Below are 58,158 nucleotides of genomic sequence, written 5' to 3'. Positions count from 1 at the left end.
TTTGGCTGGACACCTCTCTGAAGACATGCTCGTATTTTTCTGTCTGTCCATCATTTTCAAAGGGGATTATGCTGTCTGAGAACTGGGCCAGTGTTTTGTTATTTTGGGCTTCACAGTAAATTGTGGGGTTGATACCTGTATTAAATGTTTTTGCTCTTAGTGGGCCAAACTGCAAAATTGGAAAGGTATGCTTGTTAAGTGTGGGACTGGGGGAGAAATGTGATCCAGACTGATACACTGGGACCTGATCCCATAAACCAGGCCTTGAAATACAGAATTCCCCACTTCAGCTGAGGTTAGGTTTACAGCCTGTAAAATGTCAGTGCTCTCTTTTGTCACCCCTTGCCTCACCTATGGGACCTTGGTGCTGCCTTGGCAGTCCATTCAAGATTCTTCTACTTTGCTACTTTATGCTTCACTGTAAATTAAAATATAGGATAAAATATACTTGTATAAATTGGGAGTAATCTGATCCTTCTCTAATGTCTACAGATTGGCATTGGATTGTGACACACTTTATTTACATATATATTTTTTATATTCTATATGATACACTCCTGTGCAATGACAGAACATTCCTGACTTGTCCTGAGGGCCAGGCATTAAGAGCTTAATTATTATCATAGTTTTCCTTAGCAGATGTAAAGTTTAACTGCCTGATGGTGTGTTTGGATAGAATCTGTGACTGAAAACTAATTTATTTCAAGCTATGTATTTATTTGCACTGCTAATTTCAGTGACAGATTTTAACAAGCATTTAACCAAAACTTCCAAGCATCTTATGTTTTTGTTTTGTCTTACCTGCTTTGTCTGTTGTCTCATAAAATGTTGTGTCAATGAATAACTGTTGTAGCATTAATTTTGTTTTCATTAAACTTTCTTTTTGGCTTTGTTGGTGCCATTTTGCACTAGGGGGTATTTGCTGTAAACTTCACTTTGACTCTCTGTTCGTTTAAAGATTCATGTGAGCTTATCTGTGCCTCTTTAGCAATTAAATTCCAGTCCTGTTACAGGTGCCAGCTGCTACTGTAATCCTGAGAGCTGCGATTTAAAGGACTTCCCGGAGTAAGGTGAGAAAGGGGAAAAAAAGTCCAATCTCTTGGTAGAAGAGAAGTGACAAAAGTGTCAGCATAGAGCGGTATGGCTATGGTTAGATTAAATATAAACCAGAATACAAAAGACAGTTCTCATACTGTTTTTAATGGTAATTATATTATTTGTGCATTTTTGGCAAAGTAGTTTTCATGAAGCCAGGTAATCTTGTCCTCACTGCAGGGAATAAAAGATCCATTATTAACTTAAGCACAATCAGGATTTTGCCCAAGTTTTTTTAAACCTGTCAGAGCTTCAGCTTTGATTTAGCCAACAAAACCAGTTGTTCTGTTGAAGTGGGGTCGTTTTGAGTCCAGGCTAGTAGCCTGTTCCTTGCGTGGCTTGTACCCTGTGTGTGGCTGCAGCTGACTGCCTCAAACCAGGGGAAGCTGGCACTGCTGTGGGAGGGACAGCCCTGCTGTCCCCCAGGCTGCCTGTGCTTACTTCCATCTCCCAGTAACAGAATTGCATGGTTCATCTGATCACAAAAATACTCCTGGCTAATGAATTTATCAGAGAACAGAAAAAATAACCACGCTCATTTCCCTAAACTGAAAATATTTATCAAAGCTGTTGTCTTCTTTGAGGAAAAATGTTTCTTCAGTTTATTATCTTAGTTATGAATTACTTCTAATTTCTTTGATAAAATTAAAGAGAAACTTCTTTTATTCTCAGCTGTAAGGGGCTAAGTCTTTAAGTTGCAGTGAGATGATGCCAGGAACTGACAGGCTGATGAAGACAGGAGCCTGAAAGGACACATTCAACTGAACAGAGACTCTGGAAATTGAGTGGATGAGGAAAATGTGTCAGATTTGTGAGCTTGTCCAACTGATACCAGAGGGTATTAACAAGGAAAACAGTGAGTAGATGGGAGTGAACCGTCTCAGTAGCTATAACAGTAGCAATTAAAAAATATCCAATATCAGCCTGTTCCAAGGAATAACCAGTTGCCAGTGATTGCCAAAGCAGCAGAGATGTGTGGTGTGCCTGCATCAAGGAAATATGTACATAAATTCTCAGCCTGGTGATGTGTGTTAGCCCTGTCTGTGTGCTGATTACAGGATTAGCTAATGTGCAGTGGTTGTATGTGCTGCTGACAGTCTGAGTATGGCAGAAGCTGTTGAAACCAGTGATCCAGCAGAGTGAAAGGGACACCTGAGACATCAGAGAAATAGACAAAGAGGATTGAAGAGGAGAACTAGATTATTACTGCCCAGGGGGAAAAAAAAAAAGGCATAAGTAGAGGAAAGGATTTGGTAGAGCTGTTAACTTGGAGAGATGGGAGAGGAGGATAATCGTGGTGAGGTATGTTTTTATATAGATTAGAGTTGATGTGAGTGTTAGAAAAGCTGGGAAGGTTTAGGAACTGTATTCACAGAGCAGTTTTGTGAGCAGAGCAGCATCTCAGTGCACAGGGCAAAAGGCTGGGAAGAGCAACAGCTGCTGTTCTGGTGCCTCTCCAGGTGGGAGCAGTGGAATGGAGCAAGAGCTTTGCCAGGCTGAGGAGGAAACAAGTAAATATGAATTTAATGTACATTAAAGACAACAGGTTAGATTATGTGTATTCCTTTAGAAACATTGCAATCTCTTTATTTCTGTCTAGATTCAAAGTCCTGCTTTGACACCTCAAAACTGGCTTCCAGGAATACTGCTGGACATTCAAGCCATCATTAGCTTCCCCTATTGAAGCTCTAGTGAAGCTGATGGATTGTGAAGTTATTTTAAAAGCTCTGGTGAGATTTGAGATGAAGGGTCACATGCTGCTTTATTATGAGAGTTTAAGCTCCCCCCAGCTCTTCGTCCACATCAGTACAACAAAACATGGTCAGTCAGAAGCAGTAAAACCTGGTTCCTTTCATTCCAAAAAATACAGACTCTCAGTCTTCAAAGTGAGGCTCACACAAGGTTTGTTTTGCTACAAAAGTGCCGTCTTACTAGCCAGGGTTGTTTTTGAGAAGGTTTAAGGGTATTTGCATGTACCTTATGCATTCATAAAAGAAGAAATTTAATAGAGATACAAACAAACTAATAGAAATTGCATCTGTGCCCTGTAGGGTGCTTAAAATCCCAACCAAGACTTGAAAAGATGTCTTGCTGCCTGAAAAATGTTTTTTGTTTATCAGCCTCCTGTGAAGTAATACAAAGCTTTCTATGAAAAGCTCTTATTTCCTTCCATTTTCCATTTTTTTTCACAAAGCAGAAACTTCTGCTTATTTCCTATTCTTTGGAGAAATGATCATAAAACCTTTGCCCCAAGCATATTGTGTAATACAGTCAGTTTTTGAAAGGGATCTGTCCTAAAATGACATAATGTGCTTACACTGAAAAACTTTTCTGCTTTAGCACCTCTTTCCTAGAGGAAAACGTTTTTGGGTTGTTGTTGTTTTTGTTTTTGTTTTTTTTTTTAAAGTTTCTGCCTGAAATCTCTTTATAGCCTTCTAGTTTTTATTTGCTCTTTCCAGTGTCATCACTCAGTTTTTCCAAATTAATTGCACCAGGGTTTCTCAGAACTCCCTCTCATCAGGTGAATTTCCTATTCCCTTGGACATGGTCCTTTTTTCCTTTGTCTCTAATCTTTTCCATGTTTTATTAAATTGTATGGTCTTACACCATCTTTCCCCATGCCCCTGAGCAAAGCCATAATTAAATGATGTAAAATTTAAGGCAAGGTCTCCATAAATCTCTTGTTATGTCTTGGAAATACATGAGAAAGCTTTCAGGCTTTTTTCAGTGCTCTTGTATCTGACCTGTAAATCCATTTCACTTCCCCATCTGACATAGGCATCCTTGCTATTTGCATTTATGCCACCTTGATAAATATTCTAATGTATGGACATACAGTTGTTGCAGGATCAGACATAGTTTTCCTGTGGTATCACAGGTGCAATATTTTAGTTTCATTTTCTGCTTCAACAGTTTGCTCAAGCAAAAATGAGTCAGGGTTGAACTGTATTTGCCATGTTGACAAATGAATTCTTGACTGACTTAATAAAGCAGAAGTGCATCAACTTACAGAGCCATCACACTGGAGGAGAAAAAGATTTCAGTTATTTTAGGAAAAAAAATTTTTCTGAAATATTATTTCTACTTGTAAAAGAAAAAGGTCAACATGTTTGGGTTTTTAAAAAATTTTCTTCTTAATTACCTTGTAAGGTGTCTTTCCCTAGTGCCCAGATTCTGCTGAGCAGGGTGAGAAAGCTGCTAACTGGAGTGTGTGGGAAGAGGTGGAATTACAGTTCTCAATTTGTATCAGGGCTCCTGTCTGCGTGTTTAGTAGGAAGTTGAGCTTTTACTTGTGACTTTTGCCTTGCTCCTTTTCTTTTTCTCATCAGTTTCACTTAGTCTTTTTCACTTACTCTCTGTCCTTTTTTTCTCCCTATTGCTTTTCCTGAAGTAACTCCTTGAGTTCCTTGTGACCTTATCTCTTTGATACAGATTAGAATAACCAGGCAATGAATTTTGAGAACGAAGTGAAGCAGCCCTGTGGTTCAGAATTTGTATTCTATCAAGTCTGATTATCAGATTATGACCTGCATTTCCAGTCCTTATTTCAGGCACCCTTGGAAAGACCTTGCCCACTCTACTGGTTACATTAGGCTTGCATGTGTATATATTGTTTCTGAATTGACTTTATATCTTGACATTTTATTTCTCAGGCTGCTTATTGACATATTTCCATTTTAATATTTTTTTCTTTGACTTTACAAATTTCTAATTCCTAGGAAGTGAGGCTTCTCAGTAACGTGCCAGCTGCACTGGGACAGTTGATTTTTCTTGCATCAAATATGTAGATGTCAGTCTTTATTGTACAGATGACAGCTAAACTATGGATTATAAAAAGGTCCAGTAACTTTCTTCTGGGAGTCTGTAAAATACACTCTGTGTAGTGTCTTTTGTGTGTGTGACAACAGAAATGTAGTGTTCTTCTACTTCTTGCCTCTAACACATGGTTTAGTAGATACATCTACTGAACACCCAATTTAGCTATTAGTGAGTTCAGTCCATAGCTGAAGAATCTTAAAGATCATGCAACCTGAGAATAAAGAGCTAGAAAATGTTTAGTGTCTCCATGAGTAAAGTATAAAATATATCCTCCTAAATATCAATATGAAATACCATATTAAAGTTTCGGCCTCAGGCAGACTTGAATTTCGGATGAGCAGATAAGTAGCAAAAACACATCTATCTGAAAGCAATCTCTTTGGCTCCAGCAGCTCGGTGGGGTTGTTGTGGCCCCGCTCGGGCTGTAGATGGCATCGTTGCTGCACATGAAAATCTGAGCTCTTCCAGTCCCTCCTAGGGGAATTCTCCTATGGGCGTTTGGAAGCATGGATTTGATGGTAGGATTTGGTAAGGGTTTGATAGAGTTCTCCTTTCTGTAGGATTAGAGGGAAACGTGGAAAGAGGTGTTGGATTATTGTTTTTTTTCCTTTGTGAAATAGTGCTTTGAAAAACAGTTGGAGCTCATGAGTGACTGAGGACCAATGGTATAAACAACCCAGTCAAAATTGTTTTTAATGTTTTGTTAGGTTTTTTTTTTAAAGTCATATCTTAGATGTTTGAATTTTCATCTACAAGTCATCCCTTTGGCTTTGGAACACACAAAGACCGCTCTTAGGTCTCTCTTGGTTTTGAAGCTGAGCATTTGAAATACAAATTAGTGAATGGATCTGCAAAAAAGTAATAGAGATCAAGGCTCTTTGAGAGACTTCAGACAAGTTATTTCCAGACTCCCCAGAGTGTACTAAAAATCCTGTAGCTGTAGGCATCCCCCTTCCCAAATCTGATGATATAGTGGAGGGAAGCCAAAGGGGAAATGGAAAGGGGAGAGAATAAAGTGTTATTTATTAGCAATCAGAAGAAATCTCAGTTCCTAAATGGTGAACTTAAAAATATAAAGGGTTTCAAAAAGTGATGTTTTTGTTACAGTCTTCACAGATACTCATTTAAACATTTTATGCACACACAAAAAAGCCTCTAAATTCTCAAAGGGAGTGGAAGAACTTTGCTGTTAAAGTTTAAAAAAAGCAAAAAATACCCTTGTGCAGGGAAACAAATTTAGCAGCCTGTAAAGATCAGCTGTAAAATACAAGCCTTGCCATAGTGATTTAAGTTAAGGCTCCACAAATACTAGGGCAAATGAAGAAATGATTACGTGAACTTGTTAAGAGTATAAATGGAGGATAAGAATCCTGGATATCCAAGGTAACACAAACCATGAGGAAAAGTGGAAAGTCTTTGTTATAATTTGCCCATGAAATGATAATGTTTTTTCAATAAGGTATTGATTGATGTGTGTTCATAAAGTCTGAAGTCGAAGAAACCCACTTTACTGATGAGGGGGGAGGAGCACAGAAGGATGTAGCCACAGAAGTGGTTGGTTTGTTTGCAAAGTAACCTGAACAGGCAAAGGAACTTTCTGAATTTACAGTAATCAGCTGTTTTGAATGGAAATATTTGATAATCATGTAAAAAAACAAGGCAAACACTGGCTTTTTTTCTTTTCTTTTGAAGGAACATATTAATGTTTGTTTTCTTAGCATGTGGTATTTTCCTCTCAAAGTAAATTTACAGAGTAGCCATGTTATTCCTTCCTGATTTTTCTCATCTGTTTTGGAGATCCCAAATGCTCCTGGAACTTTGTTCCTGGAAGCTGTGCTGCAGCTGTGTGTCTGCCAGGCAATAGGCAAAGTAAGTCCTCACACCTGGTGTACTTGGGTCATCTTGGAGCAGGTGGGTGCTGTGTCAGTGATGTGCCTCTGTTCACCTGCGAGTAATTATGTCATCTTCTAAGGCAGTAAATCCTACTGATTTAGAGATTTTGAAAAATTAGACACTGGAGTGTAATTTCTGCATGAGAGCTGTATCAAAGATGGTTTTCAAATGTTAAGCAACCTTTCTCTCAAGTGAGATCTGGTTTGGTTTTTTTTTTTTTTCAAGGAAGGGAAATACAGGGTGTGGTAGAAGGGAGGATATATGGAATATATTCTTAATCCAACACAGTAGTTTTGAATTCATGCTGTGTTCATGCAGTGTTCAATAGAAAGGGCTTTAAGTGATAACTCTAAATGAGGAACAAGCACACCATTATATCTAATAGCAGGTTTTTGCAAGACATCTGTGTAGCTTTCAGGGTTAGGAGTGAAAAATGGCATGATGATCAAAATAAAATGAGACAAGACGTCATTTCTGGCATTAACGTGGAACTGAGGCAGAGCTGATGATTGATCTTGTTTGTTTTTCTGTATTATGGTCAGTTTTTTGAGGTAGTTCATTAAAAGTTGATGGCTGAAGTTGTCTGCATTTCCTCATTGATCTGTGTGTATGCAGTTCATTTACTGTTCAAGTCATTGCCTTGCTGCTTACAGAGCACAGCTGAAAGGCCCCCGCTGCACCAGGACTCTCCTGCTCGTGCATTAACTCCTTCTCATCCTGTTCCAAAGCTGTCTAACATGTTTCCTAGGAAGGGGGAACATGGAAAGGGACGGGCGTTCGAGGAGTATTTTGGCTGATGCATCTCTAGCGACACCTTGTGGGATGTTTCACAGAATCGCCTACAACTTTTTTGGAGAAAGAATAAACTGCAAGGCTTGTGCAAAAAGCTGCCCAAATACTCCACGTGGGATACACTTAAACCTCTGCACTCACCTGTAATTAAAAATAAACTGTAGAGATAAACTTTCTCATGTTGAAATTGTCCTTCCTTAGTCCACTGAGGTCTTAAACACTTCACCCTTTGTGTATATACAGATAATGCTATCTAGAAATAAAATTTAACTTTTAGAAAGAAACATATTCGGATTCACTTCAGAGTGAAACAATCAGAAGTGGGAATGTTATGGATCAGTTGCAGCTGGCGTAATTTAGGTGGACTCAGTACCTAGCTCCTGCCTGCTAAAGGTTTGATGTACTGAGGAAAAACTGGCTGGGAAAAATATCCCAAACAATTGAAAAAAATCTGTTCAAAAACGAGTATTTAGAGAACTTTAATCAGTACTTCACTATCCAATAATTCGTTTATAGAACCTTCTGGCGATTTTTACCTAATTGGGGGGACCTTTTTTCCTATTTAGTGATACTGGATAACTGTTTTGGCTAGATGTATTGGAAGATTTGTTTCTTGTTGCTTGCTCTCATTTTGTAGAAATGGCCAAGTCTGGGGGTAACCGAAAGCCCCTGTAGACTGCATAAAAAATGGATCTCTTTTATGTCCTTAAAGTTCTATGCTGGTTGCAAGCTTCACTCATCTGGCATTTCAGCCTTGCCCTTCTTGTCAGAAGATGAATCCCAGCTACCCCTGGGGGACCAGAGCAGGTTTTTTTGAGACAGACCAGGTTTTTTTAGAAAAATGTGAACCAGTTTTACCGCTGGGCCTATGGGTGTGGAGATTATTGTGACGGAGATGTAGCAAGATAAATTGCTACATGAAGAGAATTTCGGAAAGAGGACTGAAAAGAGATTTGACAAAGATTTACTGTTTCTTACTTGCTTAGAAGAATATTTCTTCTGCCTGCGCTTAAATATAATGAATGGAAATTTAGCTTGATCCTTTACTGACTGAGAAGGAGGAATTGGAGACTTCCAAGAAAATGCTGTGGGTTGTCTTCCAGCACAGCCCAGCTGTACTGATCATTTTTTTCCTTTGTCTAAACACTCAGCCTTTCCTTCCCTTGAATGCCTTGTGCCTCTGGCTTTCTGCCCCTCCCTTAGCCATTGCAGGCTTCTGTGGAGCTGTGTGAGCAGTCCTTTAATTGATGCTCTTGATTCCATTGACAGTGTTCTTTGTTTCTGTGTCTTTACCCTAGATGCAAGCACTGGGCCAGCTGAGCCTGAGAAAAGTAAAAAGAGGTCTCTAACACCTGAATCTCTAAGTCTGTCCAGAGGACCTGTTCTATTCAAACACCTTCCCCAAAACTCTGCTGTGAAAGAATGACAGTTTTGCAAAGGGGTGAGTTTGATCTCCTCTAATTTATATAGTTATTAATAATGTACAAACAAACTGGGGAGTGTGTTGGCCCGGTCGTCTTCTGCAGCTCCTGTGGAGAAATGAAGCTGTTTTATACCCCTTACATTGCTTTCCTTTTAATTCCTGTGTATTGACGCTGCCTGCTTACTTCTTGCTTTTCATGCCTGGCATTCGAAAGTGAGATATTTGAATTGTTGCTCAGTTCTGTGGTGTTTTGTTTTCATGTTAGAGCACAGGTAGAGGGCAGAGGAAGAAGACAGATTGACCTGCTGGTGTTGGTTCCTGATCCCATCTCTCTGTAGTGAAGAAGTAGAACTTCTGTAGCCAAACTCAGTGCAGAGAGGATACCTAAAGCAGCTCAGTCAGCAGTGATGCCTCTTGTTGGGGGGCTGAGTGCAGGAGGGCCATGAAGCTGTGCAGTTTTCATTCTCTCCTGGACTGAAGCAGACACAAGTTGTGACTTGGTGAAGTAGCACTGTGGTTCAGTGGCAGAACAACCCCGGGTTCAGGCTCTGCCTGCTGATCTTTCCCTAAAAACGTGATGCCACTGCCGACTTCCTGGTGTGCCAGCCAGAGGCTCTGAGAGCTTCACCCACTGGGCGAACACCTAGTTACTAAAAATCCTAATTGCTGGCATCTGTATTCAAGGCAGGAGGTGGCCCCTTCCTATGAACAGCCTACGTAGGAAACAACCCACGTAGTTTGCAACCACTCTCCTGCCTTTACTGTGCAGGGGAGTTTATTTTTACTAGAAACAGTAACTTGAAAGGTGACCTTCATACTTACTGAAAGCAGCAGACGCTTGGCTCTGACTCATGGAAGGAGCCCAGGTATTCGGGAATGGCTGCTGCCTGGTAACATTTCCCTCTACTGCCTTGTTCAGCAGTTAAACCAAGCCTAGTTCTGTGTTCTAGGTACCATATTGTAGATGATGTGTATGATGGTTCTGCCCCTGCCAGAATCCAGAATTAATCAAAAACTCCAAAATCGCTGCTGGCTGCTGAAAGCAGCTGTGTGTTGGCTTAGCTGGGTTTCAGAGTGAAGCCTCACACTCTGGTAAGCCTCACACTCTGGTATGTGTCTGGTTTCAGTTTCAGAATAACAAATCCAGTTTGGATCATGAGCCTCCAGCTGAAATAAAAGCCATTACTTTTTTTCTGTAATTGTATCACCTCCCTGAGGAATCCTTGGTGTCCCTCTTTCCTGTGATCTTCACTGATTTTTGCCTTCTGTGATGCTCATTGGTGCTTTACTTCAGTAGGAAATCCCCTTTTTTTAAAATGCCTTGTGATGAGTCACTGCTGCTGTTTGCCTCAAACTGAAGGGGATTCCAACTATGAAATTGTATTATTGCTAAAATAGAATCCTGTTCCATTGCGTAGGTTGCAGTTGAAAGCAGAGGAAGGTCTGGGGGAGTTGTAGGGTAAGCAAGCAGTGTTGCTGCTAGTTTGTTTACTGGGGGGACTCATGGCAATTCCGGTAACAAGTAAGCACCTTAGAAGTCTAGGAGATCAAAACCAGCCTCTAGCTAAAAAGCAATGCTGTATCTCTGCAACTCTGCATGAAGAACCAAAAAACCACCCCAAACTGTAGTAGTTTGTGTGTTTCTAGCACTAGATACTAAGATCAGTTCAGCAAGAGCGTAGTCTGGTTTGAGCTTTTTTGTGTGTGTCTGTGTGTGTTCATTACGGATTCAAAATTGAATTGCTTTAAGAATGGTTCTTTTAGGCGTGGAAGATGGCTTTCAATTTTCTTCTTTCATTATAAATCTGACTGTCCTCATATCTATATTACTGTTGGTTTAGCCCTGGTGCTTTAAGCTGCAATATTCTGAAACCATTGTCTATCACTTTCTTTCATCTGAAGTAACTGCTGCAATTCTCTGTCATGCTGGAGTTTTGACCCATTCCCAAATCGCTGTGTGTGCATACAGGAGATGGAGGTTGCCATTTGAAGTAGGCCATGGTCCTGTCTTCTCATGTCTACAGAGGTCTGCAGGTAATCCAGGTCTATCCTCTGAATGCTTACTTTGCACCTTCTTTCAGCTCTGGATTTCCTTCCTTATTTTCAGAGTTCACCTGAGAACTTCTACAGGCTACAGTAAAACAACTCCTCAAAGCACAAAAGGAACCATTTAAAGGCATTTTGTATCAATGTGTTCAATATTAAGGTCTTTAAGGCTGTGGTTATCTATTGAGATATGGTGGTTATTGTGCATTGAAAAGGACCATGAGGCTGCTGATAGCACCACAGTAACACTTGAGTTTACAGAGTCTCACTACTGGTTTTACATCATATTGCTGGAAAGGAAATAAGTTAATAAAAGCCACAAAGATGTACAGTTTCCCATAGCCTTTGACTAATGCTGCAAGAAAGAGAGCAGTTAAAAAACCACTCTGCTGAAGGTGGGGGGATTTCCTTAGGAAGAATGCTTGGAACAGGCCTTTGTCTTAACCAGACCGGGAGACAGTTCCTGACTTCCTGACAGGAGTGCCTGTGCTAAAAGGGAGGACACAGCTCCATCCCTCAACTCCCAAAATGCTTTTGTGTTTGCATCTCTTCAAAGGTATTTGATACTGAAGACTCAAAATCTCATAGCAATGCCCTAAAATGCCTGGTTTGCTTAGCTGCAATCCTCTCTGGTAACAGGACCAAAGGAGCTGGGGGGTGCCCTGCAAATGCTGGCACCCAGGTTCATCCGTGTCTGTGGTCTGGCTTGGATTTAAGCCTGGATTAAATGTGGCTGCTGGGAGCTGACTGGCTGAGTGCTCTCTTGACAGTTCCATGTGGTGTTTAGGTACACAGCATGGAGTCTGGCTGGTTTGGAAAATTTGGACATGACTGCCTTTGTTACTTCTGAAAAGGGAAAAAGAGTCCGTGCATCCTGTAGAAACTTAGAAAATACCACAGCATTTATGTAATGAGATCTCTACCTAGACAATTACCATGGCACTTTGATTAGCTGTGAACTGCTAATATTGAATACAATTTTATTTCTGTGACCATTACTATTTTTCTCTTGAGGTAAAGTCTCATCCAAATAATCCTCTCATATGTATTCAATTGCTTTTCATTGTCCATGTTCACTTTGCAAAGGCTGAATATACTTTTTAGGAGTTTGGGTTGAACTAAACTTGAGTGCTTGCAAACATTTAGAAGACTTACAAATAGTAATTTATCAGACTCGCTGGCACTCTGCTGTGGTTTAAGGCTTCCTTCAAAGTAGGATGCACAAAGAACTGCAGAAGCTTAGAGTAAGGTCATGATTAGTAGGTGGATAAATATCCCTACTTTATAAAATAATCCTCAGTGTTTAATGTTTTTTTCTAGGTTGTAATTGCTGCGAAAGTACATAAGGGAAGTAGAACTTTGTTTGCTTCAGCATTTTAGTGCTCCAAGAACTTTGGTTTTTTCCTTCTTTTTCTTTTTAAAAGAAAACAGAAAATAAAAAAATACCTTATTTCCACTACAGCAAATGGCTTTTCCTTACATAATTTATAAAAATTAATCATTTTAGCAACTTTTTTCTTTACTGTTCAGAGAAGTTTTACATTTTTCTTGATTGTTCCCCAATGCCTATATACTGCCTCTGTCTATGTTTTATGAGTAAAATCTAAATAACACAAGGGTACAGTTTCCATAAAATTAAGGTCATATGAGGTGGAAAGAGCAGCCTAAGATCAGGAGTTCCTTCATTTTTACAGTCCTTTCTTTTGGTAACAGGAAACAGCTCTAAGGCAGTTTGCTTGTGGGATATATAGGAGTGTTTGCATTTATAGATTTGTGTGTGTGTGTGTCTGCATGCTTTTGTGATGGAGAGCTGCCTTAGGAATATTTGGATCTGGCTCCTGACAGCCAGAGAGCTCTCTCTAGTGTGGTTATTAGCTTTACCACACACTTGGACAACAATATTGGGGAGTTGTAAGCAGATACTACTCATGATTTCGCAAAAAGGGAAAATTAGATTCATGTGCTGCATGGGGAAAGTGGGGCAAACAACTTCTGCTTCAGTGTTGTGATGAATGCTGGTGGTTGTGGAAAGGTCATCAGATCCTCCAGAGAAGCTGGGAAAGAGTACAGTTCTCATCTGAAATGTAGATGTGTCACCTCTCACCATCTTCCTGTCCTCCAAAGTGCCTTTCCTCCTGTCCACCAACAACCAGGATACCTCCTGTGAAATACCTTTGCTTCTCTTTGTCCTTGGTCAGCTGCAAGCCCAGGTGGAGGCATCTTGCTCTATCCAGCCACCTGTACTGATGGCAAACACCACCTCTCACTGGGTACATAAGAATTACTTTCTTTCTTCCTTTTCTTACTTTGCTTCCTTTTTCCTTTCACTTTTAACCCAGACTCATGCAGCTGTTGTGTATCACCTTATTCTATCCTTAGCCCTTTCTGTGGAGGTATCCACTCTTCTGGGTGAACACAGCTCACTGCACTCCTTGCTGCTGAGATGAAAATCAGAGACCAGGGAAACTTAGTTTTGTGGTAGATCAGCTTGTTGAGAAAATTCTAAGTCCTCTGAGCTCTGTGTCTGATTTTATTTTTGCAGCCCAGCCAAGAAATAGCAAAAGGCAGGAAAGTGTCTGCAACTTGCAGGTTTTGGCAGTCCCTGAATCTGGGTGAAAATGCTTTGCTTCCTGCAAAAATACCATGTCTCTATGAGGAAAAGGTCACTTTTCTGTCAAACCACTAAATGTTGCTTTAAGATTTTGTTGACCTAGACAGTAGTAAATTTAGTATAGCTTCAGGGTTGACTTTTCTCTCTTGTTAATTGGCAGGCAGGTGAAAGTGTGTATGGATAGGAAAGAAACCTCTCTGAAGTTGGTGCAGAATGAGAAAATGCTTTCTTGGTGGATTTACGCACTGCTTAAAATTAGGTTTAATTCCATCTTGGACTAGAATATAAACAGTGAAGTATTTCAGTAAAAAATGTAGTGGTAGAGACCAGTGGGTGGGCAACCAGCTGGAGAACAAGGTGGCCTTATTCCCAAGAAAAAAAGATTGGTAGTCAAACCTCCCTGACACTAAGCTGCATGCTTAAAGTTTGTGGGATTGACAAATGTGATGGAAGGGATGTTCTGCTGGAGCCTGCTGCTGGCCTGATGTAAAGCCTGTTTTCATACTTGATATTCTATCAAATTCATGAACATCTTCAGGAAAATCCAGTGAAATAGCATAATATATTTGAGTAAAAGAAAAGAATTCATAGAATCACCATCTAAGACCTCATAAAGGAGCTGTGGCATTTCCAATTTTTCCATAAGGAAGGGAGAATTTGTTGTGGGTGGTCTTCCGTTCACAGCTAAGCAGTAAAGCCACACAGCAAGCAGGAACAAAATGGGTGGGAAGTGCCTTGACTTTTAATACATCTCAAGCAAAAGCTGTTTTAGTCCAAACTAAAATCAAAGCAGTTCACTAAAATTTAGGGTAGAGCTGGGCAGCAGCATCTACCTCCCTCAGAAAGTCACTTCTGTGAGCACAAAAATATATTTTAATAGTGTATGAAGTGTGGATAAGAGGTAACCTCACCTTTAAGTGTTTAGTTCACCTCAAAAACCTGACAGCTGGGACTGGCTGTCTCACTGCTGCTTCTTGATCTGGGGCATGTGAACCTGTTTAAGCATATAGAACTAAAAAAGAGCAGCCAACCTACTTGTGAGTGAAGCAGAAGAGAGTATTTTAGCTTGAGAAAACCCTGAGTGTGTGGGAGCAGTTCTCGTTCGTGCACCAGAGAGAGAGGAGGACAGCTGCAGACAGCCAGGGAGTAAGACTTGTGTGGAGAACAGCAGGCTGCCTTGTTTCAGCAGAACAAACTCCTAATGCCCCAAGTGTGGTATCAAAGTGTCAACTTCAAGCCAAATCTCAGAACATTTCTGGACAGCAAATCTGTCTTAAGCTGCCTCTCCAGAATACTGGAGTCCCAAAGTGTTTTGAGTACTTTTGAAATTGCCTTTTTCCCCCCCAGTCCTCTTTCTTCTTTGTAGTGGTCTTTTCTCTCCTGAATAATACTTACATGGCAATTAAGCCTTTTACAAGTCACCAAGGATCTGGTACTTTAAGCTGTTGTCTTTGCATTATATTAAATTTTCTCTAACTCATTTCCTTCTTTTCCCCCATGGAAAGCCCCTAAACAAGCAGTTCTTCAGTGGACAATAAAATAATTTGAATGGCAACCATCCAACCTGGTCCTTTTCTAGATAAGTGGTTTGGTTATGCATAAGAAGCAATGAATTTTTTATTATTCAGTTATGTGTGGTGTAGCCAAAGGAGTTTTATTCTGAATGGGGGCAGTGGGAAAGTCAGGTAAAAAGGTGATTTCTGCTGTACCCCCACAATTTTCCACTGGAGGTTAAAAGAGAGGGTTCCCCCTTCAATTTTTCCATTGTCTGCTTTTCTCTGCTTCTACAAAACACTTTGATGTGCCTGCTGTGCTGTGCTGAAAATGTCAATACTTTCATATCACCAGTGTTTACAGGAGTTAAAAAGGAAAACCCTCTAATTGTTTGAGTCAGGAGGGCTGTGAAGCCCTCTCCCTGAAGGGAAAGGAAGGGCCCATGTTGTCACCTCCTCTTCTCTGGAAGCAGGAAGGATGCTGTGCCCTGTTAACCTCTTCTGCACGGGTAGAGCATCACATCCCTGCCTGTTCCTGCCTTGGGCATGGCTGGTGCTTGAAGTAGCCCAGCAGAACAGGAAATGTCCAGGCTCAAAAGGACTCCAGTTAAAATATTTGTGTTTTGCCTTTTATTCAGGGAATGCTTACCAAAATCAGTTGTCTTTGGTCACTTCTCGTAACTCATGGAAGGCACCTGATCTTAAAGTCTTAACAGTCCTGGCTTTGCCGTGTCCTGCATGAGGAGAAAAGTGGCTATTCCTGGCCTCCCTGGCAGAAACCACAGTGGTTCTGTGGAACAGGTGATGGATAATAAACCCAGGAGCAGCACACATGCAGAGTTTTAAGTAAGCCCCATCATTGTTGAGCTGACACATGATGACAAAATGCCAACCACGCCTTGAACTCTTTCCAGTCCCATTGCAATTAAGCATGTTGGTCAAGCTGAAAGCTGTTTGAGTGCAGTGAAAGCCAAAACCATAGAAGGCTAAATTCGCTGTATTCTGCATGAATGCATTGCTGAGTAATATTTAATGCTGTTCCCTTCTTATTCAGTTATCCAGTGGGAAAAGCATTTCCCCTCAGAGGATGCTCTTGGCTTTGATTTCTTTTGCTGCTTGGGTTTGAGTATGTGTCACTCACCTCCCAAGACACTGCTCCAGCGCTTTGCTACTGAGCCCTTGCTGGTGGGTTGCTTTCAAATGTCCCCTGTTGAGGCTGTTCAGCTTTTTCTAAATGCTTATATAGAATGAAGCAAGAGATCAGGGTAAGAAAAAGTGACTGATGTGGAGCTGACTGTACAGGACGCTGTTCTGAGAAGTGGAAGATGTTGGGGTGCTGTTACTTTTTTTTTTTTTTTTTTAATTTATTTTAAGCAGGCAGCCAGTAAATCTGAACTCTTGTTGGTAAATGTGCAAACCATCAAGCTGAAGTCATTAACATTTTGTCTGAGAAAGTGACAGCAAATTCTTCATCTGTAGTGGAACACTGTTATTGCAAAAGACTGGAGAAATCACCCTGCATCTCCAGCAGTTAAAACATTTATGCAGGAGGTACAAACACAGTTAAACTCCCTTCAGGGAAAGGCAGGGGAAAGAACTGGACCTTGGTTTCCCACATCCTGATTCTGACCTATTGTTTCCTCTGTTGTAATTGCAAATGTCTCCAGAATAGTTTTGTTTGAACAAACCTGCAGTGAATTGAACATGAATTGGCAAATGACTGCTGTCTGTGTGCATGTGAGAAGCTGAGTGTAAATGCTCTGACAAAAAATGATCCATCCTGCTCTCCTGAGCAGCTGACATATTTCTGCTAGGAGCATGGGAATGCTCTCAGGGCAGTTAGATCATGAGTGTTACAACAGCAATCTCCTAAAAATCTCAGCAGGGTTTTTAGTCCTTGGTGCAGAGCTGCACAGGTTTTGTTGTCATCAAAACTGAAACCGATACAACCATCAGACTTAGAGATGAGTGTTTTTCTGAGCTTACCTATCGTGAATCTTTCACTTTTAGGTGACAGCATGATAATGTTAATTTTTATCATCTGTGAAACTTGATCAATCAACCCCTGTGTGCAGTGGGCTATAGCCTGAAATGAATAGTAGATTCTTGAAAATGCTGCATCACTTCTTGTCTGGTGAAGGGGAGACATTTCTGCAGCCTTCACCTCTATGTACTCTCTTCCTCAGAATGAAAATCAGATATAATAGGGTGGTTTCTCTGGTCGGTGCAGAGCTGAATGTCACTGCTGATGAGGGGACTGTAACTGGTCAAACCGAGCACTGATTCTGTAAGGGAAACCTTTAGAATAACTTCTAATTAAAATGCATTCCTAGAAATGGCTCCCTGACCTATTTGCCCCTTACAGTAAATTATTCTGCTTCTAGATTGATATTTGTGTTCTGTTCAATTTGAGTTGATGCAGCTTTTCCACCATGCTAGACCACCACTTTTCCCACAGAGCAGCTCTTGCTGGTGCGTGGGCAAAGCGTTGTGTCACTGTTCCATGCTAATCTGAAGAATGAGAGGGAATCCTCTGTGGTCTCTTATAAGCAGTGCTTTCAAGTAGTTCTGTGTGGGCTGTTTGTTTGAGAGAGATGAATGTGCTCTCAGTGGTAGCATGACTTTAAGAAAGGGGTTTCCCTAAGCCTGGAGTGTAGGTTAAACCTTGAGATATATATACACAGATACACTTTTGCCTCCAAACCACTTAGTTCTCATTTGATTCAGAGAGCCTTTATTTGAGGCTGGGATGTCCTAACCTGGCAGTACAGAGACGGACACCTTCCCTAAATATGGTGAGTAACATCTGCATTCATTGGAAATTTCTACTAGTGGGTCTCTTCCTAGCCTCAGAGTGAAGTCATGTACCTGTTTTCCCTTCTCATCTACCAAAAAGACCTCAAATCCAAAACCCTATATTTTAAAGGTTTTTTCTTTTTTTCCTAAATGGCTTTTTAATTTCTTCATACTGTCTGTATAGAACAACTGTAGGAATGTTCTTTTATTTGCTTTCCTGGCATGAAGTTGGACAGTGAAGAGTACAGCAATAGTAAAGGATTTTTGCCATATAGAGCACTAACTAAATTAAACAGTTATTTTGGGGTAAATCTAGTGATGCAAAGATCCAGTGCACCTGTACTGGATTTGACCAAAATCCCTCTGTTTGGATAAGCTTTCTGCTGAGAACTTTGGAATTCTCATCTGTTCTGTGGAGTTTGGGATGTTCCCTGCGCAACTGACTGCCTGGAGCAGGCACAGGATTCCCTTAGATAGTTCTGTCATTAGGACATCTGCTACAAATTATTTTCTGTAGTCCACACAGCACTTGAGAATTGGGTAGGGGATCTTTTGCTTGCCTTCTGGCTGTAAATTGGCATTAAAGCTGCACCTCAGAAGAAGTTTTGATTCATTCTACCCTTGAGTAAGGAATACCTGAAGCTGCGGTGTTACAACCTCCTTTTTCCAGGGCCTATGTTGTTTGCTGCCAGAGGGCACATTCCTGTTTGTGTTGGGGCAGCTGTAAGAGCTCTAGACTGCTCTACCTCCCTCCTAAAATGAAGCAAAAGTTCTCATTTTCCCTTGGCTTGCTTCTAGAGCCTCAGGACACTGTGATATGCTGCTGGCGCAGTCTGAATTTCTGGCAGCAGCGGTACCATTTTTCCAGAAGTGTGGGAGTGCTGGAATGTGTGGAAAGCAGCATATGCTTCTGAGTTGTTTGGGATTGGTGTTCCTGCCAGCCAAGCAATGCCAGTGATTTTTTTGCAACTGGCTGGTTGGATAGTTCCTACCTTTCTATGGGCTCTTCTTTCTTTTTTTTTTTTTTTTTTTTTTTTTTTTTTTTTTTTTTTGGTGGTTGTTGTTGTTCTGGGATTTTGAAGCATGTTCGGAGGGAACAAATCTTGCATAGAACAGAGCTGCATTCCTCTTCTAAATCAAGCCTTCTTGTCTTCTTGCTGTTAAATTTCCCTTCTTTTAGGCGCACAGCTTTTTGCAGCTAGGTCTGCGTGTGCCTTTTTTCACGGCCTCGTGGCCCCTGTACTTGGAGCAATCTCCTTTCTGTTACTTTCTTATATTCTACCTCCTTATACTGCAGAGACTTAGTTCCAGAGTCATGGATTTGATATATCTTAACTTTTATCTCTTGGTTTGGGTTGTACGAGAAAGTTTTGTCCTTTCCTGTCACAACATCACAGTTTCACTGCAGTGGCATCTCCATTAAAAATGGTTCAGCAAAAGCAACCCATTTTGGGCACTATCAATGAATATCATAGTTATTAATCTTGCTTTTATCCTGCAGCATTTTTCCTTTTCACTTCTGTATTTTATCTTTTGGAAAGCTTCTTATCCATGCTTTGGCAGTGAATAATAATAAAGAACCTTTTTTTTTACTGCATAATTTGCAATTGACATTTAACAAATAACTGAGTACTTTCTTCCCATCTTGCCCACCTCCAAATAATTTGTTGAGCTAGTTAAAGCTGGACACAGATAATGAGAAAATAACATTGAAAATATATTAATTGTTGAGAGCTTTATTTTATCAATGTATTTTATACTTCTAAAAAAATTAATTTGTATTCTTTTAACAATTTGCTTCCACAGAGATTGTGTACACTAAGTGGGCTCAAAGTATTGTGAACTTTGCACCCAGACCTGTGTACACTAATTGTCTTTAGCTGAACTGAACATTTGCCCATGAAGAACAGTTTTCTTCTAATTGTGTTTAAAATGAGGGGTCTCATTTTTAACAAGAGAGGTACTGAGGGTGTTTTGACATAGGCTGTATGTGACTTTGATGGCTTGGTGAGATGATATTTGCAACTTCCTCTGGTCACTTCTTATGTGACTTTTTTGCATGTTGGAAGTGCGGTCGTGATATTTTTGGCACTGAGCTCGTGTTTTGTGGCCTTTCAGAAGAGTTTCTGTGCTTTAAACTCACTCGTGCAGGTGCCTGTGTGGAGTGGCTGACATGGTAAGCCCAAATGTAAAATGTGTGCAAGCCTGAGCACGACTGTGGTGGCTTTTTGGTGACGTTTGTGCCACTGATTTCTACCTGAAGAAGGGATTTATACTCATTGGAGAATCACTTCCTCACTTTCAGATGTTCTCGAGATCTTCAATCCAAAGATGTTTAGAAATTTCTGATTGGCGAAGGGACAAACATGTCTGTAAATTGCTTTTGTCTCAGTTTCAATTCAAAAAAAATGTGTTGTATTGATTTTGAATAAAGCCCTGTAGTTTAAAGCAGTGTTTTGCACTCACCACTGACACTAATTTGTGTGTGTCAAGAGGAGCATTTTGACACACCCAGTGTGGGGGACCAGCACTCGTAGACCAGACTGTTTATCAAGTTGTGGATATCACAGCTCCATGGGAGGGCATCTGGGAGTTAAGTTCTTTGGGGGGGGATTGCTGCCCAAAATCTGCTGTTACCTTAATCAAGGAGAATTGTACTTAATATTGAGACCAGTTTAAAGTATTTAGCATTAAATCTTCCTGCATCACACAGGGCAGGTACCAGTTTCATTTTGTCCAAACTAAAGTAGGCAAGGCAGAACTGAGGAAACTATCTACTTTTTATTTTGGGGTAAAATCAAGCTTCAGATTTAAAATTTTGGTTAAAAACTGTCTTAAATTGAAGTTTCAGCATTTTATCAGGAAGTAACAGGGAGAGGAGATAACTGGCAGATCTTGCTGTGTTTGTGGCTTTTTCTAGGCAGCATTTTTGTGTCTGAAGCTGCATTTTCAGCAAAGGGCAGACAGACATGCAGTGCAATGCCTGGTTCAAGTGCTACTCTGCGAACCAAACCTGAGAATATGTAGGTAGGGGGAGACGCCCGAAATGTTCTATGTTTGATTTCTTCAGGCCAAAAAAGTCTTGAAGGCTTTATTCCTGTTTTATATTAGTTTCAGTGAGTGTCACTTAGGCTCTCTTTCATCAAATGCTCTTTTCTTTCTCCGGTTGTTCTTCCATTTTGATCACATTTACTGTAATAACGCATTTCTCCATCCCACTCCTCCTACACGACAGCCACGCACAAATAGTGTAACCTGCTGGCTTGTTTATCAACAGCATTGACGATGGTGTTTGTTCCACTTTGTTTTGGAGCTCTTTTGCAACATGGGTAATGCTTAAATGAGGTAGGTTTACTCAGCCTGGCTGTCACAGGCCCTGCATCTTACACATTTTTCTGTTGTGAATTCCTGGAAAGGTAACTTATGAATGGGTTTATTCCTTATGTGTGATTTGCTAGCATGTACTTTAATTTATTTGGCATATTGTTTGTTTTCTGTTCTGTCTGCTGGATCAATATGAAACCAAAAATCTCCTTTCCCTTTTTCTGCATATTTCAGTGTGGCTCATCTCTGGCATTCATTTTACATTGCATTCTCACAAAATATTGCTTTGGTACAAATGAAATACAAATGAATTACTGAACAGGTTTGGGGGCAATGACCAAAGGTTTGGGAACATCAGATGCTTTTAAGCTAGAGCTAGACTTGAAGAAACAAAAAGAGAACGGGGCAAGAGCAGTGCAGGATTTAACATGTACAAGAAGAATGTTTGTGAAAAGCATTTTGGAAAGCATTTTGAAACACTAGTGTGATGAGTGCCTCTCTGGTTGTAATCAATTTTACAGTTAAGATTTCATTAGAATTAGTGAGTCTCATTGTCTTTCTTGAACAATGTATTTTTTTTCTCTTCAAATGTGTTTTTTCTGTGTGGGAAATATGTTTTTAATGCAAATTAATACTCCAGCCAGAAAAAGTGCCTTTTTCACCTATTCTGGGTGTATCTAGGAAATACTTAGAGCTTGGAAACCTGATAAATTTGGTGGGTGAGCACCAAGGAAATTCTGCACACTTTTTAACAAACACTTTCAATTACTGCAAAACCCCATAAATCTGTGAGCAGAACTGATTCTGTTTTACTTCAGGGTGTTCCTGTTCTTAAAAGCCTTGACAGAAAGCAGAAAATTTATGTAGTTCTGAGCAATCTTTTACATGACCATTACAACCCCCTCTTTTACAGAGCCTTAATTCTTTGAAGTAGCTGAATTTTATCCATCTTGGCTTCAGTCTGCCAGATCTAATAAAAACCTACAGCGTTACATTGCATATTATGGTTGTAAAAACTTCTGGTTGTTCTAATAACAAACACTTGCACGGGGCACAACAACTGGGTCGCATCTCTTTCGTTCAGGTTCACAAGTGGAGATTTAGATTTTAGCTGCAAAATCTGCATATGACTAAGAGTCAGGAGACCTGCACAACGTCCCCCACCCCAGCAGTGTGAGCAGTAGGGCTTCTGGAGAACTGCATGTTTATGCTGCCTGGGTGTGCAGCTGGGCCATGCAGGGATGTGGGACTTGTCAGCTTGAGCAGCTTTTTCTGTTTCCCTGGCTTGGCAGAGTAGGGACATGGAAAACCCGGAGCAGCCACGATGCAGCCCCAGGGAGCTCCCCAGCAGGGCTCCTAAATCCGGTTCACTCTGCAGAACCAGGGAAGAACACATCTAATAACTAAATAAATATATTTTTGTTCATTCTTCACTGCTTTTTTCCTTTCCCGTTTTTTAGAATGTTTTTTGCTTCTTACATGACTCTTACTGACATGGGTGTCGTATTTTCAGTTACATTTAACCTGCATCTCTTTAATGTGGGCTGCAATGCTGTGCCCAGCTTGGCAAATACACCTGAAACTGGTGAAAAGTCAAAGCTCAGTGGGACAAATTAGAGCTGGAGTAGCAGTCTGAATTCCGTGGTGTTCTGGGTCAGCTTGGGGTTTTTTTTTCATTCTGATTTCCTTTAGTCATTTTGCATTATTCTTTTGTTGGTTCAGTGGTGGTAGAGAGTGTTCATTCCAGGTCAATAATTTTCAAATTTGATATTTTTAAGTTAGACACCTGCAGGCCAAGTTTAGGCACTCCATAATAAGGCTTAATCCTCATTAGTCCCCAGTGTCTGCAGCTCCCATTGAAATCAATCGAATGCAGCTTTCCATACTTCAATGTGATTTTGTTATGATTAAACAGACACTCATAAAACTCAGACAAGCTGGAATCAAGTTGCACATGGAACTGAATTGACTTTTTTTTTCTTAATAGGATCCTTGTAATTAGTGATTACCAGATGCATTTAGAACGTGTGAAATGCCTGCAGGAATTGAAACTTAGAAGGGGGAGGGATGCCAAACACCTCAGATCTTCTGCTGGCAACCTTTCATTTTAAATTTCTGCCCTGCACATAGATGAAACAGCATGGTTTCTATAAAATGTTCAGCTGTGGTTTCACATTAAGTTGATGTTACCAATAAATAGAATGACTTGTAATTGAAAACTTACTTGCTTATAAATAGCAGGTTTAGCTCTGGATGGCTCCCCACTTCATTTCAGTTGTCACCTTGCTGTCCTTAAGATAGGTCTTAGGAAACCTGTCAATTTTCAGTTCTAGCAACTATCACAATGATATTGTTTGATCTAAAGAGAAGAATAAGGCTTCTGATGAACTAGAGGTGTCTGAGGAAACATGCCCAGGGCTGCCTCCAGCCTGCAGCAAAGGAGCAGAATGGCTCCTCGGGATGAGGTGATGTTGGCTCACTCTTTGTACAATCTCTTCTCCCACTTGAGATGGAGAGGCGGTGCTTGCTTTTTTCATGTTTGGAGTTATAATCAAAAAACCTCCAGGTTTAAGGGATTATCTTAATGTGGACTGCTTACTGTTACCCTGTAACAGCCCTTTTCTCTGGGAGGTTGGTTTGGGTTTTTTTTTATTTCTCTCCCTTCTCTTTGGAAATGCAGTGCTGGAGAGTAACTTGCCTGACCAGAGGGAAGCTTGTTAGGAGCTTGTAGAACGCTTGAACAACATGCTTGTGCTCAATAACTTACATATGGCTCCTTTTCTCTCCAAGTGACTTAGATCAGAGTCATTACTCAAATTCTCTTAATTTTGGAGCAGTAGTTTTACTAGGCACTTCCACGAATCATAGGAATTTTTTGGACAATGTGAGGACATGCTTGAGTTTTAGAGTATGAAAGATAATTGATTCTTTTTGGATGATTAATAAAAGTCCCTTTTGCAACCCTTCCAATGTTCCTGCAACTGCTGGCAGCTTTGTTACTTGGGTAGATTTTTGTCACTGCAGCCAGCGATTGTTGTTGCTGCTGTCCTTGCAGAACTGTCCCTGACACAGTGGTGGACTTACTAGAGGATGGTGCTGGGAAGGAGGAAGTAGATTCCTGGCTTCCTTGTCAACCATTTGTAGCTTATGAAGAATAAAATGAAATGTAAGGCACTGTTACCTGTTCTGATTGTAATTGGATGCTTAACTTTTTCTTCAGTTGTTGATTTTTTACTTCCCCTTCAAAGCTCTTTTATTTTTTTCTTCCCTGTTCCTAACAGATTCACTGTGAGGAGTTCAAAATGAAGAAGAGAGATGAGGGGGACTGCATGGAGCTGTGCCCCCATCCGTGTGTTGAGATGGAAAGGTATTGACTTGATAATACTGAGAGAATTAAATATAGTACAGTGAGTGTCCTCTGCCTTTCAGCTGAGGCTGCCTGGCAGCCACCACAGGCAAGGAGCTGGCCTGACTTAAAGAGCTGGTTGTCCCCTGTCAGCTACTGTATGTTACGCTTCCTGGCTGCATTTCCAAATGGTTTTCATCTGTCTGTCCTGCTTGTGCTGTTAGTAGATCACTGAAAATACCTCAGCTCTGTGTAGGACACATGAACTCAAATGAATCATGGGCTTGTTTTCCTCCAAAGGTTCAGCCCAGCTGTGAGCCCAGCTCAGCAAGGCATTGCTGAAGCATCCCCATCCTGGCCCAGGCTGAAGCAGGAGGCAGAATGGGCTGTTTGTGGTGATGCCCGATTGGAAAAGAGAGCAGTGGTGTCAAGTACCAGTTAAAAATGTCAGCTGTGCAATTGCACTGCATCAGAGTCACAGCTTTCCAGAGGAGCAAGCACATGTAAGATGTGAAAAGACTTGTGGGGCTCCAGCTGAATCTGTAGGGCAAGCAGCCAGTCCAGAAGGGGCTGTGGGAGGGACACCAGTCTGAAAAGGCACAAACTGAGGCCAGGAAAGTGCCCTGAAGGGGGCACAAGCTTTTCTAGACATTGATCTTCACAGAAAAAGAGTGAGCACTTGAAAACATCTAGATTTGTCTCCCTTCTTGTCCTTTTAACTCTTAGCTTTCAGTTCTTTCAACACTTTACTACCACCTCCCCACAGCTTTCTGCATGTGTGCCTTTCAGTGGGGGAATTCATCTGCTCATGTGCTGCTTGGTGGTTCTGCTTGGCCAAGCTTTCCAGCTGATTGATTTTCACAGCAAAAATCAATTCCCTTTCCACTAGTGATCCACACGCAGCTACGTGAGGCCTGGGAGCTGAGTCTGGGTGACAGTGCCCCACTTGCTGCCTTTCCAGGGAGACAGTTGTCTGCAGCTCACTCACGGTTCATTTGAAGCCTGAGAAAGTTGGTGGAAATAATTTAATTGGCTTTTCCTGAGGTTTGAACGCAGCCCAAATGCTGTCCATCAGGAAGACATTCAATGTCTTGGTAGTATAATTAGGCAGAAGATCCATGTGAAAGGGGAATGATACTCTTTTCCTGATGTACAAGCTGTACAGGGTACAGGAGTGAGGCAGCTGCATGGAAACCCAGTCCCAAAGGACAGGAACACCGAGGCACAGAGGGAACAGCACTGTGTGATAAGTAACATCATTTAGAGCAAACCAACAGCCATGGTCTTCTTGCACGTTGCAAATTTCCTGTGGGGAATAAACACTGAGGGACACGGTGTGCCTGTGTATCAGTAGCTTTCCTTCTCTTCACTGACCTGGGATGGATTATAGGTGCAGCTTCACTTAATCACTGGGCCCTTTTGGCTTATTTTCAGAGAAACCAGATGTGTTTCCATTAAGAACATGCCCCTCTTTTGTTGTCATTTGTGTAATTCTTAAAATTAAGCAAAAGTATTAAAGAATAATTGTTTCTGCTCACATTAACAGCACACAGCTTCTCCAGATGTGGCATTTGACAGCCCAACAGCTGCTGGCTATTAAATGTGCCTTAAAAGCCCCATTCCTTTGTCGTAAAGGGAACAGAAGTGTAGGGACGTTTATGGGGTGAGAGGCAGATGTTTTGGCTACATCAGATTTGAGGGAAAGTTTAAAGTGGTTTCCCTGCTATGGTCACAGTGCATATTTTAACCCCTATCATACACTTTGTGGAGTGCTCTTCTTGGCACCGGGGTGAGATTATTCCTAATCTTGCACTGAGCTGTGGGACATCTCACTCTGAAGACAGTGCAATTCTTCCAGGTATTCTCAGCTGCTGCTTGGCTGGCTTTCCAGCTATGCTCTTGAAATACTGGATAAATTTTTGGGGGTGAAACTCAGGTTAAAAAATTAAGCTAGAAATAATTTGAAATACTGTGTTGCCTTTTTTTTTCCCCCCTAAACTCTCTTTTTAAGTATATTCTCATAATCATCAAAGGCAGGTGTTCTTTCTGTGTTTGTCCCAGCACAGTATGCTTTATGCCCAATAAACTATTTTTTTATGGTGGTACATGTGAGGTGGAACATGGAACGAGTGGAGCTCAGTTTCAAGAGTTCTGGTTCAAATTCCCAAGCCTAAACTTTGAGTGGAGTGTTGAGTACTGGAATTGCACCATTGGTCCTTAGGGAGCTGCACCACATTTTAACTATTCTCTATCAGCTCAGAGTCTGTTCAACTTCTAAGAGCTTATGGGGCTGCAAAACTTGTTTTCTGTAACAAAAGTCTTTTTGTCTTCTTGGCAAAATTTTATCCTTCCTATTGCTTATTGGACTGGAAATTCTTTGTTATTACTTTGTCTTAACTGGAGAAGATTTTAATATAAAAATCCCAATGTATTTGCATGAAGAAAATCTAAGAATTTTACAAAACTGAATTAAAAGAGAGCAAAAGTTCTGTAAAATCACATGGAACATAAGAGAATAGACTTGTTCTATAGATAAACTGTCATTTAAAATAATTATATCCAATTTTATTCCTATTTTAAGTCTATTTCTAGTTATGCCTTTTCCTGGTTTTAAAATCAAGAGTCAAACATGGTTAGAAGGGAAAAAGGGATTTTACCTCTGTATTTATTTTAAGGATCCTTAGGTGCACACGTTCAGGTCGAATGCACTGAAATGCACCCCGCAATGCACACCCACAAAAGATCTGGTATAACATTATAGGTTTTACTAATTAGCATATCTATCAAAAATTCCCCAGTGAGAGGCTTGAATGAGCCCCTCCTCCCCAAGGAACCTTCCCCTGGATGGTTCTATCTTGGTTTACAGAATGTGTTCTGGAGAGGACCTTGGGGTCTGGGGCACACTGATCCCTAGCTACGAAGCTTCTAAAATGTTTTGTCTCCTAGCTGAACAAACAAGTCCAAGAATGTAGGCAAAAAGCACTAAAAAGGTATAACAGGGGTATAAAAGAAAAGGCAAAAAATCATCATGGCATCACTAGTACAAGTTAGGTTAAAGATTCTGTAATTCAGTCTGATTCTCCCCCTTGTTCTACAGGCCATTTTCTGAAATGAAGTCTGTTATCTTAAATAGGGGAAATATTAGCTGAAACAATTTGTCTCGAAATTTGCCACATTTTTATCTGACCAGTTCATTCTCCATAATTCAAATGCAGAAATTTCTTTCTTTCCATGAATTTACTCCCTAGGCTTAGCCAAGCAAGAATCCTACATCCCAAATGCCCACCCAAGGGGAGGAAGCACGTGTTTTACCATTAGACTCTGGAATTCATTTCCCATCAAAATATGACTCCATGGTGTTGGCGTCTGGCTGTAAATCCTGGTTTAAAGCCTTTTTTCACAATTGTTTATGGTGTGTATTTGTGCTTTCACCAATCACAAGAGCACACCACCCTTGAAATTAATATTTCAAATAGAATTATATGGCTTTGGTATTAATATTGTGCAATAAATGCCTTGGGACACGTTGTAGGTATGTCCATTGTTGCCAAGTAAGGAATAATGCCAGTTTCTAGTGAAAAACAGGGAGAGCCAAGAGATGCAAAACTGGGACTCTTATGGAGCTTGTACCTGCTTATTTGAGAAACTTTTATTTCTCAGCCCTCAATCCATGGTACTCAAGGCCAAAGTATGGGGCTGATCATGGTCTGGCTGTCAGCTTAAAAAAAGAATTGCTGTAAAAAGTATGCAACCATTTATAAAAAAAAATCATTATTATTTGGAGCATTATACTATTATAAATAATACCAATAATTAATAATAGGCCAGTGGAGCCTAGAAACTGAAATGGTGCAAAGATGGACCACGGAGCAAGAAGTGAAAACCATTTTAAAGACAGCAAGTTGAACAATGTGGGAGAAATGAAAACACCTTTAGTAGGGTGCACAGTGAAGTTCAGCATGGATATGGCAACTTGCTCACCAAAGGGCACAGACCTAATTTCTTATTCTTGAGGGACATGGCTTTTCAGATATGACATGGAAATTGTAAGGAAGGTTGGGCTCTTTTCTTTCCCTGTAAGCTGTTAAAACTTTTGCTGGGAGACCAGCTTCCTTCATTACATCTGTACCTTCTGTTTCCATGTCAAATGTCTTAATTTAGAAAAAAAAAAGGAAATTTTGCAACTAGCTCAAAGTTTACAAAAAAAAGTTAACATTCTAATCTTTTTTTTGTCTCCTGAAGTAATCACAGCTTGCTATGTACAGTTTGTGTATCTTTGTATACTTTAGAAAGCTTTAGCACATGGGATATATACTTTGTCTTGTATGACCGCAGAAAAATGCTTTTAATATTTTCTGAAAAGTTTTAATGGTACAGAGGTGTACCTGTGAACTCCAGTAAACCAACAGCAGTTTTGAAAACTGTTTTGTGCAGAATCTGAATGCTGTGTGCCCTCTAGAGCTGTCCAGGGGAAGCTCTGTTAGTCAGCTTGTCTTGGTCTGGAGTAGCTCTTAATCATGAGTCCCCTGATGTATTCAAGCACTCAGAGCATCTCTGGGCTCTGAAAGTCCAGATTCTAAATCAGATCTACACACCAGATATGATTAATGTTCTACCTCACCATAAATGTTTCCTCCTGATTATCAAAGTGGCTGATAATAAAATGCAGATAAATGCAGTAACAGTTTCACAGTCTAAAAATGAAGTAGTTTTTTGATTTTCATGATAATCTTCAAACACGTGGATATTACAAAGCAGAAATTGGTTTGTAGGGATCTGAGCCTTTTGTAGTTCTGTTTCTTTTACCCAGGCACAGCTGGGTCCTGCTCTTGCCCAGGTAAGTTCAGAAAGAAGAACACAGAGAGACGAGAGTAGGAGCAGCCAGAGGTGAATTATTTACAGCTACAACATCAAACTGTGAGGAGCAGAGCAGAGGAATGAACACTTCCTGGCTGAAAAGAAATATTAAAAGCCAACCCCCCCATGTTGATGGGGTATTTCTCAGCTTGGTTCATGCTCTGACCTCAGGAGGTTGTGGTCGCACATCTCCACTTGCTGTGGCTGAACCAGCAGCAGAGCTGAGTGCAGCCTGCCTAAACACTTGCTGCTGCACTCCTACCAGATTGCTGCTCATCTTTTACTCTCCCCAGGGCTGCACCTAGACTTCTTTATTCTGAGTATTTTTTTCTTAGGCTAAACTGCTTTTTTTGGCTTAAAAGAGTTTAAGAAGCACTGGCTACTTTGACTGAGCTGGGGGGTGGGTTGTGCTGGCAGCTGGGGGTGGTAAATTGCAGCAGCGAGTGGCTGCTTCCGTGCTGTGGCTTTTTAGTTCTGAGCAGCCTCAGAAGCAGTGAGGGCTCTGCACAGGGTATGTGCACCTCTGTTACACAAAGCTGTCTCAGCATCAGGAACTGCAGTCCAAATGGGCTGAAGGTGCTGTTTTCCAGGGAAGTGCACTTGTGGGTGCAGAGTGCTTGCTCTGCCAGCTGCCTGAGGTTCGGGAACCTCAGCACAGAATTGCTGAAGAAAAGGTGCCACTTGCCCTGGCTTATCCAGGATTTTGCAACATTTAGCCAGACAGAGAAGGGCTGGATTTCTCTCACAAGGTTCGTTGCTTTCCTTCTGCAGTTTTCTCCGTGAGCAGCCACGTGGTGCCCGTGCTGCTGCTGGGGCTCACCTGCCACCCACGCACAGCTGAGGCTTTGGAAACTGGCAGCAGCCCTCAGAGCAGCTGCAGCCTCCTGCACCACTGTGGAGTTCATGAAAATGTGCCTTGGGAAGGTCTTGCTTTTAATCCTCATGGCCATGAAATTAGAGCTTGTCCAACTACCAGCAGCAAGTTAAAAAAAAAAAAAAACCTCTAGTATTTTACTAGTCCTTATTTGCTACTGTTGGTATTTTATTTCCTCTTGGAAATGATTTTGTATCCACGCTTAGTGAAAATACATTTCTGTTAAGAGTCTCTGTGTTTTAAATGTGGAGCATTAAATGAATCCTTCTATCAGCATGAAATTCACCACACTTATTTACTCTTATAATTAAGATGGATGGGTTTGTTTATTGAGTAATTTTATCAATTTTGCTTCAAGAGTTTCCTCAGAACCTGCAGTGCAATCCCTGAGGATTGCCTGTCTAAACTTCAGGGAGTATAATTGATAAACTCCTACTGCTTTCAATTTTTCTGGTGGTTTAAAGAAAGAATTGTGTATTTTCTGCCTAAATAAATAATTAATCTTGCAATAATAGGCTGGTGATACTTTTGAAGCTTGCAGTTTGCTTTCTGGTCATGCATTACTTATATTTAGAGTTGGTTTAAGCTAATTAGGCAATAAAAGTCTAAGCTTACAAAAGAGATGAATCTTCCTTGATAACTTGGGTTGATCTAGAAGATTTAGGGTGTTGTGTTAATTTTGCCTCAGTTAATTATCTGAAAGTCACATTGCACCATTAGAGTGTATCAAGTGAGTCAGCCCTAGTTGCTAGTTAGTTCTCTCAATTTGGAGCAAGACCTTATGTGCACCTAAGTCCTGTATGTCCTTAGCAGAGTGAAAGAAAGGAATTTTCCCACCGAACAAATATAATTTTAAATGTTCACAACAGACCAATTTTTACAAGATACAAATGTTTTTAAAAGGAACCTCTAAGGAAGAAAAAATTGAAAATGCATGTCAGGTTTCTGTTACAAAGTGTTAGAGTAAACAAAAAGTGCCATCAAAAGACACTGTCGACTGAGCACCTAGTTTTGCAAATCTAAACCTATTCAACTATTCTGATTGCATTTTTGCTGAAGTTGAATTTAAAACTCGTGTGGGTGGGTGAAATTGAGGGCACATGGCAGTCTTCATGTAATCCCCAAAAGGGTCAATTTGGATTTTGTAGAAGAAATGCAGTAGAATTCATAAAGACTGCTTGTGTCAGTATTTTAAATGAGTTTCTGCCACAGACCACTTAGAGACTGTGTGTCACTGCTCTGGTACTCTCTGCTTGTGTTACCAGGAAGGAAGGGAGCAGGAGGCTGGTGCAGGACCATCTCTGTGCTCTCACACTCAGAAGAGAGCCTCGAGTTCTGTGTAAAGTTTAACATTGCTTTTTCTTCCTAAGCAGGTGTGAAAGTAAAGAGCTGGATGTTGAAATAAGGAACCTGATAGGGAAGAGCAACACTTACAAGTCGTGTGAGGACCCCAAACCTCTTGCCCAAGAGAGGCTGAGCCCTCAGAGAACTTCGTGTTCCCTTAAGGTAATCGCAGTGTGCTGTTGCAATGTTTATCTGCCAGGAAAGAACGTTCAGGGCATGTTCTCTGGGGGACTTGACTATGCATGAAACTTTAGGATTTCTGAAATGATGCAATGAACTTGCTACACTTCTTTTTTTCCTGATATAGCTACTTTCTGTTATGAGGAAGAGTTACTGTGAAGGTACATTTCATAGTGCTTTAAAAGGTCAGCTAATTATCCACTGATTATCCTAAGTCAAACTCTGTGGCCAGATGTGCCTTTTGGATAACAAATCCTCAGAACTATGTAACCCCCAAAACTGTCATTTTTGATGCATTTGGTAGTTCTGATTTAACAGGGAATGAGCAGAGGTGTGGGACACAAAGACCTGTGGAAGTGTCAGGCTTTTAGATGAATAGGAAGAGAGCAGAAGGAAAATGATGATGATTCAAACCCACACTTCTGTGGTATTACAAACAGAAAATTGTAAGCCACCTGCTAAGGCGGTTGTCTTTGCCTGCAGTGAAGCAGTGGTTAACAAGCCTGACAGAAACTTGTTCTGGGTTTCCCTCTCAGTTTCACTCCTCTCCCCTGAAATAGCGAGAATAGAAGGAATTTCTGTGTTTTCCACAAACTGGGAACAGGAGGAGGGAGGGGTGTTGATGAGAGGAGTGATTAAACCATGAATGACATCCACCTGCAAGGGATGATACACTTACTTACCTGTGTCACTCCAGCGCAGGATAGGGAAAGGAAAACTCTGAAGGCTGCACCCCGTGGCAGGAAATTTCTGAGGAGGTAAAAGGGAGATGACTCTCTTCTACAAAATCCAAAATTACACACAGCTCCTTTCACATGTAAACCGCCATCTCCAGAATGACTCATGACCTCGGGGCATGAAGCTGAGCCTAAGCCCAAGGAGGCACCCCAGGGTCAGACCAGTGGGATTAGAAACGGTGAGAGAGAAGCCACAGGCAGGGATGGGGATTCCCGGAGGCAGGGGAGAAATAAGCATGGTGAAGCAGAAGTCAGTGCAGAACCAAGCTTTGAAATTACAAGCCACAAATGATCCATGGAAACACCTGGTTGCACATGTTAGCCTCCCTCCAGCAGAAGGAGACATAGGAGAGGATTTGGGGGATGTGGGGAGGAAAGAAAAAGGATGTGCTTACCTGGACCCTTTCTGTGGGGTGCTGCAGTGCTTCGCACAGGATACCATGGCAGTATTTAATCTGTCATGCTTTTATGCTCTTTGCATTTATAGCACTTCTTGCCTGTGAAAGGTGTGTGTGGTTTTTCAGAGCTTAAAGAGGGACAGTTTATGATACTTCTGCACTAGACACATGCTGGCTATTTTTTCTTTATACTTTTAAGTCAAGCAACTTTTCACTTGGCTGGTTATTGAGCTGAGCTTCAAGTGAGTGACAGCTTGACAGTTCTGATGAGCTTCAACAACCTTGGTGTAAGGGGCAAGGAGTACATGTCTTGAATTGTGTGTTTTGGGAAAGGAGGTCATATTTTTAACACCTAGTAGACGTTGTGAAGATTATGAAATACTATTAATCCTCCGGCCCCCAACCCCCCCTCCCAGCAGAAAATATCGGTTTGTCAAATTAGGCTGATTTGGACTTAAAATGAGGGGCAAATTATATATTTAAGAGTTAGGAAAAAGTTAATAATGAAACAAAAGTGTACCCTTCCCTGTAATGTCAATCATTCACCAGGAAGTTATTTGTGACAGCTAGCAGGTCATTTTCATTCTGTAACTTTTTTTCTGGAGTGAAGAGTACACATTGCACTCTGGAGAATGGCATTTCCATTTGCCCTTAAATTGCTTTCAAGACTAATCTGTACATGTCTGTAAACAAATTCCCCTTTTTGCCAGGATTTTTTTTCCATAAAAATTTATGATGTTAATGTGGTTTTAAATGCAAATATTTGAGAGCGAGAAAATGTAGGTCTGCAGAATGAGCTCATTCTCAGCACATCCTTCAGACTATGACTCCTTTAATTGCAGCTTGTCCTGATGCTGTATTCATCATTCCAGGAAAGGGAATAGATTCGCACTTTTTAGATTTACAAATTGTCATCCAGTTATTTTCACATGAAACTTGGATTTTCATCATCAGGCCTGAGCTTGCAAATGCTTAGGTACTTGGGAGGCCATGCCCTTATAGTTAGTGGATAAAGGAAATCCTGAAGCAGGAGCCTGTGCTATGTTTGATTTACTCTGAAACAGCTTCTTGCTCTAATTTTTCCCGGTTCCCACGTATTAAGACACAAATTTGTATCTGCACCTATTTTTCTGTCAGAGGGAGCATGTAACTGAGCAGCACAAAAGGCTGAGGCTGACACACTTACCGAAGGGAAAATCCCTTTCTAGCACACCTCTCTGGTGAGGCCCGGGGGCCAGGTTGAGGCAGGAAGAGGCAGATTCTTCTTCTGGTTCAAGAGCCAATTTTATTCTTCAGCTAAAATCTCTCATTTTTTACCACTTCACCACATGCCTCAGAATGGGAAAGGGAGTCACAATGGATGTTGTGGCAAGCACTGCTGGCATAACAACAGCTTCAGCAATAAAGCCAAAACCAAACCTCAACTGAAACATAAGCAAAGTGACTGCTTCCCAAAAGCCACCGAATTTTAACCCAAGTAACCTCAGAGTTAATCTAGCTTCTACAAGTCTGCAACTGAACAATAAATAAAAATAAATTAAAAAAAAATATCCCCAACAAATCTGACAGTAGTTCCATGATCAGCTAGGAAGAGAACAGAAAAAGATTACTTTGTCGTTTTGCACCATTTTGTTATCATCAAGGAAAGCCTCACATTTGCTTGCATCAAGCCTTTTAATGGTTTCACTGCAGTTACTGAGCAGACAATTTTCAGAAGTGAGAAATGGTTTTCATTATCTGAAATTATGAGTGACGTTTTGTAATACCATTGTTCCCAGAATTAAGATCCAGCACTTTGAAGATGAGAACTTCTATCTTCTCATGATGCCTAGGCTTGAGAGGGTATTCAGCACCGGCCAAAGCTCCAAGGCTTTGATTTTTCTCCCACTGCAAGCTTCCCAAAGATGCCTAAAAGGCTTTTATGCTCAGAAAGCTCAGGTCTTCCTAGAATACAAACTAAAATACTTCACATTTTTAAACAGGGCATTTAAAAAAAAAACCCTCAAAGCTGCTACTAGTAGAAATTACAGAATATCATGGAAATAAAATAGAAATCAAGAAAAGGCTTCTAAGCTGTTGTATGCTGCCACTTGGGAGTTAGGGAGTGTGAGGGGCAGCAGATCCTGCCATTTGCTTCCTGGAAAGCTTTTTCTGTACCTGGCAGATTTTTAGGTTTGTGACTGCATTTACAGTCTGGTTGTCAACTGGAATTTTCCAAGCAATTTAAAACTGTGTATTTGGTTCAATAGCTTCAAACCAAGTATAAATGCTTTAAAATATTTTGGGGGTTTTTTGAATTCTGAAGCCTGATAGTTCTCCAAGAGTCCTTCTGTTAAGCATTTCTGTATATCTCAGGTTTCTGAAGTGATGTTGTACAACTAAGTTTTTCTTAATTATATAGCAGTAAATATGAACAAATGTAGTGTCTTTATCTCTGCAGTATCAATGAAAATGAATGTTGTCATCTCCTTATCTTGGTTTTCACTGCTATTGCCTGTTTTCACAGAGACAGGCAATGATTTTGCTTTAACATCTCCCAGTTTTTGCTGGAAGAATCCCACCACCTCTGAAGAGCTTCAGTTTTTGTTCCCTACTCACTGGCATTTCTTCTGTTCATACAGATTCCAGACATACTTCTCTCTCTCCAGTCTGTTCTTACATGGCAACCAGTTATCCATGTGAATGCTAAGCTGGATGAGACAGGCACTGAAAAGTACTTTAGTCTTAGTTCTATTCTGTCAAATTTTATATAAAATCATTCACTTTCAGTTGTCATTAATGCAGTCATGAAGAAATCACCAACAAAGGACTTGGTGTCCTCATGTCTGGATAGCTTTCCAGGAAACTACTCAGCTCTCCAGGAAGCTGTTGTGACCCAGCTTACAGTATCAACCAAGGTCTCAGCCTCATCCTCTCTTCAAAGTAATTCGAGCATTAATGTCTTTCAAGTGGGAGCTGTGATTCATGAGTAGGGCTGTGCGCTGGGTTTGCTCTTCTGACCCCACTGCGGGGACCACTCTGCCCCTCACTCAACCACATCCCAGCGTGCTCTTGTGGGGAAACCAGAAAATGGGGCTGCTTTACCTTTGCAGGCCAGACCATAAAATACAGCTGTTCAACCTGAGCTTTCTCCCACAGCTGAGGTGCTGCTGGAGTGGGGATGAGACTGGTGAGAGTGGGAGCTGGGGAATGGACAGGGTCTGGGCTGGAGAGACAGAGTCCTCGAGAGCAGATGTGCAATGTGGAAGGTTTGTGATTTTATTTTTATGGATCTGATGCTCAGTGCTGGTGCTTTAGACTCTTTGCACAAGTTTATAGTCTTCAATGCTGAAATTGCTCAAAGACTAGTTTTGATATAGGTACAGATTAAATTCTTCTGATTCTTGATGGGTAGGATGATTCCTATGTAGAATCTGAAACATCTTCATTAAAAGAACCTTTGTTTTATAATTTTTCTCTTGATATACCACAGTTCCAGCTGCTCCATGAACCAGGAGAAAAATAAAAAGAATCTCAGGGTAGCAGGATATATTTCATATGCAAATATTATAAAATAGTAGCTTTCTTCCAAATTGGGGTTTGTGTCTTGCGAAAGAGGAGTTGCTTAGTCACACATTGTGAACCAGAGACCTGGAATGTGGCTGCAAAATTCCAGCATTTCACTGGATTGCTTTACTTTGTCTAAATCCTTTTTGGAAATTGAAAGAGGGGTTTCTATTATTTGATGTCAAATTTCACAGGCTAGCTTTCATTCCATTCCTTGAAAGTGGAATAAGCAACCTCTCCTGCCACTGCAAAAGCCATAGACCCAGAGATCTTTCCACAATAAGGAGCAGGATTTTTCTTTCATGCTTCCTTCTGAAATCTAGCATTATTCAGAATTCCAAGACTGAAGAAGAGAACATTTTAGACTTTTCTGTTTCATTTTGACTTTTTATAGGAAGTCTGTGGAAGCCTTTTCTTTGTTAATCTTTCCTGTGAGATTAACCTGGTAAGGTAAACATCTTTCTCCAAATGGGAAACTAAGGCACAAGTTTGGAGCATTGGGTACCTTTGAGTACTCAAGTCTTGGGTAGCTTGAAGCTGGACCCGGGCTTGGGTGAGGCAAGTACCAGAAGTGCAAATAAAACATCTGTCATTCTTCATCTTTGTGCAGCTTTTCTTCAGGGAAACAAATCAATTTTCCAATTATGGTTTTCCCCTAAGTATCTCGGGGTCTTTGTATGGGGGTGCTCTTCCCTGTAGCTGTTAACAGACTTTGCTATTGCTCCTTTAGAAGCATGACTCACTCCTTTTTCTGTTCTGATAGTTCACTCTTAGTGTCAATAATTGTTGTAATTACTTAAGTCCTTTTTTATAACTGGAAGCAGGGATAGAAAAGCCTGTTCTCTTACTGAAAAAGCAAATACCCTTCCTTCCCTTATACATGCAACTTCCTCTCTAGGGTGAACTGGCCAGGCAATTGTGATTTCCATGCACACAAAGCAGAGAGCTGCCTTGCCTGGCACATTAGTCATAGGCATTGTGCTTCATCCTTTCTGGGAAGCCCCACTCAGGAAGGAGGAAAAGGTTAAAATCAGAATTCCACCACTTCTTTCTGGACCGTGGCTGCTTCCACAGGCAGCACTCCTGGATCTTCTGGGTCTGAAAACAATTCTCCTGCTCCTTTAGCCAAGATAAAATCTCTGTTTCATTGCTCTTCTTCTTCCAAAGACCCACAGTGAAGGAAACGCTCCAGGCCGGCTTGGATGCACCTGGGCAGGTGGGAGTGACATGGAAGCTCCAGCAGAACCATTGGACGTAAGTGACTGTGCTGGCTGTTCTCTGAAATGTTTTCTGATTAACAGGAGCTGGTGCAGGTCACTTTCTAGATTGACAATTATGGGCTCATCTTTGTGTTCTAATAGATTTTTCTGAATTATTTAACCTGTGTAAGAGTGGAAGGAAATGGTAGAAATATTTTTGCAGATGGCATTCTTAGAAAGAAGCTCTTTCCTAATGGTTTTTTTTTTACCCTCCAGAAGTTACACAAAGGGTACAAAGTGGTTCATTTGAGTTACCCCACAATTTCTGTGAGCATTTGGGCTAGTTGGTGCCAAGTGTATGTATAGTTGTTAGATTTGTGAATTGTCCTATCACTTTATTAGTATTCTTAAATATGCACTTCCCTAAATGCCTAAGGCCCAGATGCTGGAAGCAATTCAGCATGTGAATAACTCCATAAGCTGCCAGGTATTGCTTCAGGTACTCTAAATTAAACATGTCTGTGAACTACAAGAAGAGGTATTAAGTGTTTTCTGGCTTGAAAGTCAAGGGCTCCGCATTAGAGTTCAGCAGGACCGGCCATGGGGCAAATATGTGGTTGGGATTTTTGCCTTTGAAAAGACACAGCAAAACTGTTCTTTGATCTTCATTGGTATTCAGCATTAAATTCTCTATCTAAAGAAAATTTATTCCAGACCTCAGAAGTGCTCACACTATTATTCTAGTTTTTCATGTATTGGTTGAGAATTTAGGAGGGGAAACAAAAATCCCTGAGTACGTATCTGAACAGAGTATGTTCTATTTTTATGAGAATGTCTCTTTTTTTCCCAGTGCAGTTCTCTCTCTCTCTCTCTTACAGATCACATGTTAGTTATCATGACAATCCATAGAAACTTCTTGGAAATTGTGTTATAAGGCACTGCCATTAAAAAATTGAGGGTCTAGCTCCTGCTGTCCTGCATGGGTGAAACTCCACACTTAAAGAAATGGAGCAGTTACAGACTGATCTTCTAAATTTCTCCAAATGGTCAATTTGTTTTCTGTATTGCTTGTTTTGAGCCCTTTGTGCTAAAGTTTATTACCTTGGGTCTGCAAGCACTTTCCAGGGACAATCCTACTAATTATTCTAGTTCTTGTAAATGAAGGGAATTACTTAGGCCCACTCCACATCATGCTCAACTTTTGTGGCTTGTACTACTTGTTTGTATTACCATCTGCAAGATAATTAAAATCCTATTTTGTGTTCTGTGTCTCAGATGGTACAAATAGATACAATTTTGGCTATTTCAGTGGCTATTTGCATAATACTTCAATTAAAACACAGCCTGAGCAGGGTTAAAGCAGATGTACGCTCCAGAATCAGCTGTCAGCAGGTGTGAAGGTACTCAGATACAAATTTGGTGTAGGAAAATGTTTGTTTCAGTTTCTTTATGTGCACCTGTCAGGGTGGATGGGAGCTTTACATGAGAATCTTGAAGAGAACAGGCCAGAAGCATTAATTTTTGAACATTCCTTTTCTCCAGTCAAGGCACACATTACTGAGAAAAAAGAAGCCTTTATCATCCAATTCTCTAGAGCAACAGATCCTCACACTGGAAAGACAGAGACGAGAGGTAATCTTAAATATACCCTTAACCACATGATGACTGATTGTACCATGCCTATAAATCTGGAAGAGCAGAAGTTTGTTTAGTACAAAAGGCAAATTTTATTAATGATCACTATTGTAAAGGCCAAGGAACAACAAGCAGGGTTTGCACCCAGTAGTATTCCAGTCAGTAGGAGTCTTGCATTCATTTGTTTGAAGTCAAAGACCTTCTAATTAGAAATATGTTCATGGATCTTGTAGCAAACTAGCAGCAAAGTCCTTGGCCATTTGGGATTTGTGCAGTGTTGCAAATGATCCACCTGTAGCTTATTGTGTATTTGCATGTTTCCTGAGTGTTGCTTCCTGACTGTTCATGTGCTTTAACTGAAATACCAAAGCACTGGCAGATGGGCTGCAAGGCTTGCCAAACCTTAAACTTGCTGCTTCTGAAATGAACTGGCCAGATGATGAGGAGGTTGGGAACACTTATTGACAGAGGATTAGAATGCCAGTCTGTTTTTGATTTACTGAGAATGTTGAAATAAGGGTTATTTACTCTGCCTTCCTGGTAATTACAGCTTCTGGAGGTGAACAAGCAATGGGATCATCAATTTAGAAGTATGAAACAGCTTTATGAAAAGCAGGTAACAATGCTGACAGCTTCTATTGGAATATGTGTGCCACCTGCTGACAGTTAAGTCTGTATTCAAATACCAGCCAGCCATAGCCATGGTAAATACCTTCCTTTGTCTTTAGCTCATAAATTAAAAAAGCGTCACCACATAAAAGTGAAGCCAACGTGTGTCAGTCTTCAGTAGGACAAATAAACCAGAGAAGCAGGGTGTCCCTTAAATAGGAGGGACCAGTGTGGACATGACAGCAGAGATCTTCATGCCCTCCACACAGTAGTAAAAATTGCCCATAATTGAGAGCACAGTTAACTGAAAATCAGCTTGCAGTGCCTGGTGTGCCCAGCCCCTGATCCACATCATCACATATCTGGTGGTTCTTGTCCCATCTCTTGTGAAGCCTGGGAGCTCCCTGGTGGATTCTCCGTGAAAGTTGCCCTCTCTAAGCAGAGACTTTTCAAAATTAATTGTAAATAAGTATTTTTATTTCCTTTTTTTTCCTCCCCAGATCCAATTGCAGTAGCTTTTGTTCCTTGCTTATGGCTGTGTGGCATCATTGCTGCAGACATGATTGTCAGCTGCCTAGTGAAGCTGAGTGCTTACAATTTTGCTGGTATTCCAAAACCCAAGTTGCTTCATTGAGCGACATATCTCATCTACTGTTTCCTGCTGTAAAAAGGAAGTTTTTAGAATGACTTAATGTGCTTATCAGGAAAATTTTTTTCTCTAATATTTTCCAGAAAGCTTTACTGAGATCTGGATCATTCATTTTCTTTTTCCCCCAAAGAGAAGAGGAATCCAAATGGCTCTTCCTCATTTAATTTGGAACTGTATTATGCCTCTGGCTTGACACCCTGGAGGTGCTGTGCCTTTCAGAATCCCCAATCAGCCCAGCATGGTCTGTCACTTGCTTTTCAGCTGACAGAGATGAAGGCAAAGCTGGACATGTCGGAGAGGAGAGTGAGCGAGCTGGAGCAGGAGAGACACCGGCAGCATCCAGAGGAGGAGAGGTGGCGAGCGCTGGGCAGAGAAAGGCTGTTGCAGGAAAAGGTAGGAGGGTGCCCTGTGTCACTGCTTTTGTGCTCTGTGGTGAACACTCTCTCACCTTTCATCTTTCTCCCCTTGGGTGAGGCAGAACGTGGGTTGTGCACAGCCCAGAGGTGAGACTGTGCCTCCTCAATATTGTACCCAAGGCAGTGGCTGCTGATCTGCCTCATCACAGAACCGTGTATAGAGAGAGAGTCATTTCAATAGGGACTGGCAGACAGCATGGCATTAGTGTATGTGGGGGAGTAAAGAGCAGGTTGCTATCTACACTGCAGAGATTTCCCTCCTCACAGTTCAGTTCAGGGTGAATTTCTTTGCAAACAAAAATGCTGCAGTTATTTCCAGTGGAAGAGGAGCACCATTGCAGGTTGTTACACAAAGTGCTTGGCAAGAAATACTCAAAGGAATGAATGCAACTCCAGTCCCCCAGGTTGTGGTATTGACAATACAGGGTCTCATACATGTGGTAGGTATCTCAACTCCCTGTAGAGATTAGCAACACAGTCAGTGCAGTTGTCAGGGCTGGAAGTATCTGGGCTGATCAGCTGCTCCAGGGTGCTGTTCACCTCACCCTCGGAGTGGTTGGGGTCCTCTCTCAGGACTCCTTGGGCACTGGCTCTTGTGGTGGGCTTTTGCATCTAAATTTAGATCCCTGAGCTGAATTCCCACCTCAGTAAAACCACCAGCCTGAATGATGGGCACCTACACAAAACTTTGTGCTCCCTTTTGCAAGCCCCACAGAGTGGTGCTTCCTGTTCTCATTCTGCTTCATGGTATCACGTTCTTCATGACCTCTTGTGAGAGTTTCTGGATGGTGATGGCATGTGACGGCTGAAGCTGGGCTTCTCTGTTCACGTGGTAACCTGAAACAAGTGGTAGTTGTATCACTTTGAGGCTCAGATAAGATGTGAGTTAGCTGGTGCAGGAAAAGAAATGCAATCCCCTTAGCTTGTATCTGTATAAGCAGAAGATTCATCTTACTTATCAATTAGTCTTAGCTAAGCACATACTTGATTTCCAGCTCATAGCACAATTTACATGTTTTAAGGCAAACTTTGTCATTATGTACTTGCTGAATCACTGCCTGTATTTGCTCTGAGTGTTGATTCAATGTGAGACAGTTCATATACCTATTCATGTTACTACCTGCCTTTTAATATATGATACCTGGGAAAAATAGCTACCATTTTGTAAAAATAAGGATGAGTAGTACACTCTCCCAGGTTTTTTACTGCATACATGAATAATAAACTAAATAACAATATAGTCCAAAAACTTTTTATGGGGACAGGTTAACCAGCATGGAACTTTGGTCTTAAATCTGCAATTTTTTTGAAGTTGCACACTCAGCCAGTAAATGCTCGTCAGCTTGAGCTAGCTCCTGGATGAGTTCCTATACATATTGGAGAGATACCCTGCTAATCTTGCCTAGTTTTTGGAGAAAATGAAATGTTCCAGCTAACTTTGAACACAGCAAAGTTCCTCATGTGTAAGCAACAGTTACTCAGGGGTGTTTTTCATGGTGATGAGCTTCTGATGAGCCCAAACTGTGACTGGCTGCACAGAGATGTGCCTGTTACACAGAGGAAACCCCCATTCATATGGTGTGCTGTGCCTGTGATTGTTGGGTCTCACGTTTTTATTCACATAAAGCAGCTGCAGAAGAATTTTTTTTTTTTTTTTTTTTTTTAACTAGGCCTTCTGCTTCATTTGCCTGAACAGCTTTGCCCTGAGACCAGTCTGGCAAAACTGGGATAGTAAGGAATGCCTTATGCCTTACCCTGTGAGGGAAGTTTACAAAATGCCATTTGCTTCAGGATCTGATTTGGATCTCAGCTCCCTTCACTGTAAATTGAAAATAGCCATACTGAAAGAGAATAAGAGAGTCAAATTCACAGTTAGGCAAATCTGCCCTAATAATTCTTATAATGCCATCTTGGAAAGAAGGCTCATCTGTAAATCCTTTTGTAAGTAGGGACAGTGTGGGCATATGCACTAGGAATCGTCCAGGTGAAGTCAACAACAACTGTGATGGGGTCAAAAAAGTGGATTTTTAAGCCTTGTTTGATTCCTTGGTAATTCTGGAGCAAGCTGAGACCTTATCTTATGTAGTGGATAAAGCCCTAAGACTATTTGACCCTGAGATCTGGCTTTGTCTTTAATGTTGTGTGGCACTGGGAATGGCTGGGACTCCATCAGCATTTAGTCCTGGCCTTATTCTCTGAGTACACAGGAGAAATGCAGGTCTGGGGTAACTGTCATGGTGATTTTGATCTGCTTGGCCTGCCAGCATTCTCATGCCTTCGTGCAACTGCAGAGAGCAAGGGTTTAGTCTGGTATGTTGTCTCTGTCTTGTCATATGGTGAGTGGTCAAAACAATTTCTACAGACTTTATCATATCTGGGTGTACTAATGATCTGCCTTCCTGTTGCCTCCCTTCCCAGCTGTGTTTGGGGCAACAAAAATGCAGCACATCTGTCAGACAGAAGATTATTCTGAAAATTGTTCTTGGAAAATGTTTCCATCTGCATTTCAGCAGCATCTCTCTGTTTTTTTGCATCCCAGAAAGATACAGAGGTCCTTAGTGAAGCTCTCCATGAAATGAAGGAAGAGAACAGGCTCCTGAAGCAGAAGAATGCCTCAATGATCAGAAAGAAAGAACACTATGAGAGTGAAATAAGTCGTCTCAACAAGGTAGAACAGGAGTGAGCTGCTGATTCCTTTAATTCTAAGATCTCTGTTGTCAGTGACCTACCAGATAGCATCTTTTCAGTCCTGGGTGAAGAACCTGGTGGCAAACTCATGATGACCATTTAGGAGCTGGGGAAGCAAGCAAGAACTCACTTCAGCTCATACCTGTGCATGCTGCTCTTCACAGGTAGTAGGGTTGCATTGTAAAGAGAAAAATCTAGAGAGTATTTGGCTGCTCCTATGAAATCTCTCTGTGTCATGTCATGCCTAAGCCCTTTCTACATCCTCCCTCCTCAGAGCAAAAGGGAAATGGCACAAAGATGCTTCTGTATGCACCTGGTGAAACACTGTGGTTGAAAAGAAAGGTCACACAGTTTAAAAACTGTTGTCGTACATATATTCTGTATTTGAGAACAATGGCTTCTCTTCACAAGACATGGTCCTGTCCTGCTGTTTATATCCATGCACACATATATTCATACCTATAATATTATGTGTATATGTGTCCCACTGAGGAAATTGCCATTAAATAGCTAAATGGGATTTTTTTTTAACTGAGGGAAAGTAATAAATGTAATTATGTTTAATCAAAAGATCACATAAAGCAGTGGGTGTTTTCTAACAATTTTGTATTTCTTGGTGAACCACAAACACTTCCTGAGGAAATGCACTGCAGTAACCATTGCTGTGTAATAAGTGCTTTAATAAGCTAAAGGGCCATGATGTGCAAAAGTTGAGCCAAAAAACATAATGTTGCTATAAGAAAAAATCTGACAGAACCCATGATCTCTAGCTCTTTTTGAAATGCATTGACAGGACTTGCTCAAAGCTCCAGTCTAACTTTAATTCAAGGCCTTGTTTGTTAAACAACTTACTTAAATATTTTATTTTGCTGTTTTATGATGTGGCTGTAATAAGACAGATGGATATATAGACCATTCTTTTAAATGAAGCATCAATTTCATACAATACACTTTCCCAACAGTAATTTACTGATTTTATGTATATTTTCATCCTTCAAATCTCATGTCATGAATGCACACAAGACTGAAAGGGACCCTCTGTGCCCTTTTAACTTCAGTTCCTTTCTATTGCAGGTTCAGCCACTTGAAGTTGTTTGATTTCAGAGAATTTGTAATAAATTTGTCTTCTTTTTGGGTGAAAGGATAAAGCAGGGTCTCACAGTATTGTTTCCAAATGCAGTTCAAAAAAAATCTTCACCTTACTGTTAACCATTTAAGATTGAATTTTCTGGAATTTTCTTTTCTTTTTTTCTTCCCCCCCCCCCCCCCCCCCCACCCCCTAATTCTGAGTTGTAGAACCTCCTCAAAAAGGTGTTAAAGGGAGTCTCAGAGGGGCAGAAGAAGGATTAATCAGTAATCAGAGTATCTGTATTTTCACCCTCCCAGTTTAAGTTCAACCTTCTTTATATACTGGCATGGAACACAAGCTTTGCCACTATTATACCAGTTTCACTTCTGCACAATTCTCAGGGACAGGAGCTCATCAGATAAAAAAGCCTTCCTTTTCTCTTCTGTGCCTTCCATGGAAAGTGCTTGATTTTTGTTGGGCCTTGGATAATGAATGCTAATCCTTGGATTACCTTGGATACTGGTTCTCCTGCTTGGCTGCTTCTTCCCCCTTTCCTCTTCCTGCTCCAAATTATCTTCCCTCCTTCCCTCGTGGAGTGGGCAGCAGGGGAGAGCTGAGGACCATCAACACAAACTGAACTTCTGAAAGGGATGAAGTTAGGGATTTGTATCTTATGTGAGAGAATTTGAAAGGTACTGAACGGCATTTGTGCTAGAGTAAAGAAAGTAATATATAATTATAATGTATGGTTATAGACAGATGTAAGAGTGATTTAAAGATTATGCCAGTCCAAAGGAGAGCTGTGTAGTACTGTTGCAAATAACAACATCTGCAAAGAACTGTCAGAATTTCAGTGTAAAACAGAGTTAAGAGTGGTACCAATGTTGTGTGTATTCGTAACTCCCTCTAGTGACAAGCTATCGAGAGTACACAACTTCCTCTCAAACGGGAGGCTTTACTTTGTTCCACGTGAAGGAATCTCTACTTTTAGTGCAGAAAATGTTTCAGTCAAACTTTACTGTAGTAAAGTGAGTTTATATCCAGTGTATATAAGTGAAGCAACTACAAGTGAAGTGGAAACCTCTTTCTAATAATTTAAAAGGATATTTTTTCTTTTTCATGTAGTGGATCTCTGCTCAGTAATTTTGCTGTTTGATGTTGTAGGCCCTTCTGGACGCGTTGAAAAAGCAGCACCCACCTGTGGTTGGGACTCCTCCAGGGAAGGGTGACAGGAGCAGCATTGAGGAGATGAGAACCCAACTTGGAGTTCTTAAACAGCAGGTAAGAACATCTTAAGTAAGTCTGGATGGATTTCACACAGTATAATTTCTCCTTCTCTCCCAGGAATTGTGCCTGTTAGACTTGCTGTGTAGAACTTTTGAAAGGAAGAGCCAGTTTAGCCCTTTGGAATGATGTTTCCCCAGATGCTGTCATCACAGCAGTGTCCACAAAGTGAATCTGAGTCCTGGCAAAGGACTGGAGCAAGGACTTGCGGAGGGCTCAAAGCAGCAGAATGGCTCTCCTGACGCTTGGAGGTGTCCTGCCAGCTCTCTGCTAGGGGCTGAATTTCATCCAGAGGGAATGCTGAATTTCATGAGTTAGTGATTGTGTCTTCTGCTCCTTTTACCTTAGAAGTTGCCCATGTAGTGAATTAGCCAAGAATCCTAGTCTTGGAACACTACAGTGTTGGCATTGCAGTTTTGTTAAGTTGCATCGATAACCTGCATCCCAAGCACTGTAGATTTGTATTTATTTATTTTTTAATCTTTGTTCTGAGCAACTCAAGTGTTTTCTGCACTGCCTTTCTTTCCATACGAAAGAATCTGTTTAAGAACATAATAGTTTTCAGATAATTTTACACTTCAGGTCTGTTGTCCTGGATAGTGTCAGGGTTAACGTTATTGACACACAAATGGATGTGATCAGAATGGGAATTTTATTCAATGGGAATAAAATACTTGTTTCTGTCACGTTTGACAGCAGAGCCAGATTTTGCTCTCTAATGTAATGCTTGCCACATGCTGGAGAACAAAATCCTGCACTTGATTGTACAGTAATGAGTTATTTCATTCTACACAATAAAATAGAGTAAACCATTTTTTTTTCCGAAATTCTCATGGGGTATCCGTTTTATGAATGTGTTTTTCTAGTTGTATAAATCAGTACAGTGAGTCCAGACTTCCTTCTACACGAATGGAGCAGAAGGCTCTAACTGGATGGAGGGAGGACCTTTGGAACAAAGAGAGATGTGACAGAGTCCCACAGGAGCTTAGCTGTCATCAGCCCATCCCTGGTCACGGCAGGAGATGAAGGCATTCATTGCTTGGGAGGTGTCCTCCTCTTTCTCAGGGCAACAGAATATATAGCAAAACTGTGCCAAAGTGGTTCCCTTGCAGCTCCAGCAGATTGTACACCTGGGGAGTGGGAGGTGGGACAGCAGAAAGGGAATTGGGAGAGAAGAAATGAGGAAATACTGAGGAAAGAAGTGTGTAGATGGACATGGGATACAGGGATTTCTGCAAGTGACAGCTTTTTCTCTGCTTTGGAGGGTCAGGAAAAGAATTTTCCTGTGTTGACCTTTTCCTTCCCCTGAGGTATTAACATTTTTCTAGTCCTTCTGAGAAATCATAGCACTGCTTCCAGCACAAAGAAAACTGGATCTGCCCAATGGGCCGGACATGAGCCACACCAAGCAAGTTTTTTGGGAAGAGACTGTCAGCAGGCTTTAGTGAGCAACCAAGAGGACATGAAAGGGCTTCTGAAAGTTCTTGTGGTGCTTCCCACCCAAACATGCCTTTGCTATTATTTGTTGGTAGAAGTGCCAGCAACCTCCAGCTTCTCACCAGGTGGACATCTGACCATTAGCTGAAGAATTAAGTCAGTCATCTTAACACTAATTAATTTTTGGATTTGTGTTTTGTTTCCGAATCCGTGCACTCGCTGCCTGTGCCTGGGGTGGTCAGATATTTTTTAATGGGATGAAGCTCTATGATTCGTGACCACATAAAAAGAGCTAAGCCACTGCATCCTTCAGCATTTGCAAGGCAGCTTATTTTCTAGGAACGGGGTCAAACATCTGTATTTCCATTGGGAATTGTGTACATTACATTCCATTTGGAATTGTGTACATTACATTCCCCTCTGTCTCTACACTGGGGTGAGGAGGTTCTTCACTAACTCCTTGCACTTGAGATACAGGAGGGAGTTAGAAGTGCCCATTGTTAAAGAGAAAACGGGAAAAATGTTAGTGAAATGTTTGTCCTGCCACTGTTAATCCCTTAAAAAGATTGCTTATAATATTTAAAACTGCTATTTGCCAGTCAGCCTTTTAAATGACAAGGTTGTACAAAAGCTGGCACTGGGGACTGTTTCAATTGATGTGTGCCATTGGAGAATGTCCATTGCTTGTCACTTTTTATTGGTCACAAAAAAAGACCAGGGAAACTTTTGTTTGGAGGATTGTACAGAGGAGGGATCCCTTTGGAATGCACCCTCCTGCTTGGGCAGTGTTTAGAAAGCAACCAAACCACAAAGTGGCTCTGCTGAAGTTCACACACTGTTCATAATGATTGCAGGTCCAAATATATGAGGAGGACTTCAGAAAGGAGAGATCTGACCGGGAGAGGCTTAATGAGGAGAAAGAAGCATTGCAGAAAACTAATGAGAGATTACAATCTCAACTGAGTAGACTCAGCTCTCAGGTATGAATCCAAAGAAAGCTCCCATTGCCAGCACATGTGTATTTTATTTTTTTCTCACTTTCCACACAACTCAAGGCTTTCTGGCTTCCCTTAATTGACATTGGATTTTATATGAGGTCACCACCTGGGATGAAATCATTCTGAAGTAATGCAGTAAGAAGATGAGAAATTATTAGAGAAGACTTCCAAAAGAAGTAGATGAAGGGAGTATTTATTGCGGAAACTTTTCAAACATATCTGAAAATGGAGGAGGGGGAGGGGGACACAACCAAAAACAAATCCAGAAGACTTTGATTGTTTCACTGGCACTTGATATAAGAGTTGTAAGATCAAACCAACTTTTGAAATAAAGAGCTTCTGTAGTTCATCCTGACCTCTGCAATTGAATTACAGAGTGATGTTAATATCACTGAGGAAAAAAAATGGTCTCCATACAAATTAGCTGAGCAGCCTCTGCAATAATTTTTTCTTGCAACATCCTTTTTATCTCTTCAAAGTAGTGTCAGTAGGAAGCCATAGCTAAATCATAGCATGCAAAACTCTGAGCTTTCTCAATCCCCATTTAAAAATGATGAAATCTCGAGGTTTCCTGTCTTGACAAAATTGTGCAATGCTTTAAAAGAACATCTGATTACCAAAATGTTCTGTGGTGATTTATTGTCCTCCCCAACATTGTTGTGACACAGAAACTTCAGTATTGTCTTATTCTCAACCGAGCCATGCATCAGTGCTGGTGGGGTCTTGCTAAAGTGTCAGAGGCCGGGTGCTGCCCAGTGCCCCCCACTCCCACCAGTCTCAGCGATGTTGTGCTTGACTGTCCCTGCAGTGCATCCACAGTTCACACTGGAGATCTTCCTGTTTGTCTCTTCCTGCCTCGGGACTTGATTAAACAGAGCTTGTGGAGGATTTTAAAGATGAGAGCAAGCATATAAAATATTTATTATTCTGTTTTCTTAAGTCAAATTATTTAGCTGTGACTCATGGAATCACAGAATATTAATCATCTTTTACCCCTCCTTGCTCTGTCCTTAGGCAAATTCCTGTTGTCTCTACTGGAATGCAGAGGGCCTATGAAAAGGCAGACCCAAATCTGAGGCCATCAGCTTTGGTCCTATACCAAAATTTTTAACTTACCTTGTCATGCAAGTGACTGTCCTTGTAGTTCTGCTTCAAACTCTTGAAAGCTACTGTGTGTAATGAAAATATAGAATTGTTTTTAATATATAAGACACACAGAAATGTGCTTGTCATATCTTAAAACCAATATTTTCCTCACAGAAAATGCATCAAGAGTCTGGTGTGGCACAAGTTAGCTCTCTTAAATAATTTTTTTAATGATAAATAATCTGAGGGGACTAAACAAGCAGCACTGTAACCCGTGTACCTGAATGTTCTGTTGGTTGTGTTCTGCTACTAATGCATTTCTTCTTGTTCTTATTTTCTTGATAGACGAAAGAGCTCCCAGTACAGCCTGAGAGGCCCAGTTACCCAGCTCCACTCTTCCTCTCTCCGTGTGTCAGTTATGGGGGTTGTGGGATGGTGCTTCACTATCCAGATCCTCGGGTGCATCCGGTGCCTCGCAGGGCACAGGAGCAGCAGCAGCAGCGCTCGGTAAGGTTCTCACTGTTTTCTGTGTCACAAGGACACTGATTTTCTCACAGCGTGGTGGCCACAGGTGCCATCACAGTACCATCCTCAGCAGCAACTGAATCTGTGCTTTCCTAGTTTGTTGTCAGGTCCAGATCAAGATCAAATTTACTTTGGCAAATACTCTTTATCTATAACACCACTAAGAAGAAAAACATGATTCTTATACATTGGTTTGTTAATTAAAAACATAACGTTGTTTGGTTGGAGTCTTGCTGATTTCTTAGGTTAATTTACTTCCATGACACACATTCAGAGCCCTTTCTAGCTGTATAATTACCCCACTTCAGAAGTAGGGATCTGCTCTGAGCCTTCAACATGAGATAATAAAAACCAAATCAAGAGAAGTGGAAGTTCTATCTGAGTGTGGCTAACACAATGGGAAATTTGCCTTTTTTCCTGGAACACAACAGAGTCCTGTCTTCCTCAGCATGAAGAAGAATAGCTTTGCACTGGAGCAGGTTCTGTGAGTGGTAGTTATTAATTCCAAGGAAAATACTGCTTCAAAGAATATTTTTGAAGTGCTTTGGGTTATCTAAGTGGGCTGGCTTGTTCCAATCTAGTGAGAATGCATTTAAACATGGTGAATGTCATTTTAAATACACAATATCTGTTTCTGGCTATAAAGCTGTCACATATGGAAAGATGCTCATTATTTGAGAAATTATAGCTGAATTTTTGCAAAATGCATGTAAGGCTTTCAGGCTGTAGAAATCCAATGGAAAAGCTGTGGTTAGTCAAGTAATTTTGTGCTTCAGGAGTGTGCTTATCTGCCTATTTATCAAAGTTGGAAGTATTGCAGAATGTTTTTCCCTGCAATTTGGACACTGGCCCAGATTATTTTGGCTCTTCTCCCTGAACTTTCATCATCTGGGTTTCTAATTCTATGAGGGATCACTGGGTTTACAACTTTGCCATTCCTGCCAGAGCGCCGGGGTCAGTGTGACTGGTTGCTTTGTAACTCCCAGTTTCATTCTGACCCTTTTTTTTCAATTCTTTGCCTGTGTGAGTTGCTGCTCTGAGCTTTGGGTACCTCCCTGAGCAATTTGTTAGCAATGAGGAAAGGTGTTAGAATTTAATGGGTGTCCTGATACGTAATCCTGCGTGTTTAGGCTGTGCTTTTGCTTTTTCCTTCTTTTTTTCTGTCTTGAACTTTTTCTTTCCTTTTTACACTCCAGTAGAAACATTTTGGTTAGTCTGATATGAAATACACATCTTATTCCTGAAATTCATTCAAGTTTGTGGGGTGTAGGTACATAAAAAGAGAAGAATTGATCCGAGAACATAAAATTCACCAGAAGCTCAAAAAAGCAATGCAAATGAGTGTGATTTGAGCCACTGGTGAAAAACTACCTGTGCTTAAAGCTTTGTATCAAAGCCTATTTTGTTTGCCCACAAGCACAGGATTAGTTAATTATTCCTTTGACTGGTACAATTTAAGTTAAAATACAACAGCTCCTTTTTTTTCCCTGACAGTGTATGAGAGTGATTACTGCTGTATAAGCACGAATGACAGCAAAATGTAAAAGTTAAATCTGTTTTCTGTATCTACAGCTTCATCCTGCCATCTTAATTTAGGCAAAATTTCTGTAGGAGTCTATGAAATTTGTTCCCTGCAGATTGAAGTCTGCAAGACTCCCCTTGGGACTACTCAATGATTTTGTCAAGAGTAATTTCTGTGAAACAAGAATCACTTTTCCAGTGTAACTAATTTGAAGGAGCAATTGCCTAGAATTTGACAAGCTTGCATGGACTACTTATTCCAGACAGACAGCCTAACACAGCTTCAGCTGAAATGGCTGGCCCCAAAGTTGTTTTCTCTAGTGGTAATTTGCTACTCGTTTACCACAGTGGGTGGTATAAACTATAATGCACTATTTCTTCCAGGATTTCCCTGGACAAAACTATGCCTGCATGGGCATAACCTTCCCAATACTTCCTCTTACAAGAAAGATGGGAATTTTCCCTATCCCACGGTATTTTCAGGAAGTTATTTGATAACAGCTAATGTTATAGAGACACGAGTGCTAACCTGTGAGGAAGGGGAGGAGGAGAGAGAACTTTATTCCATGGTTAATTCCTGTCACACTGGAGCATTTTACAGCTGTTACAGATGTATTCAAACTGGAGCAGCTTCACCTGTCAGGTGGGCCAGGTTTCACTGGGGTTCTTTGGCAGAGGGAGATGCTTGCTGGTATCTTCTGCTGCACTTTATTCCTTAGTCCTTTTAAAATCTGGTTTGGTTTTCTTAATGTTTTCTTGTGATTTGTGGGATCTAGAAAGGTTTACACCAATTTTTCTAATGGGTGCAGCATCTAGACCCTATGCCATAGGAAAGCAAGCAAGCTGGAAGACTGGGATTGGTGGAAACATACCCGTAAATATAAGATTTTTTTGTAAACTGCTTTTGTATGGCTAATGAGAAGCTTCCCAGCACAATTATGTTTTTATCATGTCACTATTCTTTTGTTTGAAGTGCCTGTGAAGTCCATATTGCTGCAATAATGTTTTATTGTTCTGTGCAGGCAGACTATCAGTGGTATGTTCCTGACCAGCTTCCGCCAGATGTGCAGCACAAGGCAAATGGTAAGACAACAGCTGTACAGAGCATGTATTAAATGTACTTTGTTTTCAAATGGAGGTCTTTGAGAGATGTAGAGTAAATTTTCCTGTCTATCTGTTGAGTGCTTATGTGACAGCTTTGCCTTGGAGAGTCAAGGTTGGTGTGTGTGCAGCACAGGTGAGGTTTCTGGTGTAATTCCATCTACGTTACTGCTTTGTTGCAATTCATAAAATGTCTCTATTACACATTTTAGTATCACACATTTGCCTCATTAAACACCTAGTAATAGTCCTAAAGAAAAGGTATCCTCAAAATTCTCCTTAGAGCTTCTGTTGCTCTGGCAAAGACCAAATTTAATGATGTGCCAAAACTGTGGGCCAGCATGGGGCAAGTTTAGGAGTCCTTGGTAACAAAGTGCAGGCTTTGGGATGTTGTTTCACCTTAAAGGCAAAATGCCCATTGCTGTTCCTGGTCTGTTCTGGTAGTTCAGGGTGCCAGGTCTGAAAATAGAGCCATGCAAATGAACAGAGTATTCTCTGTTGTATGTTGGCAAATACTTGCCAAAGGGTCGGTACAAACTATTCTTTGGAAACTGGGAGGAGTATTTAATATTTGTATCTGGATTTGAAATCATTCCTGGGTGTTCTGAAATACTTATTTCAGACCACTCAAAAGATGGACACCACAAGGAATCTCTTCTGGGTGGGAATCTGCCATCCCATGGTGCCAGTGGGTACCATGTGGGGTGGCAGGGACTGATGAGTCCATAAGCTGTTTTGTAACATCTGGAAGAAGAAGATGGCTCCAGAGGAACTATTCCATTATTTGCTGTCATCCAGGTTTGCCCAGAAGAGAGGGTAGGGTGGGAATGTAGCTCACCAAAATGGCTGATGAGCATCCCATAATTACATGGCAGCTCTTTGGAGGGTTCTGATGTGGTCACAGGGAAAGTAGTGCTGTGACTGCACAACAGAACAGATTAATTTTGCCATTCCTCCCACTTAAACTCCAAGAGATTTACTGCACCAGAGGATACAAGGAGGATGTTTATAACAGGGGATGAAACCAGTCCAGCCACCAACTGTAGCTGTGGTCCAGGGCAGTGCACTTGGGGGATCTGAAGAAAGAAAATTCTTCTTCTGCCCTGCTTGTCTAAGTGACTTGACTTCTGGCTCCCTGAAAAATACTTCCTGAAAATCTGTGCTTTGTGTTTCTATTACTGTTCATTGCCCAGAATATCCAAACACCCCCTTCTCAATGGGACAGGGATTAGGACACTTGGAGACTTTTCCCTACCCTTTTTGCTTCAGTCCCTATAAAGAGGATTTATTAACAGTCCCATCGCAGTGCTGTGTAGGATGTCTGCTTTAACACCTCCTGGGCTCTTACTCTTTTTATCCTGGCTGCTAAAACAAAGATGATTTTCATCATTTATCCATTGATCACACAGAGGTCAAGCTTCTACTCTCAGTTAAAAGTTACTTGCCTGGCAATATGTATTATATATGGTTGTCTATATTAAAGCTGCCTGTAAGTATTTTAAGAACGGTTTCCAAGATAGAAGCTCCAAGAATATGTGATGAGCAAGTTCTTGGTGTTCCCATTTCTTTGTTCCATTTTGTACAAGTGCTAATTACAGTGGTGGGTCTAAATGAGCCAGTGTGTGCAGCAGCATTCCTGATTCTCAGTTCTCATCCTTCATTTTCTCAGTAGATGATAAATGGACCAATAAATCTCATCTCTGCTGAGCTAGGTCTTCATTATAGAAAACAAATCAGCAGTGCAGCAACTTTTGGGCATGAAAGTTTCCTTTAGGAATGCTGTTTCAGTAGATTGATGTTTCTAGGGAAAACCCTTACGTTTCCCTTAACAAATTTTCTTTTGACGCTGGGCATTTTTTCTTAAGTAATAATTATGAAACACAGGTCACAGGCTGTAACTTTAGAGCTGAACAAAAGTGAAATGGATTGGGAAGCTGATATTTCTTTATAATATTCCATTCAAAAAAGCCTGTTTTACAGATCTCTGAAATGTGTGAGAGTCTCTACATCAACTCTGACTAGTTTGCTATAATGTCTTTGGGACTTCAAAGGTATATGTCTCCAAGAGGGAATTACTAATTTTTTTCTGCAGTTTTGTACAGATGCACCCACATTGTGCTTTCCTGCCTCTCTTGTGAGGAAGGAAGGTGTTTGCACCAAAGTACTTTGGCATTTGACTTGGGTTCTGCAGGCCGTTCTGTAACCAGCTGTAATCTCATGTTTTCTGCTGCTCCTGTAACCATACCTATACTTTTTTTCTGACTGGCACCACTTTCCTTAGCTGTTCCCATTTCAGAGGAGGCTGTTTCCAAGGTCTGCTGCCTCTGTGAAACCCAGCTCATCTTTCTATATTGTTTAAGCTTTAAACGCTTTTTGCCTGCATCTATAGATGCAGGATTATCTCTGAAGTATTTTTTAAGTTAAAAAAAACCCAACACTTTGCTACAGAAATTTGATGAACACTTTGATGCTATTTTCTAAAGTTTGTTCTCCAGGCTGTTATTTTCCCCAGAAAAGTGTTTTGGTAGCTGGCAGAGGATCACTTACGCAATGTTGTGTCCAGCACTGAACTCTCGTGGTTGTGTGATGGTTTGGATCTGACACTCTTTGATTTGAAACCTTTCTAATAAGCTGGGAATAAATTCAACAGAATACAGGAAAGATGAGAGGAATAGGGTGGGCAAAATGAGAGGAAAAAAAAAATAACTCAACCCTCAAAAAACTGCTTAAAACCTCAGGTCACTCATACCAGAGTTCAGCTTGTCTTCCAAAAAAGCAAAGGTGTTTCCTTGAAAGCCCAAATAAAGAAGGAAAAGCAAAGTGGAAATGTAGGTGATACAAGACAGAGATTAAGAAAGATTATGAGATATTTTCTTACTGCATGGGCAATGTATTTCCAAGAGACTAACTCTTCTTTCCCAGCTCTGGACTGGTCCCTCCCCAGGTGCTTTGCTGTGCAGGAAGCCGAGTCCTAAATTGTGCTTAAATTCTTCCAGCCTAACCTTGTTGAACCAGCAGTGCTGCCTTAGGAGGGACTTCAGCTCCTAAGTCTCTCTGTGCTCTGTCACACTCTTGATATCAGTTTCTGACCTTTCTGTTCTTGGTTGCATGGTTCTGTTTGGTTTTTGCAGTTGATTTGGGTTTTTTTAATTTTTAAGGAGCAAGGCAGAAAAATTTCCAGCAAATGTACTTAATGTCACTTTATTTGGCAAGCAGCGTTGACTTCCTTCCTCATCCAACTGTGCAAAATTGAAAAGACAGTTGTGAAAAAGAGCTTGATCTTGGAGATTTTCCCTGGACCCAGACTTGTAATGCCAGATTCTCTGGAAAAAAGGTTTATTGCTCAAAAGCGTACTCGGAGCAAGAACCCTTTTGCGTGCTGCAACTGCTGGCATGTCTTGCCTTTTTCACTTCTGGAATGAATCCCACTGCATTTGTTTCCTTGGCAGAAAGATTCCCAGGACATGCATTTAAGGACCCCAGTTGCCCCTTCAGAACATCAGATACAACTAATGGGTTTCTCCAGCCTGAGCTGGATGATTTTATGTTGGATGCAGTGATGCCAGGCACAGGGAGAAGCCCAAATGGAGCCTTTTGCTTCCCTCTCCCAGGGTAGCTCTGGAGGCTTGTGAGAGCAGCTGGTCACCTCCTCATCTTGGCACACTCAGGGAAAGCAGAGCTCAACCTGCAAAGCCCTAAGGGTGCCCAGATGAGCACATGGATGTGCCCACTTACTTCCATTATAATCTCATCTCCTCTTCCTTTCCACACTCTGCTGCTTCCCAGATTTTTGCCCCCAAGGTACCTAATTTGCTGCTAATGTTGTTATAATTACAGCTAATTGGAAGAAGAGGAGGGAGACGTGTGGGATTTGCCACTGAAAATAATGACATCTGTAGGGAGAGGGGAGAAAAAATGAAAAACTGAAAAAAATGGATTTGTGGAGGTCTTCAATAAAAACCAGACAGAGAAAAAAAAAAAGTCAATTATTTGACATCTTAATCTTCCTGGAAAAAAATCCAGACCCTTAACATTTTTGGTATTAGCCTGTCCTCAGTGCATACATTACATGAGAAATTATCAATGCTTCCAAGTAGCCAAGACAGATTTAATTAGCAGCTTGCCATCCCCATTGGGAAGGAAAATGTGATTATTTTAAGCATTTTTACTGATACGACTTGATTTCTGCTACTGCAAAAAGGCCATTAGCACACTTCTGATTTCTAACTCCAGAACATGTGAAGTTAAAGTGCTTTTAGAAGTCAGCTTGAGCCGAAGATCACAGAAGGTGTTGTAGTTCTTCAGAGTACCAGGCAGAAAAATCTCCTGGGAAGAGGAGCAGGATATGTGATTTAAACAGCTGCAGGATTTGATCATTTTATTTCTATGAGCCAACAGATCAGGATTTATCATTCCTAATGTTTCTCTTGCAAGTAAAATGCTGAGTGCACTTGTGCTTGTGTTACTAGAGATGTGTTCCAGCATTTCCAAAACCTTTTGAAGCTTTGGGAAGCATGTGTTGCACCAGCAATAGCATATTTCCTTTCTTCAATTTTATTTTGTTTTCCTAGCTTGAGTGACTTACTATCAAATGCATTTTTGGACCACAGACACCTGTTTAGCCATGGGTACTACTGCCTAATTATTCCTTCTGTCATATTTAGCTGCTCTCTTGGGTGCACCTAATGCCAGAGTACACCTCTGAGCACTGCTGAATGTCAGCTGATCTTTTTAGAAGTCTGGAAAGGGTTTGCAGGGGGGCTTTAAGTCATTAGACCCTACTGTTTGCTCTGTACCAACCATCAGGACTAGAGGAAAATTGAGACAGAGACTCCTAGAGCACTCTGTGATATCCCCACTCCCTTTTGTTACTTCACTCCTACTGCCGCTCAATGGTTTGGTTACAGTCTTGTAATGAAGTACAATGCTGGCTCTGGGGAGTGTGTGTGTGTGAAAGTGTTGCAACACAGAGGAAAATTACTCATAAGTGAGTTGTATTTCTCAATGTCAAAATAATTCCCATTGATTTGCCTTTGCAGATTCCTCCCCGGAGAAGGGAGCCCATTGCTGACAGCCTCCGGCCTGGAGAAGTGTAAAGCAAAGGCTGCAAGGGAGTCTTGCAGCTTCACTATTCTGTTTTCTTCTGGGGTTTTTTTGCCCCTAGCTCCTTATCTCTGCAGTGCATGTGATTTTTGTCTGGTGAAATCCCTGCGAGGACAATAGAAAAGCAGATCATACAGGCTGGTGATCCTCAGGATCCAGTTAAACTCTGCTGGGAAGCGTTACTGCCCTTTGTTCCGAAGATGCTGTTTGTGCTGCCTTATGAGAATCTTTTTAAAAGCCTGATGAGAAAAGATGCAGCTCTTG

General features: G+C 41.0%; 1 protein-coding gene across 1 annotated transcript; it reads left to right on the top strand.

The window, feature by feature from the left end:
* Positions 1 to 2,370: 2,370 nt before the first annotated feature.
* Positions 2,371 to 57,956, top strand: TNIP3 (TNFAIP3 interacting protein 3; the record flags this gene model as incomplete). The annotated part of the gene is given in 15 exon segments (XM_082281274.1): positions 2,371 to 2,397; positions 24,574 to 24,659; positions 30,125 to 30,244; positions 31,743 to 31,875; positions 37,742 to 37,828; positions 39,316 to 39,405; positions 39,959 to 40,054; positions 40,056 to 40,112; positions 40,928 to 41,059; positions 43,622 to 43,750; positions 46,004 to 46,120; positions 48,415 to 48,540; positions 49,990 to 50,151; positions 52,713 to 52,773; positions 57,831 to 57,956. Coding segments are annotated over 15 exon segments (1,455 nt in total). The 3' UTR covers positions 57,863 to 57,956.
* Positions 57,957 to 58,158: the final 202 nt, after the last annotated feature.

Source organism: Coloeus monedula, assembly GCF_965178545.1.
Source record: "Coloeus monedula genome assembly, chromosome: 5".
Lineage (NCBI taxonomy): Eukaryota > Metazoa > Chordata > Aves > Passeriformes > Corvidae > Coloeus > Coloeus monedula.
This window is presented reverse-complemented; position numbering and strand designations above follow the sequence as displayed.